This window comes from Grus americana, chromosome 10 (assembly GCF_028858705.1).
Source record: "Grus americana isolate bGruAme1 chromosome 10, bGruAme1.mat, whole genome shotgun sequence".
Lineage (NCBI taxonomy): Eukaryota > Metazoa > Chordata > Aves > Gruiformes > Gruidae > Grus > Grus americana.
In genome coordinates, this window is record NC_072861.1 from 12,731,972 (window position 1) to 12,786,264 (window position 54,293).

The following is a 54,293-nucleotide window of genomic DNA, read 5'->3' on the forward strand; positions in this document are numbered from 1 at the left end:
ACAGAGAGGTCCACACTTCAACAAAGCCTTCCCTTGTCATACACATAAGGTAGCAGAGTCTGCTGCTTTGCTGGACTATTGCAAACTCACGTGAAAAATTGCAGAGATATCATGTTTCAGTTTTACGTAATTGCTAAAGTACTTATGTATTCATTAGAGAAATGATAGCAGTCTTTCCTCTTTGTTGCTGCCTCAAACCAAGACAAGAAATATAAAAAACAAGTCCTACCACTTGAAAGTTGTTTGCCAACCTATTTGAAACAGCAGGTCTCAGTTTAGCTGCTAACAGAGTTTTGTAATAAAATAACCACGCTCACTTTCTGACAGTCTTACCACATAGGCCAAGTACTGAATCAACTAACAAAGTAAAAAAAAAAAAAAAAACAAACCAAAAAAACCCCACCAAGACAAAGACCTCCTACCCTATCACCTCTAGACACAGAACTGCATGAAATAAAAGGCTGAACAAGTTTACGTATAAACTAGCACTGGGGCTGCTTTACCCAATCTCTTTGTCAACTGATTGCCAAACCAACAGTTGTGGAAACTAAAGCACTTTCCATAAGTACTAAAATGCTCAGACTCTTCAGAAAAAACAAGAATTCCTGACAGTTTGAAGGGTTCGCCTATGTGGATGTCAGATATTTCTCCGTTATTAGGACCCAGGGTGAGTTTAATCTACAAAGAGATCAGTTGGCCTACATCATTAACACACTTCTACAAACAGTGGATAAAATAGTTTTAAATTACCAGAAGTTGCATCATTATGGATTATTATTTTAGCATTGTTAGCCTTCTATAATATGATGTTGTTCCCACTGGAATACTGATTAAAATAGGAACCAGATGTGCTTTTCATGACCAGATTGAAAAAGATAAACAACCAGAAAATCAATTCAAATAAAAAGGATGCCCTGGGGGTGTTTCTCAAAACTGAAGAGGGAGAGCATATGTATCTTTTAGAAGGGTGGGGCAGGAACTGAAAACCACTCAAAACCAGAACTCTCCTCTTTCACAAAAAAATCCCTAAAAAACACGAAACCATCTAGTTCTTCAGACACCTATTCTGATTATACTCCAATGCACCATTATCTTAAAGTTTGGTGTACCGGCCAACACTAAAACAAAGAAAAATTGGTATTTTCAGTTTTGCTCATAAATCCACAAACAATAAAGCTCAGAGATTAAAAAAAACCAAACTAATTTACATTTAGACCTCAGCGTTTTACAGGAATACCACTTTGGTTACTGGCCTGTAAGTATGATACAAAGGTTCCAAAAAAATTATCTATCTTCAACTCCAGAAAGCCACTAAATGGAAGCCTTATCTTCATGCCAATCCTAATGGGAGCTCTTTTTGTGCTAAATGTAGGCCAGTATCTGTAATCTTGAAGACTGAGTATGACTTAATGGTACTGTTTTGCAGAGTAGACCAGCTGTTTCTTCACAAACATTAGAAAAGAGCAACATTTCCATTCACAAAGGAACAGGGATCACAAATCACAAAGGAAATTATAGGACCAATCCTCAATGCCACAACTTCTACTGCAGATATCAGCGTGGTCCTACTGAAGCCATTTTTTTTTCCCCGTGCATCTTTACATCTAGGCCAAGAATCAGAGACCACTGAAGAGGGTGGCAGTTTCCTTTGACAAGCATGGAGAAGAATGGATTTCTTCACTTGGGTAGGAAAAATAATAATTAAACAAACAAACATAAAAAGGATGTCTTTCTCACTTATCTACCTTAATTTCAGGAGGGCTTGAATTGAGACTGGCTTGGCCCTCCTCAGCAGCAACTCTGACAACCGTCCCGGTTGCACAGGTCATTTTGCTGCAGCTGAGAGTCACTGCCAGTGGGAAAAGCATAGGCCACACAATCAGACTTGCAAAACTTGGCTTGAAATAGCACGCTATATAAAGGCAGAAGATATAACTTATTTCTAGTTTTCACACACAAACACTTTTGGGTATCAGTATCTTATTTTTTGCGTGAACAAAGCTTTGTCACCATGTGGTACAGTAATGACTCCATCCCTAGAAGTCCTTCACTGCAGATTACCAATACCAAAATACATTGAATATTAAATATATTTATGTAAAACTTAGAAATGAAAGATTCCATGCAGTACAGCCTGATACATATTTGATTTGCCAAATGATGTTATTTCTCTTAGATATGTTTTGAAAAAGCATCAGACAGAAGAGGGGATTTATATGAGAAATTCCTTGATCCCTCCCTGTACCTTCTTAAAATGGCCCCAGGATACTACAGTTTACCTCCAGGGTCCCTTATTTTCTAGCTTCTGTTTCTTCTGAGATATTGCATACATTAGGACCTCATTACTTTCCTCTGTTCCTCCCTAAGCCTCCCATCTCTCTCCCTCTTTCTGTGAGTCCCCCAATTTTTTCCATTATTTCTTCTCTTACACTGTTTTTAATGCTTCTAATTTCCCTCTTCCCCTAGCTGGTTCTCCATTCTCTTCCACATGCCAGCACCTGCTTGTACATTAACAGGCCCCTTGGGATACTTGAGGACACCCATCACTGCCCTCATGCAAAAATTTGCAGAGCTTGCATACTCAGACAATAACTTGCATGAAAAGCAGCATTTGTGGATGTTGAAGGACTGGTGTTGCATCAAAGATCCATTCTTTGAAACATTTGCTATGTTTGAGACACTGGTCCCTATAACTATTATAGAGATGGTTAGAAGTGTATCAAGTAAAATTCTTTGCCCCTTGCATTGAAGAAAGAGGCAGAAGTACTTTGACTTGACATTGCAAACACTCCTCTGGAGGCATAAGAAATAGTATTTCCACAGAGCAAAATATTTGTAATGGAACAAATGGCAGCTTTGGAGTTTTTGTAAAAGTTTTGTGATCCTACACCTCTTCCTCACACTACAAACTGTGTAAATCAACAATTATAACTATCAGCTACTCCAATATCAGAAGAAAATTAAGATCACAAAGTCAAGCACCTTGAATTTGGGAAATACTGGAATTAACATTGTTCATGTAACTTTACTTTTGTGTGTACAGAGGTGATCTTTCTTTGCATTATCACATATTTTTTTCCACAGCTGTACAACCAGAGACTCCTGTAAAAGATATCTTCTTATTGCTGTTGAAGTAATGGCTATCAAAATCATGTTGGTATTGGGATAACTGATAAAACCTCACAATCCTCATAGAAAAGTAAGAATTGCAACAAGCCCCCAGATTTTAGGATACTGTAAGAGACCTTTCTTTTCTTCCACAGGCTTATCAATCAAGAAAATATATAAAAAGTTTTAGTAACCAACAGGAACACAATCAGGAAGAGCACAGTCCGTTTACTTGAGCAGAAAAACTAATCTGTAACTCAGGATTATAGAATACATGTTAAATTTGATAAACTATTCACTAGAGACTTTTTAGAGACCAAGAATTCATACCAGGCACTGCCAATGTATTGTTCACATCTAACAATGCTACGAAGCGAACAAATAAACAATGGCATAATCTTCAGAGGAGTTTTATTGAAGTGTGGTTAACTAGCAAAAAAATGCTTGTCAAAATTCTTAAAAAAAAAAAAACTTTTCAGTAACTTTTCTTATATTTTTATATCTTCTTATTCTGTGGTTTTCAGTCAACTGGATTGACAAAACCCCAACTTATTCAGCTGACTGCCATGTCAAGGGACTGGCGTGTTCTGTACCTCAGCATGACGTAGTTCAGCACAGTAACTTCAGCACTGGAGCAGATACACCTACTCACTGTGAAAAAAGTTTTCACAAAACCTTTTGTTTCTGGGGAAAAAAGGGTTTGGGTTTTTGTTGGGTTTTGGGATTTTTTTTTTCATTTAAAACATATCTGAAAAAAATCAACCTGATGTATGTATATTTATGTAATAGATACAAAAAGCAATTTTCAGGGTATTGGCTATTTATGAATTGTTTTATGGACTTACTATTTGTGGCCAATAGCCTCCAAAATCACATTATTTCTACTGCTTAAGTGAACAACAAGCACTCTTAGGAACAGTTATTCTGTGAACTTGTTTTTCACCCATATACCACAGTTTTTCACCCACGACACACAGGGCATGGCGAGCTGTAACATTTAAGTCCTTGAAGCAAAAGCATTGTATTCATATAGTCTGCTGACAAAGTCAGGTCAAAAAAAGTTCTCTACTACAGAAAAGGTCTCTGTTGCAGTAATGCACTGTCAAGTACGGCAGAGCCAACAGAAATGCAAGAGGTACAAACTAGACAAATGCTGCAGATGCACCCAATATCATAAAAAGCTGATAAGGAGAAGTTACCACTACAGTAGAAAATTCCTATCAGGGAATCAAGTTTTCCCTCCTCTTTTATAGGATTAAAAAGTCTTCTGCCATGGGGGAGAAGGGAAAATACACAGATCCCTTAGTCTTAGCTTCCTCCCCACCCCCCCCTTTCTATCTATCACTTCCCAAATGTTCTGCATTCCAGCTTCACGTAACAGTAATATTTAGGTTTGGGTGGAGAATATTTTAGTCTTTGTCAAAAATAAGTGTGAAAAAGTAGCAACTGGAATTAATGTTAAAAGCATAGAAATTATTTTAGTAATGTGATAGTTATGATAAGCAAAGTAAGCCAGGAGTAAAGAGGCAGATCAGAACAACATCAATTCTGATTAAGATCTGTTTCAAAGCGTGACCTTCATCAGTTGCTGATAAAATTCAACCCTTGCTGATGCCACAAGTCAGGCAAATAACCATCTAACAGAGCAACAGCTGCAGCGGGAGACATTTAAACTCTTGGAAGTACAGCTGTTCACAGAGAGAAGGGATCACTCCTTCAATCCACAGAACTACATGTACAGAGGAGCAGGATGGTGCTATTTACTTGCAGTATAAACTATATGGTAAGCCTCAGTCTAGGCACCTTTAACTTACAATTGGTTTGAAATCAATAGTGTCCCATCTTGCCTGTCTTGCAGGAGATCTGAAAGAAACTCTGCAGTTTTGACATAGCCTCAATTTGCCCTGCTACTTTGAATGCAAAGGTATTTTGACTCTTTTCTTCTTTTTATAATTAGAAAAACTGGCTCACTAGTCCATGCCCACACTAGATGCCTGAGGAATGATGCTGACATGCTCGTTGTAACCCTAATATGGTGAACTGCACTCAGATCCCTAGCATTTTACATCTTCCTTTCACACCCTTACTAGATTATCAAATGACTATTCTGGCCTCAATATACAGAGATAGTAGGATATCATGGACTTCATTATCAGGAAGTGAGGGAATGGAAAAAGTGAAGAAAGGTGGTGGAGCTCACTCTGCAAACCAATTACTAACACAGATTCTCTAGTAAAGACACCCTTTTATTAAGATTCCCTCAGTTCAGCACACACTTATCTACCATTCAAGTGATAAACAGCTGGAAAACCTTACATTTTTGTGACTAAGTGGTGTCCCTGTCTCTGACAGATGGATAATAAATAATGCAATCATTACAGAGAATTGTTCTTGTTCTGAATCTACTGTTAAGTTTTTAACTCACTGCAAACAGCACAGCTTTACAGGGGAACAGGGCACTTGTCCCCTACACTATTTTGCTTTTAGAACATGTGTAATAATAGGTCATATAATTAACTGAAGGTTAGGAAAGGTCTTACTCCAGCTGTTTCCTAAAATCAAATATTAAATACACAGTAGTAATCCAGTAGCTTTTCTGCCATATACAGTCTCACATTTTGTTATTTTGCATTTGTTTGTACTGATTATACCTATCTGCTTTATTGCCTACTTTGTATAGAAAAAAGCAAGCCACTGAAAAATATCTAGTTAAATCTCAAGACTTAAGACACTTGCAAATAACACAGAACCATAAAGAAGGAATCCACGTTAAACCTCAGGTGAAATCCTGGACTTGCTGAAGTATATGGAGACGCCAAGAGCTTACTTTGATAACATTGGTTTGGCTGTCTCTGTGAGTTCATACCATGATACAGACTGTAAGTTTTATGATCATTCTTTTCTTCACAAGTTCCCTTCCTGATTTAATGCACGAGATGGGTAACCGGCAATTTGTGCCTTTTGAGTATTTTATTTCACAGCATTAATAATATTTCAATGTAGAGTGTGTACACGTGTGAGCGTAGGTTTTTAAAATTCCATCATAGGAGCATTTTACATCTACGCTATGCAATAGAAGCAATACATATTGGATCTATCATGCCTATTTAATTGGAGAAACTCATAGCTGTAGAAGGCTGCTGTAAGCACACAGAGGCACCTAATATTTTGGGTATGCCCATGGGCAGATGAATAAATTGCTTCTCTGTAAAGCTTCATTTCACTTTAGGATTTTGGAAGTGTTCCTGGTTTATTTTGCATGTCTACTGACTCACAACCTCCTTACTTAGGTCCCTGTCCCTTCCTCAACTTTTCCAGTTCCCTTTCTGAACTTTCTGTCTGCAGTGCTGGCCTCTTTCTTCCTCTGCACATTCCTGGGAGGGCCCAATCCCAATCTCCTAATTAAATCCTAGTGCTCTCCCACCCAAACCATATTTCCCCAAATTCTGACCAATCGCTATGTCTTGGTTTTGCACAACCAGCTCACTTTCAGATGAGTTATAGACTACCCTACACATATACATGCAAGGTTACCTACTACTAAGTGATATTGCAAGGCCTTTCATTATGTACAGGTATATATCTATGTAAGATGTTAAGTCATGTGTCATTATACTTGCTGTACATTTTTACTAATCCTTGTAATCGTCTTTTCTTTCTGACTTTAACTGGTAGCATCTGTACATCAGAAAATGCAGCGCTTAGTGCACTGCCATGTAACTAGATGCCAACAGGTGGTTACTGGAAGTCTACTAATAATCTCAGCTTTCTTGTGGTTTAATCAAGGAGTGCAACTTGTGGTGTAAATCAAATAGAGGACCATATAACTTGCACAATCTATTATTTTCCATGACTTGATTTTAATTAGAGATATAAAGAAATATTTGAATAATAGAATAATTTTCCATTCTCATTCTCAATTAACCTTTGTTCAGTGAGGTATATAGATAGTATTAGCAGATCAATGAAACCGCAAACTCGTTCAAAACTATGAAAAAACCCCAAATCAAAAGTGAAAAGAGGCTGAAAACTGGCCTCCAAAATCTGCCTTCAGGTAGGCTCTGACTAGAAGGAACTGAAATTGTTTTCTGAGATTAAAAGAGCAGCAGATAGACAGAGTAATAATGGATATATGTTATCATTGCAACAAAGCTTCATTCTTGCTTTAGATGTTATTCATAAATTATTTTTAGATGGTCCATAAAACATTTAACTAAGTACAATAATAATTATGATATATATGGACCTATGTGAAGGGTTTATTGTTGTCTTTTCAATATGATTTTAATAACCCATACCAGTTACCAAAACCACAGAGACATTCTTACAGTCAGAGAAAGGATTCATAATTATGGTTTTTAATCTTAAGTTTACATTTCAGTTTGGATTTATCTTTTCAGGTTGTGAACTTAAGCTCCATATTCCTCATCTCTCTTGTTTTTACTGCCTTGTTAAATGCATTTATTTTGCATGCATGTTGCGGTGTTCTTTCAGATATCAAAATTGACAAAAGATTCGCACCAGCAGTAGCAGTTTTCTGGTATCTTTTGCATGTCACAAAAGTCAACCTTGATCCAATCCTGATTTCTGAGATCAGGGAACTGAGGATAATTATTTAACCATGAGAACATTTAGCACCTTCACATCTGTGAAATTTTTTTCGTAGGGCCTTCCAATCCCATTTTAGATATTGCCACAGGGCATTAAAACCCAACATCTTCGGTTTAAAGTCTGATACAGAGATTTTTATCTTCCTACTGTCTTAAATTCTGAAAGTTCTGGAATATGTTTCTACAGCAACTTTGAAATGGATTGAGGAACAAGGAGCAGCAGAACGATAGTTTCTTAGCAGGTATGTGTTGCCCTGAGGGCAAGCTGGACCAAATGGAGTTTTTTTTAAAAAGTAGCATTCATGACCCAATGACAAACCTGGGCAGTACATATTACAACTGGCCAGCCCGGAGATGAAGAAAGCATGGATCCCTATAGTCATGTTTTCATCTAAAAGGACAAAAAGTAATTTCCTATGTGAAGGAAAAGGGAACAGATTTTATTAAAAGTTGTTTCTATTTGAACTGGAGGCCTATGCGCAATCTTTATAATTAGAAGCAAAATGCTTGCAATTCATTTCCACTTTTTTCTTTTCAGCACATGTACTGTAGCAATGCTGTGGACAACCATCTATCAACTAGGAAGCAGGAACCAATGCGTGGGTTAACGTAAAGGCAGCAGGTTTAAATTTTAAAGGATGGCTTACAGCACGTGTATTTTGCACATTTTCATGTCGTCCTGACACGTTAACACATTTCTTCAAATACAATCTCGCCAAAGAAATGCAAAAGTCACCAGAATTTTAGGTGAACAATTTCTATATATCATTAAGAACTTGCCTGGCATTGGATTTGCAAAGCCCTGGGCATGCACGTTTGGAAGAAGATAAAGGAGGAAGTGCCAATCAAACGAAATCTTCCATAAAAGTAAACCAGTTCAATTAGAGAGACATATTAGTTATGCTTGGTTTAAACAGAAGTGGCTTGGATCATTCAAGGGATCAGAGATTTAGGCAAAGAATCCTGACTTGCATATGCAGATCAAGATGGAGTCCTTTCATTAAAAAAATATGCAGTTGTACTTGTTGTGTAGCAAGACATAAAACTGTGCAATTAAGTAAAACTCCAGTTAAAGCGTTGTGGGGAAAAAAGTTATTCTATAATTAGAAAATGTGAGGATATGAATGTTATCAGCAGTAATTAAAGAGTAACTGCACTGTTCACTAAACTTACAGCTAGTGCCTTATTTAAACTGCTTTTCATTTATTCTAAATACAAAACTTTGTAAAGATCTGAACTGAAGCACCACTTAAACACACACTTACAGCAAGTGATTTATTTTTTCAGGGCCAAGAGAAATACATGCCGATGCCCGGACCATGAGTAGCTCCAGCTTTCTGGAACCAAAACCTCAGGTATGTATTTTTCTCCTGTTACTAACTGTCAGAAACAATAAGTTAGCAAGGAAAAAGAAAAATTAAAACCAATGTGGATCTGAAAGTGAAAGTTGCTATTGCACATAAAAGACCCAGACTATTTACAAAAACATTTCTACTTGCATCCTACTTTGCTGAGTAAAACACAGATTACCTTTTATCCTTGACTGCTTTCTTTATAATACATGACAGATAAGCCTTTTGAATACCACAGATTTTTTTCATTGCTATCATTCTGAATTCAGACTGTGGAATGGATCAGAGAACACACTGATATAAATCCAGCAAATGTACTGGCAAAAACCACAACTGGGATAAATCACTTCAGTCCCCACTTCTTGTCAAAATGGTGGTCACGGGCTGACAAGATACAAGTCAAACTGGAAATAGCTGTAATCACAGTTTACAAGGGTTAACTTAATGAAAGCCACTTCTTTCTGTATCTGCTGCAGGCATCCAGCTGTTGAAAGGTCTAAGCACCATACCTTTCATATCGTAAAGGTATATATACTGAGCCTTTTGCTGAACTGGAAAAGTTAGGCAGGGCCAGAGAATATGGGGAACAGCCCAATATGCTGAAATGGAGATAATGAGAAGAAAAAAAATTTATCAACCTTGGACTTTGAATGAAAACGGTTAAAAAAAGAATGCAAGGCAAGCAACAAATGGGATTAATCCAAGTGAGCACCGAGAAGGAAGTTGAGGATTTTAAGGAAGGAAATGACTCGTTCTCTGTGTTTGTGTATAGGAAGGGCTGAGTAATACAAGGTTGTCTGCTGTCATATACCTTTATGCTCATTTTGGGTCATTCCAGTGAAAAACCCCAATTTACTTATGTCCCCCTCACCACAAGGTGGCACATATGTACTCCCTAGGATTTTCAACTGCCTCTACAGTTTACTTTATTTTTAAGTAGTAACTGTTATCCATTTCTACAGACAGGAAGGAGTTGGGGTGGGATAAAGGCAGGGAAATATAATGCAGTTTATCTTACCAAGTATGAACAACTAATGGTAAGTAAACTATTCTTAATATGTGGATTAATTCCAAACTTTGCTTGTTACTGTTACTTACTAAAAGGTCTGAGGTATATTCACAGCGTGAAATTAAACAGGATAAGGAGCTACTGAAAACTTAGCTTCAGTATGTTTTACAAACACATTCACTAGAAACTCAACAGAATTTAAGGGTGAAATGGAACCTGGACTTTGGATAGCAGACTGGTGCCAAAGATGGAAATAAGCATGCCGAAACAGAAAACCAGACATATCTACCCATTATTTTGATTCTCTGTATTTTAAGCCTGCTGATCACCCATTGGTTGGTATGCAGTGTAAGGGGTTTTTTTGCATTGCTGCCAGTTTTCATTCGCATGTTGTGAGTTTCAAGAACTAATAACTACGTATGCTAAGGAAGGCTGTTCCCTAGTAGTAATTTTTCCTTCATGCTGATGAAGGTTGTGTTTAAATGCCAGACCTTGAAACATCCAAGTATACATTCTCATTTTCACCTAGTGGCTGATCAAATAAAAATCTCAGTGATCTTCTGTGTGGTTGTTTCTCTTTTCAAGTCCATAATATAAAACTATACTGCATGATCTATAATGGCCACAGCACACTGTTCTCCACGGTACATAATGGACCCACATGTTTCATATATCCATCAGAAAGGCACTACGCAGACTATGAATCCACAAAACTGCAGAAAAGATTTGACAGCAAACTGAGATAAGCATGTGAGTACAAAAGAGAGGAGGAGGAATTTTTTAAGGACAGAAAAATACTGACCTAAATCAAAGCACAGAAACACTAGCTAGCATGCGAAGCAATTCTATCCACACACCACAGAATATATGTTTTTAGAAAGTAGATTCTTGGAGATTTAAAGTATAAACTATGTACATAGCTCCCTCTGATGACCATTGGACACGATACAATGCAAGTCTCCTTTTATTTTTGTTCGTGCATTCAACTGACAGCTGACTGGTTAAATTCTAATTGCTTCCAAGTGAGGTCAGCAAAGGTATTTATCGAAAAGGACTGAACAACAGGCTCAACACACACATGCATGCGCACGCATAAGCACATACACACCATCTCTCCAGCGTGTTGATTTATGGAAACAATTATAATTCTGGTGGAGTCTTTCTGAGCTGAGAAAGTTTGTAGCTACAGTAGAGTGTCTCATGTTGCAAAAAGCAGACAACAGAAATGGAATACTTGGGTATCCAGCTCTTATCAACAGAAACAAGTAAGTTGAATGTTCTTGTAAAGGACAGTTAACAGTTTCTAATAGCTAATAACCTTTCTCTTAATTTTTATATGCTAGATACTAAAAAAAGCATTAAGACATTAAGAGAACTATTTCTATTAATAATCTGAAAAGGGTAGGAATAAAAATACAGAGCTAAGACTAAGAGGTCTGTTTTGAAATTTGAACGGGAAGAAAAGTTATCTGATAGATTGTGCTAATAGTGAATATATAGGTATGAAGTAATCAGCAGAATTTTACCATGTATGAGAAAGTAGTCAACTGAATCAATAGGGGATTTTTGGAAGGACTTAAAACTGAAAACAGAACTATGTTTACGATCAGTTTAAATGTCTGTTTATGTAAAAAGTTGTGTGAGAGATATCTATTGTATATACATTTACATATTTTAAAAAAATCAGCTCAGCATGTCATACATTTATGTACTTTTCAGTTGCATGTTTGTAACAATTGAGCACAAAGACTTATAGATGCACCTTTTCTCACAGATCTTTTACTTTCAGTGCAAGCAGCAAATTCAAGTAGTACAGAAGGTCACGACAACAAAGGTTTTTATAACTTGTGTCTTTAAAGGATATTCTGACTGAAGAGGTATTTAAGAAGCTCTTCTATTTCGCCATTAACTATTAAGGAATAACGATCAGAATTCTAGAAGAGGGAACAATCTCATTTAAATGAATCTGTAACTCGTAAAGACAGAAGGCAGGTCGGTGACCTAAGAGCAACAGCCTACTTGAGATTTAATTTTCATTATGTTGTTCATGAACACCCAGAACACTGCACTATAATGCACAAATGGATACTGACATGGATCCTGCCAATTTTGCTCTACAGATCATACTTTTACATTATCTTTCTAATGGGCACTATATCTTTAGCTTGCAATGACATGACTCCAGAGCAAATGGCTACAAATGTGAACTGTTCCAGCCCTGAGCGACATACCAGAAGCTATGATTATATGGAAGGGGGGGATGTAAGAGTGAGAAGACTTTTCTGTCGAACTCAGTGGTATATGAGGATTGATAAGCGAGGCAAAGTAAAAGGGACAAGAGAAGCAAACAACAACTACAGTAAGTAATTTTTTTTTCTATTTCTAAGTTTTTAGAAATTTACGCATTGTTCCCTATTCCTTGATTTACTGTAATTTCAAAAGAATTTTGTATAGCCTACTGACCATTGTATAAGACAAGTTTTCCAATTAATCCTACAGCAGGACATTTGTTATTGATTTTGAAATGCGTCATTTTAAATACTACATTGTAGATCTGCTAATGTATTAGTTACAGCTGGTAACTATTAGCAAACAGAGAGCCTATTTTAACAAGTGAATTAAGGTTGTAAGTATGAAAATGTATAACCACAAACTCTGCTCATAAAATACTTATGAAACATTAAACCACATTTATATAGTTCACAAACTACCTAAGAGTTTGGTGTGTTTGAGTTAACAATTAAAACATATGCAATACTAGAAAGTTCAATGGAAAGAATTATGTAAACTCTCTTGCAAAATCTTTTAGATAGTTTGCCAAGCCAGGAACAAAATCTATTATAGTTTCTGCAGTTCATTATTACAATGATCATGATGCTGAAAAAATATTCTCTCCCCTTTCTTCCAAAAACATGACTCATCTAGAGAGAATGGACATACAATATTTTGTAAAGCTGTACCAAATACAGTTCTTGAACAAGCAAAAGAATTGTTGTACTAATCTGTGTTTTTCACACAAATACCTCTAGATCTTCCACTTACACTTGAAGGCATCAATTTTACAGTCACTATTTTTGCCACTTTGACTTTCATGTTATTACAATATATTTGTTTATTTAGAGAAACATGACATCTACTTGAAAAGACATAGGATTATATTGCATGTTTCAAAACAAGATTGTAAGGAAAAGGGGTCAGACAGATGCTGGTCTAGTGTTTATAGTCAACTGAAAGGACAAATATATTTCCAAGAATGCTATTAAATACAGTTTTAATGTAGGTTGTATGTATTGTGCTTTGTATAACAGCAGCAGCAAAAGAAATCAATAAATCAAACTTCAAGAACTGTTAGTGTGATTCAGTTTTCAACTGAAGTTGACTTCTTATTTTCTATAAGAACAGTACTTTTGCATGCTAAGTGCCTGGCTAGTGGGCTTCATAATTTATTTCTTTACTTCATGACTACATTAAGTGCTTGGCAACTTGCTAAAATTTCATTCGCTAATGTTACTGTTTCTTTTAAGATTTGTTTCCATATGTCTCCTTTCTTCCTACACTATTACGTAGTGAATAACCATATTCCTCTGAAAGACAACACATGGCCAGCAGCCAAATAAATTATTTGGTCCATATTCAGGATGACTCCCATTGACTTTCAGGAGAACATTGCTACAATAGAGATCCATAGGGCTAATTTTGACATGAAATGTTGCTCCCATAAAAAAAAAAAAAAAACACTGGAAAAAAAAATGTTACTGACTGTTGAAATAGTTTCTTCTAAATTTTGCAGATAAGTGAATATTCACAGTAACAATTTTTTTCTGTTATTACTTACAAACACTTTAAAGAGATTATGACAGCATATTGAGCTGAATAATTATATAAATTTGCTTTTTTTAGTTCCATGATGCTTAAATAAAAACTTTGTTAGTAATTTAGCATTATTTCAAATTCAAGTAAAGGTTCTCAATTCTCTGCAGGATCCCATGCTGTTGAAGCACACTAATGACATCCTGAAACATTCTGTAGTGAAACCATTAGAGGATATCAGATCATCTTGTGCTAAAGGCAATCCATTTTCTTATAGTTTTCTGAACAGTTTGTGAAGATTTAGTGATGGTAACTAACTATTACAAATTACAGAAGGGGAACCTTGAGTTGTTAAACTCTTACATTTGTATTGCAGTGAAAAAAAATTTGAATTCTTTTTCTGGTAAATGCAACAGGTATGAGGAGAAAAAACAATCAATACTTGAATGGTTTATCTGGTATGTGCACTATGATGAACTGTCTCCAATAAACTTAAAGTATGTGGGAAGTCTCCCACCATCTTAAGTCTCTTGCTCTACTTTATCTGTTGTACACTAGGAAATAAAACCCAAATGCTTTTGTTGGACAAATATAATAGGAAACCGTAGACAAAGAGGACTGGATTTTCCAAGAAACTCAAAAAATTAGTACTATGAAAAACTTCTTTTTTGTCATACTCTCTATCCAACAGAATATGTAAGAAGCCTTTTTGAAGATGTGTTTATGGCTTTATACTGAAATACCCATAAAGAAAATAACATGATATGAGGGGAAAAAAACAAAATTAAAAAACCCTACCTGGATCAATATACTTTCCCTAAGCAAAATTTTTAACATTAAAGACTAAACAGGCTATTTTTATCCGGGGTCTCTGAAAAGCATAGTTTAAAAATCATACCCATTACAAAGATGTATTAATCCGGGTGTTCAAATATTCTTGTTCCATGATTTCCAGTTCTGAAAGTTAGTAAAAGGTAGATCAGACCTGTTTCTCTGGATGAAATCCCAGAACAGTTGCAGTCAAATTAATCAATGGGTATGAAAAGTGTTTCTCTGAGAAGTATCTTCTTATTTTATCCTAATTTTCCACTTACATAATAAAGAAAAGGAATCCTTTTCCCTTTTGAATCACTAACATGTGAAAACATGTTAAAATTTTTGTATTTTTTAACTATAATTTCACTTCATGAAGAAAGCTGCACTGACAATTTTGCAGCAATTACTTGTTTTCAGCCCATGAATTGCGAAGCATGAATAATGTGAAGAGCAATATTCACGTTGACAAACGTCTGTAGAATGGTAACTTCATCATAACTTTGGCAAATGCCAAAATTCACCAAGCTTCTCTCATCAGTTGAGAATATAAATGCAGGAATGCCAAGGCAGTGAGGAATCAAGGTCTGTGTATTTCAAACTTCTCTAGTAAGTTACGGAATAAAGTCTATATATACATCCTATAGAATTAACAGCAAAAGTAATGAAACTGTTAAAATTTCTTAAGATTTTAATTCAAAAGCCACTGTATTAAATGTATGTGCATTGAAATTCCATGACAATATTAAATACTGAACCAAATCCTCACTCATCAATTGTAATTAATCTGTATTTACAATTCACTTGTTCCAAAACACATTAGAACTGCTTAGTCCAAGAAATACGCGTGTACTGTTTCAGTGAAAGCAAATTGTTGAATCCTGTTTACAACAGTGATGACCTTGTTAGGCATCCAAAGAATATTATTCTGTGCACATTTCAGAAAGCAGTAGAGCCTTCTGGTGGACATAAAGCTGATAACTCAAGAGTAAACTAAGCAAATCAGAGGACAGTGGTATCCACTAAACAGAGGAAATAATTTTGCACCTGACAGCTTTGCTTTCATTCTGAATACTAAAAGGCAGAGTGAGAACCAAGAGTCACATACTGAAAAATTAAAGCAAGAATTAGGAAACAGCCAAGAGATGAGGTCACGCAGAAAAATGTGTCATTATTCATAAAAAAAATTCTCTTTGACAATCACTTATATCTTGTCCAAGCCTAAATTATTTGCTTTTTATTAAAAAATAAATTTTGTATCTTGTTCATGTAAAATAATCTAAGTGGGCACACAAGACAGACTTTTTGAATTCATGACTGTAAAAAGTGAGAGTGACTGACCAAATGTTGGAGATAATATGGCAATTTGTTAACTCTTATCTTCAATAGAAAATAAATCTCTCCTTATTACTGCTTACTCCTTTCATTTCAGTTTGTGTTTCTGAATTTTGCCAGATTTTATTTGATTTTGTTCAGGAAAAAAGGTGGCAAAAATCAGAGTCTATTTTGACTCTATCCAAGAGGATTTACAACTACGACTGGATGATGCTTTAGGACTTTCCACGCTCTGTTGCCTTTGGAATCTCATTTTAAAGACTTCAAAGGGTCTGTTAGTACTAGAAAAGCCTTCCCGGAACCTGAATCCTAAGATGTCTGATCCTATCATATTCCATGTGTGCTCTAAACCCAGAAAGTGACTATTTCCTCCTCTTTTCAGTGCATAAAGCCAACAAAAAAAAAAGTAACCAAAAAAAAGGAAAAAGAAAAGATAGTCTAGTGAGATATTGACACAAAATGGCTGAAACCTTGATTACAATTTTTATCTTGGAAAACTACTTCTATTTTGATCAAAATCCAACAAGTCATAGTTTTCAGCAATATTAAATGAACTCTAACTCAGTTTTGTTCAAACCTAAACCCTAACTGATGAGAAAAATACACTTTATACTCATCTTAGTGGTTAAATACCCAAGCTTGCTTAGAAATCAAAATTATTTCCAAGAGCATTTTATATATGCCTCTTAAGGTAAAACAAATGTTGGAATATGTATGCTGTGCCACTATATAAATCCTATTTCTGTCGCTTAATTATATATTATATAGAAGAGCAAGAAGATTCAGTACCTGAAAATCAGATATTTCAAGGCAGGTATTGATGTACCAGATTCAGTTAAGTGTTATGTGCATTCCCACCAAACAGAAAGTCATCTTTGCAACTGCATTCTTAATTTTTCTTGAGGTTGTTGTTTCAACCAATATGTTGGCATCAGAAGACAAACCTTCACTAATGTGAAAGTGCTTTTGCTTCACATTAGTACTCTGCTAATTTTTTCAATTATAACAGAAAGTGATTTAGTTCAAATGGCAATATATGTGTATCCTCTCAATACTTAGCCTGCAGTGCCAAGGATGACTTTCCCTCCTATAGATCTGATTAATCAGATCTAAATATAACAGATTTCCCTGTTCCCTCTCTAGCTCTTTGTATAGCACTGGTGGTAAATACCACCCCTCAAATTTCAACCAGCAAAAAAGACTCTATGCCTATACCTTATCACAAATCCCAGCTTTTCACCATCAACTGCTGATGAAGATGGGGTTTAGCAAAGATGCAGATAACAGAAGCAGCTGAGTTATGCCTGTCTTACAGCTTCTTTTGACTTTTTTGATGAGTACCTTTTGAGGGAAGTGAGGAGAATAAAGGAGGGAGTAAAGTCTTGAACTAATGCAGCAAGATTCTTCAGATCTCATAGATCAATGTCTAGATCAGCGCTCAACTGACACAGTATGACAAGGGTGCCACGAAACACAATTAAAACTGTTCACCACTTCTGAATTTACCTCCTGAACCTTTATCACCTTGTCTATTTCATGGTATTTACCAGCTGAAAAATATGTGTAAAGCCAGAACGGTAGCAGTTTATACTCACTTTCTTCTGACTCTGAATACAAAGTGATTGCATAAACTCTGAGGGGAGAATCAAACCTCTGGGCTGAGGCACAGGCAGCAGCTTCAAAAGCTAACATGCACCAACAGGACTGTGTCTGCCTATGCCTGGGGTATGAGCTAAAAATCAATATGAGCAGTGAAAAACATCTAAGCTGAATCTATACACATTGTGCTCAAACTGATTCAAATTACCGTGATACGCCTTTGTAATTCAGCTGTAACTTGGCAGTTTTTCTGAATCTCTCAATATTGAGATTTATCAGAAATGAGAAATGTTACATTTTTATGGAACCATCAATCAAGTCTAGCAGCAGAAGCAGTTACAGGATACATTTAAAAAGATAAATTGCAGCCCCTTCTCCCCTTCAGCTTCCCCCCCTCATTGTTTAAAATTTCTGAATGTAAAAAAAAAAAAAAATCAGTATTGTATTATTAAGCATGTTATTGCTCCATCCTGAAGAAAATGTGCTGAAGTGGTCCTGACCTGACACTCAAGAGACTAATCCAAACTTTAAGCAATTTACTTACAGAGTTTGGGAAAATTTTTCAAACACTCTGTGCCTCTATGAAAAAGAATTATTCACCTCTGTGTAAAGAGCTTTAAAAATTATTAGGGAAAAAACTTCCAAACCTAAACAAGAATTGTTATAGATATTAAATACTTTTATTATAGAATATTAATTGACTAATAGACTATTAACTAAAATAACTGAAGTCAGTAGCTAGACAGAAAAACATAGAGCTCAACTTAATCTTAAGGAAGGAATTTTCCGTTTCCAGGCAAATGGAATTTGGTAGAAAATTTAATTCCTTACACAGTCAGTCTTGCAAAACCAAAACCAAAATCCAGGTATCTCCCTTCACAGCTTCCAGCTTTCTGTATTGTTTGAGTATCTGAAAGTGATTTTTTTAGATTTGTAGGATCCTGGATACAGAACAAAGCTACTTTTCGCCCACCATCTTCCTTAAAGCTCAGGAAGGCCAAGACATTTTAAACCATACAATTATACTGTTCCACACTACAAGTCGTATCAACTAGCAGTATATTTTAGAACACTTTCCTCATCAAAACAGAATAAGCTTAGGCAAATGAAGGCTGTTAGTCTCCTTGGGTGGCACACTGCTTTCATTGCATAATTGACTGTCTATGACTATATTTGGCAATTGTATTTCAATTGTCTTTTTTGACCTTTGACTTTATTTTTAATTGTGGATATGAGCTGACGGAAAGGTCAAGTCAGCCTTCTGGTATATGTAATTTAGAAGCATTATTAAGAAAAAGTTAACAGTGAAAATTCCTATGGCAATAACATAATAGAGGTTAACAATCATAGCACTGAGTGGTCACACTTTAAAACTTTCATAATATGTGACATCATTTATACAAATGGAAAAAATTCTTTGTAACAATTAGTGCTGAAAAGTTGGAAGTGGATATTCACAGATGTGGCCCACAACTTCATAAAAACACACACAAAAAGCAATAAAAATACCAATGCAATCAATACGGTCTCTTGACTATTATTTAGCTTTTGAAACAAAGAACAAGATGACGATTAAATTGTAATGGGATTTTTTTTTTTTTTTACAGTATTTACACACTGCCTACAACATTACTCTAGTACCTGCACAGTTTATCAACAGAAGACTACAATATTCTAAACAGGCTGAATCAGACAGACAGGTAAATCCCAGTTAATATCAGCAAAGTTATGTCCATTTATTCCAACTGAGCATTTGCTCTTTTAAAGTTAGAGTGGGAATCTGACAATTCAAAACCAACAGGCTGAAATTATTAAAGTCTAGATATTCTATTAAAAGCACTGACATTTTCCTTCAGTACACAATCTTTCAAAATTAAGCACAGTCAGAACGTTGATAGATCAATGCAAAGCTATAAATGAAACATAGAAACACGCCCATTTCATAGCATTTGTAACCACAATAACTTCTAACACAGGGATTAACAAACATCACTCATCTCCATCACTTGAATCACAACACTTTTTGAATACCCCCATTGCCTGTAGGGTTTTTTGAAGGAGTTTCCTAGCACTGGTACTTCAACCTTTAATAGCAGACATGCCTCACTTCCATTTTTGATAAGCTGGCTTGCTTTCGTCTAAATGTGTTAATAGACACTGGGAGGTGCTATAGACTATAGAAAGAAGTTGATCAGACTTGTTCTTAGCCATTTTGATACCCTGGAGTATTGATATTTATCTAGAGTAATGTATTTAAAACAGAAAAAACCCACCTGTGAACAAGAAGCATATTTTCATTAATAACCTGTGCTAATTTTATTATTTATTATTCTCAAAGTTTTTATTATGACCTTTAAATGTCAAGTGGAATTTGACATTTCAATCAGAAGTGACTTTATACAGAAAAAAAAGGCAAATGGAGAACTTTGTTAAAGACAGAAATTATTATAGATGAACAAACATATTATCTAGAGCTGAAGATATTGGGGGAGGAGGGGAATCACAATCACTATCAAATTTTGCAAAGGTTCTACGTGAATCTGTGCTGAAGTCCCAGAGCTGCTCAGGTGAACTGGTGCCATAGTTCTGTGGGCTATTTATGTGCACAGCTGTAAGCAATGTAGTGGCAAATGCAAAGTTTTAGATGCTTGTCAGGTGTGTGGAAATGCTTGCTAAAGGAGTTTTCTAGCTTCTTGCTTAACACATGCACAACATTGCATTATGATGATAGATTTGCCCTTTGAGTGGTCTACATGAACTCTAAAGGTAGTGATATTCAGGCTCTCTAGCTAGCCACTAAGCAGATGGATCTGGGAGAAAATGTGGATCTAGCGAAGTCAAGGGAAGAAGGCAGCATGGAGTGGTGAATGGACTGATTCCATTCAGTGCTCATGTAGCTTCTGCAGTAAAGACCTCTTGAAAAGAAGAGTTGTACTCCCTGACAGAAACTCTGAAGTAAAAGAGGAAGGATAACTGAATCCTACAGACCACAGCCAGTACTAGTACAATTGGAAAGTGCAACTTTCACCAGAAAAAGCAACTTCAATTCTACCACGCTGATTTATTTCCTTTGGAAAAGCCGATGCAGCTTAGGGACTACGCATAATGTGCAAGATGATACAAAAAACCACAAGTAGTTCTTGAGTGCTTATTGGTGAGACTTTACAAGGATTTAGGGAACTAGCTATGTAAATCCAGCACATAATGATTGTAATAACAAGATTTGCTTGTTAGGGCCACCTTGCAACAAGAGACAGATTTATGCTGTGGGAAAGGCCCATACAAGATCTTCCTCAGCAAGAGTCCTTTGTGTTTGCTTATGTGAGGAAACTGCACCTGAGAAGCCTTGAAGTCATCACAGTCATATCACTTTCCAATGCTACAGCAAAAAATTGTAATACTGCCTTTATATAAGGACAGGGACAAATACCTGTGCTCAGAGTGAGATTCATCCCAACTGAATTCCCCACCCAGCACTGTTGCTTGTATTAGTTTCACACCATCTTACCAATACCATGCTATAACATAGTACAAGAAATCTCTGCTGTGTACTGAGCACATCTCTAACAATGTATGAGCTACAAGCACGACAAATAGTCAAACACTGCTCTGCCTACAAATGTTATTACTAATCAAAAACTAAATTGGATACAACTTCAAGAGGCTATTTTCAAACTAACTAGTAAGAAAAAGCCATTCTTCCAATTAAAGTAAGCTCCATTCATCTACGTGAACCTTTTACATTTTTTACTGAGCATGGAGATCCTGGTCAGTATTTCCAGCACAGACCAAAAACCAAAACCAAGCAAAAAGATACATAATTTCCAAGGGCAAGCAAGTTCTTCTTTAGAGCACTGTAAAACACTGTATACAAGCCAGAAAAAAGAAGGAACCTTTCATATACATTACAGCCAAATTATGATCCCCAAAAGACCGTTCATCCACTCAGGAAAAAAAAAATACTACCACCTACCTCATCAGGTAAGAGAAAGCATACAAGACATGGAAAAAACCACAGTAGGAAACACACAGAGAACTTCCTCCTTGTAAGGAACCTTCCTTTCTCACTGCTGGCTGTACCCTCCTTCCTCCCACTAACTAATGTAATCAACTACACAGGTGTTTTGAGCCTCATGCTCTCTTTTACACCCTGCCACCCCTACAGTGCTGGTACTATGTTTCAGAGTGCTGAGTGTTCTGTCTGAGCATCTGTTTCAGCAGTCAGGAAGTTAGTTACTGAGACTGTAGAAGACAAAGAGTCTGGCATGTTTTTCTACCTTACTAACAGTGTAACAGCCATAAATTTGGGTGAATTAGTGTTGGAGTTTGTAGTTAATATTTATTAGTTCAAAGGAAACCAAATGTTATATAAATTTTGAGAGCAGCCTTACAAGAGTCTGCTCAAATTATGAAGTAAATGGCAAGTGTCCCAGTCCAGTTATATTTGTCCCTTGAAAGCCTCTTAACTTAAGCAATGAAAATAATACAGCTATTAATAAAACCATTCTTTTAAATTATTATACCCCAATTTCAATCAGAATGTTCAAATTAGCAAACTGGTGCTCAGGCTACTTGATTATAAATACCAAACCAAAACTACTTAATATGTCTTCGTTTCTGACTACATCTTTGTGTAACTTGGGAAATTCAGTCTATATTACTGAACATAACTGTCATGCAACAAAATTAAAGGAAAAAAAAAGATCACCACAGCTTTCTAGGAAACTATTACCACATCTTTCAAGGAAATCATGCTCTGCTAATTTTTTTAGCTAAGTAATCCAGTGTTTTGAATTTAAATTCATCTGTTTTAATCATATAATTCTAGGACATGTTCTGAATGATTTAATGAGAATTTCTGAAATGGCACTTTCATCCTGAAGGAACATTGGGAGCAAAACTGGTCTATACCAAAATCATAAAACTAACATTAGATCAAACTAGACCAAACGCAGACTTTTTCAGGTGATTTATAATATATGAGGCATAAACCCCCTAATTTAGTAAGGTAGTCAACAGCCTAGCTTTGATCCAAGCAGATTATTGAAGAGAATGTGATGAGTTCCAATGGCTATATCGTTTAAGCAGAAAATGATCTAGTGATACAAGATATATATGTATCACAATGTGAGAAATTATTGGAGAAATTATTCAAAACTGTTTAACATTTGGAATGTAATAAATACATCTTTGCCAAAATAAGACTAAATACTAATCCAACTTTTTATTCTTATATAACAAAATATTTCATAAACACAAGTAGGTATTCTGTACATTGTCCTTTTCAGATAGGATCTGTAGACATCCTAGAAGCAATTTTCTAAACGTGTGACAAGTACTCAAGGGACAATTCAAGTTACATTTCAAAAAATGCAATACTTAAGCCTAAACCTCATAGCATATATATGGTACTTATATTTCTAAAGCACTTCAGATGATATTTGCAAAAGTGTGCAAGTAGCCACTGTTATGCAACTGTGTGAGACAAAATAAATAATAGAATCCATATTTCCTGACTTTCTCCTAATCACTTGCAAGTGATCATCTTGTACCCATAAGACACACTTTTTTTTTTCCTGCTAGGGCTAAATTAAAATGTATAACTGACATTACAAAAATCTTTTTTCCCTTTCTCCTTCACATTAGCTGTTCACTTTTTTCTGTCTGTGATACCAGGTTGTTTGCAGTATCCTTATCCATATATGACTAAATTTAACAAACATTAGTTTTGTACAAATTGCACATAAAGATAATCATGTTTATTTCCCCAAATAATTAACTACATGAATTCCAAAACCACAATGTAGGTGATCGCCCCTTTGTAGGTGATGCAGGAAAACGCAGGATATTTCTGCCTGTATACAGCACTGTAAATAGTGAAGATTTTGGACCACAGCTTGTTATATTGTCTTCTTGTTCACACTTCAACAATGCAGTTATGGATACTTTCAGTTGAACTCAGCTTAGCAAAATAGAATTGCTAGTTATAGCTCCCATTTAATGAGTTTACTTTTTTCTGGCTGTGGAACCATCACAGTGGGATGGTTTCTTTCTTTGTTTTCCTCTTAACAGCTATCTGGCAGCTGCATCCCAAACTAACCTCTGTTAGTGGATCCCTAAAGAATTATGTGTACATCATCTATTGTAATCACATGTGCTGCAATTTACCTCACAGGTGGTATTGTACAAAAGAGTCTGATTTGAGCCCTGTCAAACCATGCCATATTTATTTCATTAACATAGATTTCTACATTAAAAAAATATTTCCTTCTCTGTGTGCATGGTATTTGATTGAAATCCATTCTTAACAACACAGAGATGGAATAAACATAAGAAAGTAATCGTTGAGAAGTACAGCATTACCTCTCTTTTCAACATACAGTCAAAATATGGCTGTTCTATTCATATTGACTTACTGATGAACTATAGAGAACTATCATTAATAGTCTAAATAGTTGATGTTGAAAGTAAAAAAATATTGCACAGCTGTGGAGGAGTTAAGTTACTGACTAGTGGAAAAGCTATCTAACCCTGTGATTCATTAGGAAAAGTTTGCTCAAGAGTTGAAAGACCCATATTAGGAAAGAGACAAATACATGCCATTTGTAAAGCCTGGCTCTACTGAAATCAGTAAGAGTTTTAGTACTGATGCCTATCAATAGCTTGAGGAGTTAATTTAAAAGGGTGCCAAATAATAACTATTGCTTCTGCAAATCCACGTGCTTTTACTTTAAGCTATGGTTTCATAACAATGATAATAGAGACTGGGCATAAAGAAAAATTAAATTCCTATTCCACCATTAATCTCTTCCTGACTTTCGAGTCAGAATGACTTATCTGTATCTGACCAACATCTGTCTAGAAGTAATGTTGCTATCTCTAATTTTTTTATTCAAGATAGGGGCATAAGAGCACACTATACTAATAAACCCAATTTAGGATATTCAACTTGAAAAATAGTTAGCTATTACTTTTCAAATATATGTGCAAATTCATATTTCTGTATGAAAGATATAAATGGAAGTTTATTCTAAGTTTTTTTGGAGCTATATTAAAACCACAGTCCACACATCTATACTGAGTAGAAATGGATTGCATTATTTATACTGTATATTTAATAGTAAGAAATATAATATATTGCTGTAAAATTCTTTCTACCATATAACCTTTGCATTCACAAATTAATGAAGAATACATTGATTGTCATGGAGCAATTAAGGTGGCACAAAAAGGCCAAGTTAAGAACAGCAGAAGCACTTTGTTTCATTTTGTGTGGTAAAAACCAATCATCTTTTAGTCAACTTTGGTACTCTTTCTCCAGCTCCTTGTTGCAATACAGCTGAAGTCACAAATATTTTACACAAAGAAAGAAAATGTTTCTTCACCACTTTAAGTACTTGGAATAGCCATAACTGTTTCAGTCAGAGCAAAAAGCACAGCAAATTCTTTACCAAGAACAGGGGGTTTGTATATACTTTAGAACGTACCACTGTGGTTACAACCAAGCTCTGTGCTGGTCTTCAAGGCAGTTCTAGAATTTCCTGCTGAGTTCAATGTTAACACACTAACTTTTACTTTTATGTTACAAACACTAGGAGAGAACAGTACTGTAAAGAGTAGAAATGATCATAAATACAATGCAGAATCAAAAAAGGCCTGCAAACTGAGTCTGCCAATCACAAAATTATATAAGCTTAATGCAAATCCTCCACAAAATAAAAATTAAAAAGTACTGCAAACACTTTATTTTCACGTGTAGCTTCTGTTACCCAGCTCATAGGCTAATATTACTACTAACCTTTTAGCCTATGAACCTATGGAAGAAACCTCTACCACGTTACTCTGCTTCCTTACAGAGAACATTTTACCCTTTCCTGCTTGACCAAGGTCCTTGTTAAAGCCCATTAGCTGAAATGTATGTTTTCAAACATCTACAAATCATAGACCAGCTGTTTTCCAGATTTTAAAGGGGTCCATATATTCTGCTACAGATTGCTTATGTATTACCCCTATGGAGCTCATCAAAACTTCGTGACATCAATACATACAAAAGCAAAATAAGAATTATGTGGTTTGTAGCAGAGAAACTGAAAGCTGAAGCATTCCCAAAGGCCGCTGTCTGAAGCTGTTATCAAATGCCTGAGTGGTATGAAATCTTCCATTTGTCTCAAGATCAAGAGAAAAGTATGTCTTTATGCTTATGCCAGCGCACAGCACTGTAGTCTATCAAACAGGTTGTTTGATTGTCAGAGATGGAAATTTGGAATTCTGCCAATATAATAACATGGCTGCCAGGATGGATCTGAATTTAAGATATTAAATACTTTAACAGACTGGTCACAGATAACTTTATTATAAACAGTCACCATATAGTGATATAGTATACCTGTATGCTCCAAGAGCCAAGAAAAGCAACTAGTGCAGTTTACAGCACAGGAGAGCTTGCATCCTTTCTTCTGCAGTTCAGGGCCACAAGAAACTTAACTTAGTCAGTAAAGAAAGTGAAGTATTTTCTATCACATTTTAAATACTTTCCTCTGGTTAATTGACAGATGACTGTTATGGCATACTGCTTTTACTAATGTTATTTAATTTGTTTTAGGGCAATTTCTGTCAAAATGCTTAAAAAATCTTTTTAAGAGACTTGACCTTCTAATTCACTAAGTGGTAGGTTTTTAAGAATGTTTCAGTAACTAAAGGTGGAGTTAAGCAGCATTAGATATGTATGAAAATCCTCCTTTTAAACTCGCCTGTAGGTGGAGTTATTGGGGATAATGCAAAGGAACAGTGCATAGCAACCCAAGGCAGCTTTCTAATTTCATAGTTTCCCTTTTATACGCCCCCTTTATATATCTTTAGCTGATGTAAACAATGATAATTTAATTGAAATAAACATAACTGTACTGATTCATACATGGGTATATAAAAATTAGAACAAAAGCAATGGGAAACTGGGTTGTGTACAAACCAAAAACACACGATAAAAATGTGTTAAAGTTAATGAAAAAGGTTAAAGAAACTTTTCATATAATTTGGCCAACCCTATGCTCTGTTAACTGTTCAGTCCTGTTATCTTTATTCCATGACTCTTTACATTTTAGCTATAACTGATAACTTCTCTTCAGAAGATAACATCATATTATTCTATCACAACACACTGGAATGTGTGCAGCCCTTAGTTCTAGAGTTCGTCTTTCTACTTTTAGGGTACAATTAACATTCACTAAAAAGCTAGAACACTATTTCTATGTAACGCTTGAGAAAAGCAAAGCACAGAAGGGCTATGGACTCTAGAAAATATTTACATAATACTAGTTGCTAGAGTTTTCTCACTGACTTCCTGATATTATGCACATGGGCAAAACTAAGTGTGTGCACGAATATTTGTATCATCAAACACAAATCGTTAACACCTGATTTCCTCTGCATCCTAGTATTCAAAGTCAAAACTCAAACATACACACACCAATTTTCAAACTGGATAATTCAGTTGAATTTTAAAAGGCAGATTAAAAATCATACAAATAAATACAAAATAAAAGAGAAATTTGGCTACAGCTCCCATAGTATATTTGCTCTGGTAATAGCAATTGGTCCTGAATCAGAGGAACAGTTTTGTCCACTGCTCCTGATGCTGCTTTTTTTCTCAGTTTTGATATGGAATTGTAAAGCTAGAAGACAACTGCAGATTAACTGGATGACAGTAACACATTTATTTCCGATCATGTAAACAAAGAGGGAGTTTTAACAGTGTTGCCTGTGTGTAGTAGCAAATATTCTATTGATTTCCCTAAAGTCAGGCTTTCATCTTAGACAAAACTTCTAGACTGGTAAAACCAGTGTGTAACTGGAAGTAAATTAATAACATTAGGCAAAATTAAGACAAGGAATTACTAAGCAATTTTAAAAAAGAAAAAAAAAGCTCATTGGATAATTGACACACATTTTCATCTATATACGGAGCAAGAGAGGAGAAACATCAGTTATTTATCAGAATTGGATTAAATGATTAGACTGTTTTTGATTTTGAGGGGGTTTAATTTTCTCCTTCTATTAGTTTATATTTCAGTGTTTGGTCTAACACAGATTTTGAAAGTTCAACTAAATCTAAATTATTCGTCGGCAGCAAACCAGAACAATTTGAGAGACCATATCATGTAAATATATGTCCAGTAGTGTTCTGAAGGCGGAAAGACTGAGCCAGATGGTTTCTATCAATTCCCACTCTGTGGTGCAGCAAGGGGTTAGTATGATTTTCTTAGCAGCTTCTTGCATTTTGTACCTTGAAAGGAATTATGTCCTGCCTGCTTGTGTTCTTGTAGATGCTATAATTGATACATTTAGATGTCTGGCTTTGGCTGTTCCTGCACCAAGTAGCAGATCAGATTTGGAAATCAAACTAAAATGTATTCAGTTGGGTAGTGCTTGCCCTACATTTCACATAACTACTTAAAGTGGGACAAGATGTCTATCTCTTGCAATAGGGTTTGAGGTGTTTATGAATGAAATGCTCTCTTAACTTTGTGAAACAAAATTTTACTATCCAAAATTTCAAACAATTTAAAGCTATCTGCTCCTATGCCAGAGGCCTCTAAGTCTTCAAGCTCTAGAATACTGCAGCCACCTTCTTTCTTATGCGTCCGCTTTCTGAATTTTACTCATTTTAAGTAAGTCAGTTATTAGCTACATCTGGGAACATTTTCACTATTAAAAACGCATTTTGCTTCATGTTTAAACTGATAATACGGTTTTCAGCACTGAGAATGTCATTATGATCATTCTATAAGCATTTAATAGTTGCTCTTAGTAATATTTGTCAACAATGTAAATTCCTATGTGGAATTTTCCAATTCTAAATTATCCTGAAAGAACAGGAAGGCAGTTCTTAGATTCAGTTTGTCCACAGAATATGGCTCTGCTATTCCTTCTGTCAAGCCTGTTTCAGAGATCAGAAAAGTTGCCACAGGAACAGCTGGAGACAGTACAATAAGCAGAACAAAACAGCTAGACCTTAAGGGTGACGGAATACTTCATATAAACAAGGAGAGGTTCTGTTGTAGATGTATTTTTGCCCCCTTTAGCTGAGTAAGTCCAGCACCCAATGCCATATTTATGCCATCTTTGCAACTGCCTGCAGCTGGCTTATACAGGTGATAAGCCACAATAGCACATGAAATGCACCCAGAACTGAAGTTCTTCAGAACACAATTCAGATAATGAATCATTCAATTTCTCACATATAGAAAACGTGTGTGAATATGCACTCCTGTTTTCCTTAGAAAAACAGAAGAAAAGGTCTTCCATAGAAATGACATGACTAATTTTATGTCAACTATGATTACTAATTCTACCCAGGAAATTTAATCAGCAATGATGCTGGGGTAAGACACCAGCTCTTTACTAGATGAAAACACAAAATAGCATAGTAATAAATATCAAAGAACAAATGAATATATTTAAAGATTTTTGCACTATGGAAGAAGTCGGAGAAACAGGATGCTCTGGTCCTATGTGGAATTTTCCAAGTTTCAGATAATCAAAATAGCTGTAGGCACTGAAACTCTAAATGTGGGAAGTTTTGCACCACTGAATGGATGTCTCTCATTTTGCTGTGAAAAGGTTAATTAGCAGCATTTTACATTTACTTTTGCTATTTTGAAGCTAGATTCTAAAAGTCTGCAAAGCTTGAAAAGATCATTTATTCTAGTGAACTTGGCACAAAAGATTTAAATACTAGAAATATCGTCATCTGAGCTGTAGGGAAAGTGTTGTACAAGTTTAGCTTTAAACTATTAAATCATTCATTTTCTTACTGCTCGGAAACAGTTATATTTTGTAAACGGCCATTCCACTCTTTTTTACCATTTTTAATATCAGTAAATTATTAATGCTGTAATAAAAGAGTATTTTTTCAGACTGAGGATTAAGTCTTGGATTTTACATGACACTATTAATTCTAAAAAATAATATTATTTTTCATTACAACCATATGTTTAGCTCCAAGGCAATTTTTATTGGAGGGAAATGTAGTTTCCTGCAAAAATGACAAATGACTACGTGCTGTGCAAGAGGCTAATCAAGAAAATATTTATATGAAATGCACAGTGGAGATCAGCAAAGCAAAGGGTTCTAGTAAGTTTAATGAGAAAATCACAAGTGAATGACTGCTTGGAGCAGCGTGTTATTTAGTTGTTACTATACAGTGCTGTTCACAAGTCAGATCTCTAAACTGAAAAGTTCCATAGTTCTACAATCTACTTCAGTGAAAAATGTCACAGCTTTTTGGTTTTGAAGATCAAATCAAGAGAAATATTGGAAAGACAGTGGTCCAAAGTGCAAAAGTTCCAAAGAGACATACACAGAAGGACAGAAGGCAATTTAGAGTCAAAATATCCTAGACCAATTCTTATTACACTACCATTTACAATGAAGAATGAAGCATTTGATTCATAAACCTAACTCACCAACATTAGCAGAGAGTTAATAAAAAACTGAGGCCAAACAGGTTGTACAACAAGGAAAAACAGTCAGGAATTCTAAGCTATTTCTTTTCAGCAATAATTCATTGCAATATGGTCACTGAAATCCTCACTACAGTAATTAGTGGAGGTAAGCTTTACTGAGTGTTGTAAACTGAAAAGCACTGCTTTACATTTATTCACTTTGAAAAGTAACTAGAAAAAGTATTATGGCTTTTAATATTTCCCATTGCAGATCAAATGTGTTAAGTTTGTAAGTAAAAAGGAAGGTGTATTTCCTAAACATCAATCTGGAAGTTCAAACCAGACTTTTCTTTTCATGCTGTGGTACCAGTACTACATATTCAGAAGGCCAGATTATACCTTTGATGATGCATGTGAAACTGTGTAAACACTTTGAACAATGCAGACTGAGAATGGAACATAGCTTACTCCTTCCTTTTCTGTCATAAAGGCAAACACCCACAAGTCCAAGTACACATGCAAAGAACAGATCTCGTAAGTAAAATAACAGCATTTCTAAACAGTCATTTTAGTTCCCTGTCGTACCTTCTCTCTTTTTGGTTCTCATCTTGAGTTTTTTATACTATCCTCACAGAGTTATCAAGTTAGCAGTTTCTTTCAGAAACCTTGACATGGCTCAAACTCCGTAACTAACTTATCTGTCAGCTGTTGAATACCACCAGGACAATGCTTTATCATAAAGTTGTTCTATCTAGCAATAATCAGTTTGTAGGACTGGCAAACAATGGAGAAATTTATGGATAATGTAACGTCAAGTAAGGAATCTTTAAAATTATCAATAAATGAAAATCCACCAAAGTACAAAAATACTTTGATGGACTTCTGTTTAGCAACTAGTTGATTTTTTTAATATAGTATGCCTACTGTTTCTATGCCCAATGAATTGCAGAAAGTTAATCAAACATCAGCTACTTATGCTTAATCAAACATGTTCTGCACCAGGACTAAATCTTTTAAGCAAATTCTGCTACTTGAGGATGCTTGAACAATATGCTGCATCAAGTCCTCAAGGAATATCTCTCTATCGTTAATCATGTTTGCTCAGACAACTACAATTTTTCCTGCTTGGAAATTACACACGGGACAAAACCAGGAGTTTTGAGTGCTTTGAATATTTGTCCATGATATCCAGATGTCTGGCACCTCACTGAAGCAGTAGCTTCAACTGTTCTACTGAAAATCCCTGACAGATCCATTGTTTATGTGCAGATCATTTTTACAGTCATATTCATATCCAGAGTGCTTCAGATAGTCTACACATGTACAGCAAATGCACGCATGGATACAGCACAAAGCCTCTAAATAAAAGCTCTTTTAGCCTTTCATATTGGTCTGCACTGTAAATAACATATTTTATATGTGTTTATGCCATAAATCCAAGTTCTGAGTATCACAAGGAGAAGTAAATACATGACAGTTAAAAAAAGGAAATGACAGTGAATGTATGTACCAGCTTGTTTTCTGTTACCATAATCAATGGTTTATTAAAATCATATCCATAGACAGAAAATTCCTGGGGTGGAGACAATCTCATCTCTGCTTTGAAAGCTATTATAATATGGTTGGACTCGTTGATCTTAAAGGTCTTTTCCAACCTAAATGATTCTATGATATACTTGTATAGCTATTTCTACTTACAAAGCTTATGAACATAAGTTCTGTGAGGTACCATCTGGGAAACTCTCACTTTCTTGCTAAGGAGAGTACAAAATACAAATGCAAATTCTATATTCTATCAATTGTCATTTAATAATGGGGAAGGGTAAAAAAAGAATTAAATACTATTACAGTATCTCTGAAATTAATATCTTTATTTGCAACAAATTTTTTACCATTAGATTTTATTTTGAGAGAGAATGAGCACACAAATTGCTCTACCTAAAAATGAACTTTAAGATGCATCCATTTAAAAATATCATTAAGAATCAAAATAACTTAAGCACAGATACTTCACAATATACACACTGTTTTTTAAAAAGAGATAGAAAAGAGTAATGTTTCCTCAAACCAATGACTTACAAAACTATCCACTGAAAGTATTCATTTACCTTCAGAAAACAAATATTGACAGACTCCTCTGGAAAAACATTTCAAGTGTAATAAGCCAGCTAATGAATGTATTTACTGTGCCGGCCCACCAAATGCACCCATGCACTAAGAACACCATGAAACTTTCAAAATACTATATGATTGGCCATCATGATATGTAATTTCTTGCTTTAAGAGGCACAAACATTAACACTATTAAATCCCAGAACAAAAAACCAAATTGCATTATATACCATTAAACACTGTCTTGTAAGCAATGATGAGAGCATTTTTCTTGGCCTTCAGTCATCTGCAAAGGTCACTTGAATTCATAAATATGTGCTCCAAATTTAATTAATTAGAAACACAAGTTAGTGAAATTTAGATGTTTCATTTTGGTTTGACTCATTCTTCATCCAAGTCTCTTCTGCCCCCGCTTTCCCTATTTGAGATTCCACATACTTTATCTTAAGACAATTCTGCCTAGGAAAGGATGTTTCACAAACACATTCCTCACAAATGCTTAACTGTCAGTGCCAGCCTCCCTACCCCTAAAAATCAGCCACGGGCTTTTTTTTTTCAACTTCAGTGCACAGAGAGGCCACAAGAAATAAAGTGCTGAAAATATCACACAAAATTTGGTATTGCAAAGCATTTAGAATATTTTAAAAATCAGCATTAGATATATTATTTGTTAGCTATTTTTAAAAAAGGAAATAATAAGAATGTGAAATAATAACTAGTTTCTGGACATTTGCTTTTGCTTTTCTTTCCTTGAAACCCATAGTTTTCCTTTCCTTTTCTTCTTCTTCCCTTCTTTCCAGCATTTAGAAGACTACAGAAGTCGTCTTAGCAGTTTCCACCTTACCCTTTGTATTGTGTTTGCGTAGCAAGCTTTTGGTAGCGGGGGGGGCTACAGGGGTGGCTTCTGCGAGAAGCTGCTAGAGGCTTCCCCTGTGTCTGATAGAGCCAATGCCAGCCGGCTCCAAGACGGACCCGCTGCTCATTATTTTCCCATAACATACGTACCTGACAGAAGAGAAAAATACTGGGATGAATTGCTGTCAGCCTTGATGAAAAATGTAATGGATGACAAAATTTCTCTTTGAATTAATGTCTACAGAAACTCTGATACTAACAAATCCAAGAGCAGTGATATTATGAGATAGGTATTGAGGGGATATCAGGAACATATGAAATGTTTGGAAAAAGAGCCCACTGATGAGGGGCTGAACACAATGTGTACTTTAAAACCTCTTTAAAACTGAAATCTTCCTGAACAATCTTATCACCTGACATATTCAGGCAGTTCCTTAGCATGTGAAAAGATATCTAGCTCAGTGGTTCTCCTCTCTCTTCTCTTCCAAGGACCCACTGACAGGTTGTTACCACCTCCTGGGTCTTCAGTAACGTGTTGCACTTACTGGTTTCCTTGCAGCTCTCAGAAGCAAGAATTGCAATTGCTCTTTCAGCCGCTTGGCTGCAAAATGATTAAAGACAAAATGCCCCAACTTTGCTAAATCACAAGGCTCTCGCTACTTTAGAATAGATAGGATACTGTTATTTCAGGATATTATGGGCAAACACAAAGAAACTGGGCCTATTCAGCTATGTCTGCATAGAGTTAGAAATTAATTTAATATAGTCCGTAAACAGATTGTGTAGCAATAAAAGCCAAAATTTGTTAAAACAAATAAAATCTCACAGTAATATTGTATGGTAAAAGCAAAAAAAGTTTAACCAAAAAAAAAAAAGAAGATGAAAGTGTTAATGTGAACATATTCATTACATCAGAAAAAGATACTTAATATCAGATTATTATAACCAAAATTATCAAATGCCACTTGCCAGGAAAGAATTCTCTCACATGAGAATGCTCAAGTTTGTACCAATGATGTAGCTAAATGCCAACTTTTCTACATAAATTTCCAGTCTGAGGTATTGTCCTGTTTTCCAGGCCACAGTCATGGAATAAGTTCAGACATAAAAGCGTCTACTTGTAAAGTACTGAGCAACTGTCATTCTAGACCAGAATGCCAGGAAACTCATCTCATTATTATGTAAATTGTCTCCAAAACCCGATATATATATATATATTTCGCCCACTAAAACTGTTGTGTCAAACTAAAAGGTTGTTTTGTTTCTTTGGGTTTTTCTCTACTGGATTTTACACCAACTGTCTGTTATTTAATTTGCACCCAGTGGTTAAAAAGATAGCTGCCAGCATCCATAGTCATCTTCTTCTAAAGAGAAACTACAGCCCATCTCAGCTGAATGTCTTTTATGTACACTGGACAGAATTTCAGCTCTGTAGGAAACTTCATTCACTACAGAAATTTTAAGCTATATTTGATACACTGACCATGTAACCATATAAAATTGTTTGGAATTTCATGCTGATTTTATAGAAATCACAGTAGGTTTCAATTTTGTATGCCCATTTTCAGGTGTTTTTTTTTTTCTCTTTCTGGCTTTAACCTGATTTCTTTCCCAGTTACTTTGTGGTATATTCTAGTCTTCTCTTAAACCTCTTCTGAACTTTTATGTGGATGCTTTAGATAAAGTAACTGAAAAATATAGTTTACATATTCGTTTTTAAACTGAGGCTATTTAAGACCTTGTTGAAGTTTAGCCTTCTGAATTTCTCATCATCAGCATCTTATCAACTCAAGCATGTCTTTAAAATAATTTGAAGTTATTAGAGTACTAACAGAGTATTTAAATGAAACGATCCACATACAAGAATTTTCTCTTTCCCATCCTAGCTTGGTAACTTTTTCCTTTTCATTAATAGAGATTGAAAAGATTAGAACTTTTTACTTCAAAAGGAAGCACATGAGAATGGACTTGCTAAAATAAGACAAGAAATGGTATACTGTTAGACTGAGAAGTTGTTTTCCTTAATAGAATTTCTGACTGTAGATTTTAGCTTACTATACCTCTCCTGCCTCACTGAAGGAACTACCTTAGCAATAAAATCCTGGCTTTACTGAGTTTGCTGAAATCCTACTATTCACTTCAATGAGGACAGAATTTTTGCCTTTATGTATGAAATGGCCTATAAACATAACGCAATATAGTAGGTTTACATCTATTACCATTTTGCTACAGATATAGAGATTTATCTCCTTCCAATGAATCTGCTAATAAGAATTAACATGAAGACTTGAGGTCAGCTACACTTAGGTTCCCAGTAGAGGAGCAACAAAACTAAACCATTTTAATTCAGTTCATGTCTTAAAGGCAGTCAAAAATGGTATACTAGAAAAGACACTCTTTAGCTTTGATGAGTTTTGCTTAACTCAGGTTACCATTCTTATAAAGCTAATCTTTAGAGTATACTACTGTTTTGTTGTTGATTTTAATACCATCAATTACTCAGAAGCGAAGTTCTTCCTGCATTTATAGAAAAATGAGATCATTGGATTACTTTCCAGTACACCAAATGTTGTTCCTGGCTAGTCTTATTAAAGACATTGCAATTATGCAGAATTTCAAAATGAAAGAGAAGAGAAAAAAGAAGATTTAAAAAAAAAACAAACCCAAAACAACAAAACAACAACAAACTAAAAAGATCACATTCACAGACATGGCTGAATGTAACACTCACAACTGTGTAACAATCCACATACACTAAGAGCACAAGGATAGTCACACCCACTCAGATCTAAATTTAATTTAGCCTAACATCCTGTTGGCAAGAATCGCCAGTAGCAGATGATTACAGAAAGTATAGAAGAAACACCAAATATCTGCAGTTGGCCAAAATTCTGGTTGAACAGTTTTATTACCTCTTAACATCTACTGACAGCTTAGGTTCCTATCTGTAACAACACATCCTAGTGTCTGTTTATCATTCTGTGATTTCTCTTACAGTGACTGAGTACCAGGAACACATACAAAATAGACAGAACAATATGACTATAATGTCATATAGTGTAATACAATGTGACATCTTGACTTAATAGAGATACTGAAAGGAAATGAAACAAAGAGGAAAAAAACCAATTTATTTTATGGATTTGTTATTTTTTTTTCTTTGGTATATCCTTTAGAAATTTCTGCTTTGGTGCTATAATTATGATATAATAGAAAAGCTCACTTTCATATTTAAATATCTTATAAAATTATAATTGGAAGACATAGTGATTTCCATTATCCACGTCTCTTTAACCTCAAAGTTTGTGTTGAGTGTTTATATATCAAGCTGAGTATTAAAAAAATAGAAAAGTCATTTAGTTGTTTTCACAGTGAGATTATGTTGTTTATAAGTGTTAAAGATTCCATTAACTAGTTCATAAAATAACTTGTGCTCTGTGCCCTTGTGCAGGGCATAATAGGCGTGCAGGAAAAAGCTGGTCACCTTATAAACCCTGTATGTTCAGAAGCATCATGTGAAACAGTTAAAGTACTGAAATCTCTGTCTGTATTAAACTGAATATTACTCAAAAATCATTCTTCCTAGTCTATGAGAGAGACCTCCGATATTGGATACTAAACTTAAGCATGTGATACAACTGCAATGCTGACACTGATAAAGTAATAAACTGTCAGTGTATGACTTCTCAACCTTAACAGTCTCTTTCCATAGTTTATGTACATAAAGGAAGAAATTTTAAATTCATGTATGTACACAATATTTTGTAACTAACAAGTGAGTTCCATACAAAAGATTATATACTGAAAGATCATAAATCAAATTCTCAGCTAAAATCAGCTATCACAGTTCTAACTACATAGTAATGTCTTACTTTTCCCGGTTTGCTAAACATAGTATTTCCATTTCCTATATAATTTAATTTAAAGAAAAAATATGCAATGAATTGCAGCAATACCACATTTCCGAAATGAACAGAAGAATTACTGAGGCACAGCCTCCAGAAGAAGAAAAGGGAGCATACAGTATGCTGTCTTATTGCTTAAGGAACGCCTTAATATAGAGAGAGGGAATTCAGTGATGATTCAAATTCACTTGCACATCAAATACAAAAGTGCATGTGAGATGCTGCCTCAGAGACCTAAATCACATAAATGCCTTGCTGGAAAGGGAAAAATGCATGCTTTGTTTCTCCTTTGGGGACTCATTAAGATAGATCAGAACAGATGAGACATGATCTAGAACTGGGAACAGAAAAATGAGCACATGCAGTTTATCATAGGCCATTTAATTCTGAGACAGACATGTTATGAGCAAAGAATCAAGAATACACAAGCTCTGTTTCCACTGAACTCTCTGTGGTCTTTTTTCTTTCTCTTCAACATTGCTAATATTACAACATTTTTAATGTGACACAGTTATTGGAGAGTTCATGTGGTGTTCCCTCACTAAACTTTATGGAGAGATGCACAGATGGAGTATGTTTAGAAAAGTGCCATTCAAAGACTTAAAACATTGTTTGGATTTCATATCACCTCTGAGTCAGGGTGTCAGATGTTATTTATGTGAGAGCTAGCCCTAATTCTGTTATCTGTATAATAATTTATGAATCTCAATTTATCTGTCATTAATTAAAATGCATTGCTTTTTATGAACAATGGGATTTTAGCAAGATGAAAAGCCATGTAAAGATCTGAATACAATAAATTTATCACACATAGTGCCCTTGTAAATTATAAATAGAATCTAACTTTGATAGATAACATTTTATTTTGCCATTCAGATTTGCTATTCAGGAGGCTTATAAAACATTTTTACATCCCCAATTTCTATCCTATGCCAAATTCTGTATGAATAAAGTTTCCACATGAAAGACATTTATGTCTCAACTGAGAATAAAGTAGAAAAACAAGTACCCAAAACTAAAATAAAATAATTCCTACAAGTTAGTATGAATGTCACCATCTACTTCAGAAAAAAAAAATATCTAAAAATAATGTAAAAATTCTAATAATAATATTGCCTTGGACAAATGCTTTTGGCATGTCCTTTTTAAAAGTAGTAGTATTTCTTACTACTGTAACTTCAGCCAACGTCGGCTTACTCAAGGAAATCTCAATTCCTATTAGCATAACTTGATTTAAAAAGTAATTTTGAATCTTTCATTTTTTTAATTTGGTATAAATAGAAAACTCAAACATAGGGTTTTTTTTTAAAAAACTCTCCTCAAGTTAATGGCCAGCACAGGCAAAAGAACAAATGGATATAAGCTGTCACTGAAAAAATGCAGATTGCAAATTACTCAGAGTCTCTAGCCATTAAAATAAATCAAACTTTGGAACAGCCTTTGGCGGAAACACTAGGGGCAAAGAAATAACAACTCCAATTTAGTATTGGCAAAGTTTATGAAAAGAGAATTATCTGATGCAATTCCCAGGCTAACAGAGCACTGGACTTGATGACCCAGAGATCCCTTCCACTGTTATGTTCTTTGTTTGGCTAGATGCAGATGTTCATCTGTTTTTCAGCCTCACTGTGGTTTTTCTAAAGTGAAATTTAAATGAAAGTTAATATAATGTTTGTAAGTTTCAGTTAGAAATTACCCTTTGTAAGAATTGTTGCTAGACCTGCAGCAGAGTGGAACTTGTCAAACAATTCTGAAAGCTTTACTTTAAGTTGGCTTACCATTATAGAGAAGTACAGAAATATAAGGGTTCAGAGATGAATGCCCAGCAGGGCACATACCATGAGAAGAGGTAACTGATCTACTGGTAGGGAAAACAGGAAGAAAAAAGTAAGCAATGACAAGCCAGGACCGATACATCAGTAATATCAAGGAAGAAAGCAAAGACCATCAGGATATAAAAAAAAGTATAGGGAAGGAGAAATATCATAGATATTTCATGCCTTTCTAAAAAAAATGAAAAATTATTATCACGTGTGGTGGCTGTGAAGAATCAATACAAACTTGAAAGCACACAAAAGGAAATGTTTTGTTCAAGAGAAGGTCATCTTTTAGGTGGCAATCTAACACAAGCTTCTCTCTCCCCCTCCCTCATTTCTCTCCCCCATGCTTAGCTATTGGAATTTGCCTAGAGTTGGCTGGCTTTGAAAGACCTCATTTTGGAGAACGAGTCACAGTACAGATGCTACTGCACGTAGTTCTGTATGTGACTCAATATGGAAGAAAACAGCTCAAACTCAGAAGTATAACTCTATGGCTTAAAACAACAATAACAATACTTGCAAACAACCTGGTGTTCCTTGATAACTTGCACCATCCTCCTGCTTTTGCTCAGCTGTGGGGTTTTTTTAATTAACATAAGAATATTTTTTATGTTGCAGGTAACTTAAATGTATCATAGTGACTACAGAAAGCTATTGCAGATATACATCAGCGAGATGAAAATAATTTATAGAAAACAATTCTAAATGTTTTCTGGTTTTGAATAAGTAAGTTCTCAGAGCAGCTTTTAATGATTTTCAAATACACATATCTTTACAGCTCCGATCAGTCATAAAAGCATACAAAGGTCAAGCAAATACTTTATCTTATTTAAGACACTGTGGTCTGTTTTCTATCACTCGCAAGTTCTAAGGTTTACACTCTTTCAAGGAGATGATACTGCTATACAAGTCTTCAAAATAAAGGCTTTACACAAATTCTGTGAACCTTGATGGCTATGTAAGTAATTCTTCCAAATGAAACCCTGAACCTGATAAATTCTAAGATACACTGATTCTTTGAAAATAGAAAAATTACTTTACACTGTAATTTCACAACTTCAAAAATTATCACCATACAATTTTTAAGTGGTTGTTTGCAGATGTGATCACATACAGATGATTTTTAAAGTCTAGCCCTTTCTTCACATGAATAAATATATAATTTTTCTGTTTTCTAAGAACAATTGCTGCAGATTTTCAATAAACACCGAAGTATTACAGAATATTAGTTTAACTAAACCTTCTAAGTTGACTGGAGAACAACCAACCTTTTTACAACCCTTACTGTGTGCCTTTGCAGGTATTCTAGAAATCCGAACAGTGGCAGTTGGAATAGTGGCAATCAAAGGAGTGGAAAGTGAATACTTTCTGGCAATGAACAAGTCAGGAAGACTCTACGGAAAGGTATGGATGCAAACTTCTCTTGTGTGTACAATCACCATGTACAATCTTAAAGATATGTATTTTTAGATGTAGCATCTGTATAGTTTGTATAAAATAGATTCCTAAGAAATTACAATGTATCCTGTACATATCCCATACATATCATACTAGACTTTTATGTCCATTTATTAAATTCAGTGATTAGAGCTTATATACTTTTTGAAAATGTGTCATACTAAGGGGGAATAGACAAAGCTAATATAGTCAATACTCAGATTTCAGAAGTAAAATTTATTTATTAAAAATATTAATAACGTGAGATTTATAATGCATGTTCTTCTCCCATCTTCCCTAATCTAAGTATTTTTTAAAACTCTCGTACTTATTTTACTCTATTTTATTATTTACTCTCAACAGAAAGTATGCAATGAGGACTGCAACTTCATAGAACTGATTGAAGAAAACCATTATAACACATATGCTTCCGCAAAATGGACTCACAAAGGAAAGGAGATGTTTGTTACATTAAACCACAAAGGGGTCCCCATGAAAGGTAAAAAAACAAAGAAAGAACATAGAGCATCCCACTTTCTTCCTCTGGCAATATCCTAATCACAACTGATCTATAAAGAACTAGTTCCAGCAGGAAGATTATTTTTAAGACGACTATTTGACAAGATATCAAGAGAGGCTGGAATACTACTGAGAAACTGAACAAGCTGGACTTGCGCATTTATGTTTATTTTTAAGAGACTACATGAAAAAGATTTGAAAATATACACAAAACCAGATTTACTAACTAAAAGTTGTAAAAAATTCTAAAGAGCTGTACAATCATTATCTTAGTCATTGTAACTGGGTAGTTTCTTAAATTAATTTACCCTGAAGAATAAGTCATGACTTGATTATCTGATAATATTTTATTTAAAAAAACCTATCTGCTTCTTAAATATGGCTGCTATAATAATAATAAGCAGATGATAATGTTGTGTAAAATATGTCAGACTTTAAGGCTGCTGGAATGAGTTGTCAGATTATCAAGTCAATAGTAAATGTGGAGACTGAGCAGTATTTTAAATACTTCCCCCAAAAAACTGATATCCTATACATAAACTATATGATCAGAAAAAAAGTATATAATCTTGTAAATGTTTATTGTTGTATTCAGATAAAAGAGTTAGTTTGGAAAAAATAAGTTTACTACAAAATGTTCCTATCTATTAAACAAATACCTAATGCTGCTCTAAAAGACGTTTCAAATAGTGTATGTAAAATAAGAATAGGAATACATAATGTACTTCATCTCACTCTTCACAAATTAACATTTTATATAACGATGAAGCAAAAATTCAGACATACTAAGGTTTTTTATGTAACATATCCTATATTTTGTATAATTCCTGTTAGGGCATACAGCTTTCAGTATTGTTTTTCCATCCTTATACATGCTTTTTCTGTTGTTACAGCATTAAACTTTATTTTAAGTTGTATTTGAACTTTATTGTTCTAAGTTATTTAAATGTTATTTATAAAAAAAAAAAACTTATGAAGCTGCATCTGTTTCATATGCTTTTAATTCTAAAGGAATAACAAAATGGTCTGGCTGAGATGCATGAATTTTTTTCTGTGACCAGACACAAAGACTAGTACACAACCCTCTTGCCAACATACATTGGATGGCAGACAAAAATGACAGCCTGCAGCAAATCACACAATGGACATCTCAAAAGAAACAATGCAAAAATGTAAAAAAATCTTTGCCACATACTCTTGCTGATTGAATTTAATAGCATGCTCAGAGTTACACCAGGTAAAAGAAGGTTACAGTTCCATCAGGTACTGGAAATAGTCCTCAGATGGTAGAACGTACACTCACAGATACAGAAATATGTAACAGCCTATGCAACTAGTTTGAAACTTCAGCCAAAATCAATGGGACCTGATGAAGAAAAGACATCTTAATTTTCTAGCTATTAAAGTGTTCAACTAAGCCCTACATGACTAATACATTATATCACTTAATTCTGTTCAGTTTGCCTACAAGTTTTCTCAGTATTGTGATAATACCGAGAAATATAAATAAGTTTTCTCAGTCAGCTGCTAGATGACTGAGGTGGAGTCAAGTTAATTACTTAATTAAGTGCTCTACTTTTCATTACAAGTGTCTAGAGTCCACTGTTTCTTCCTACATGAGACATATTCTTTATAACATCACTCACAGAAAATGGCAACAATTCTCTTTAATGAATATTTCTTTTTTAAAAAAATACTTGTTTAACAAATACTATAATTTGGAAATAATTTATGATTTTTGACTTGCTAATATCAAACATCAAAGTGTAGAAATAAATGGGTCTATGCAGAAAAATCTGTCAATACAGCTATACCAGTAAACCTTCAGTGTGCTTTTGCTAGTTTAGGTATTACTTGTTCAGCAAACACAATAGACTGTACTATCAAAGAAACTTTTTTGCTGATAACTGTCTGCACTACTTTCTGTGAATATATAAACCCTGAAACAAAGTTCACACTCATGATCAACATTAACATAATAGCAAAAGTTTCTAGATCTAAACTAGGTTAGTTGAAGCTTTGAAATGAAAATTAAAAGAACAAAATCTCATCAAGATTTTTGTGCTTAAAAGCTTTACTGGTTTGAATTAAAATTTGAACATGCACATTAATATATCAATATACATGCCAAAAAAGCTTAAAATTAAATCCAGATACAGACAACCTCTTCTAAAGATCTTTTTATTATGTAGTTCAAGAATACAGGAATACAGTCAAACAATTCCTGATCCCAATGGTAATTAGCCTGTACTACGATGTGTTTTATCTAATGGATCACTGTATTATCATCATTATCAGGTAAGCCAAGGCTGCTTTATGTTTTACAGCTGTCATATCTGAAATGCATCCTGTGAGTGAATAGTTCACAAAAAGACACCTGAGTGCAAGTGATACAATCCTTCAGTAGCACAGTCATATGGCCTTATAAGTGGCAACACCATTCTTATGTCGACTTAGCAGAGGAGGGGTTGTATTCAAGAAAAATCAGTATTTTCCCTTTCTTTTATGCTTTCTCTTTCACTTCTTCTGGAATTTCAATATTCAAACAGACTTAAAGTTTAGAACATATCCTAGGATGTTCTATTCCAGTATGTAATGGAAAAGGTGAATAGAAAAGCAAGATCAGATCAACCTAGTTGAGCATTTATCAATGTATAACTTGGAAAATCTCTTCCGAAATAAAATATATTTCTTTTCAGCTGTCTCCAAGAAAATCAGTTTAGTGCTAAAACCAGAGAATAATAACCAGAAAATTTATAGTGATGATCTACAGTAGCAAACTATTAAAAGCATAAAAAAAAAATAAAATCTACTAGATTTGCACAGGCATTATTCCAATAGATGTCAGAAATCTTCACAAAAGCCTTTTATACCAATTACATCACAATCCAGTCTTAACATCAATCACGCAATATACCATTTGGGAGGAAAACAGGTTCATATGAAAAGAAACAGATATACCTGTCTGGATATGGCTCATTACAAATCTTTATAATACTAAAGGTTCAAGAGAATCCAAACAAAGTGAGCTATAAAAGCCACTCTCAATTGTAATTTCCTTGTTTTTCCTTCAGATGCATTGACTTTCATCTAGCTTTTTTCTGTTTACCACAGATACTACAAAGTGTAAATAGACTGTGGTTTAGAACTGAAAAACAAGCTCTTGTGGTTTAAATAGTCATTCTATTTAGTCACCTTCGATAACCATTCACATTTCCCAGAAACTGCTCCATTATGCAGGCTCTTTAATTAACAAGGTTCTACTTACTTATCTTTTGTATTAGTGCTGATAAATACTCTGTGACACAGAAATGAGCTAATCTCATCTGAGGAATCTCATAGAAGACTGCAGAATCTCCATTCTCAGAGGTTTTCAAGACCTGACTGGACAAAACCCTAAGCAAATTAGTCTAAAATCAGTGTAGGCCCTACTTTGAGCAGCAGATTGGACAAGAGACCTGCAGCACAATTCCAACCCAAATGAGTCTGTGATTCCAAACGAAAGTTATTTTTCTTAAAACAGCCATTTAAAGTACAGTTCAACCGCTTTGAACAACTACACAAAACACGTCAGGGGGATAATTACACATTTGCCTCATAGTTTATAATAACTTGTACGTCATTAAAGGTATGCAAAATGGTGTAAATACATTCCATAACACCATAAAAAATGACAGTTGGACAATTTCCATGACCTTTAAAAGACATGATGTGGTACAATATGGTTTCACTTCTAGTTCTGCTGCAAGAACTTTAAACACTACTGTGTATAGCATCTGTAATAATCAGATTACTTAATGATTAATCAGTTGAGTAATTATTAAAATACATTTGTGTTTTAAATTACTTTTTGAAGAAAAATGTATATTATTTTTGAATGAGCTGAAGCAAAATGTAAGACAAATCAATAAAGTAATAAGAGAAAAACAGTATTTCACTGCACTCAATGACCAGTATCCGAGTAGTCTAAATACTTCATAAGCCTATGCAATCTAACTCCTCAATACTAACTTTTTAAAAAACATAATAATTTCATAACATTTAACATATGCAGAAAACAAAAGTGATAGGTTAGATGATTTTTCTGCAAATTAGGGAAAGAATCTTCATCAGAGTTGAGATCCATACTTAGAACTAATATTATACTTTTTAAAAAATAACATTTAAAAACAAACAAAAAAGAAATTCAACTGTTTACATCATTGGATGAGTTTTAAAAGGTAACAGTTATTTAAATCATATGTTTACCTAAAATCGGTGAGCAGGTGAATTTATTAGCAGAAAAAAATCCCAACCTCTGTGCTGTTAGAATAATTTTGAAGACTAAGAGTGTCTTTAAAGCAGAAACTCAGATGGGAAAATATTCAAGGAATTGCATGAGATTTTTAACCTGACATTTATATTAACTTTGACTATAAACACACAGCAAAATTTCTAAAAAAGCTTTTTAACATCATACATTTAACTTCATAGTTTTACATAAAATAGAACTGCAGAATTTAATTATAAAAATTTGAAAAAAAATAGTAAACATTCATATAAAAATAAAACTACCAAGTGTTAAAACTTGAGATCTGTAAATAACTTCAAAATACCTGGCTGAGGAAAGCTAGCTTGTAAATCTCAAGCATTCCAGACAGTGAAATTCTATAACTGCTTACATTCCAGACCTAAAAAGGGAGATTTTCTTCAATTCTGTTTGGAAGGCAGATCCTAGCTTATCAAGATGTGTTGTTTCATCAGGAAATCTCTTTCGTTTAGAGGCCTGCCACTTGAAAAGATTGACTCTTAACACAGAGGGGGAAAAAAAGAACTCAATTCAGAGGAAATTACTTTCTCATGAGAATAAACTGTTTTCCTTCAGTGCTAACCAGAAAAGCAGAGGAATTCGAATGAAGATGCATAAACTTGTCACATAAAGGTTACAGTGTTTTCAATATCAAATAAGAATCCTTACTTTTAAGATCATTTCTAAAATAGTGTTTTAGCAAAGATAGTTAAAGATCTGAACACTCAGCATTCTTCAATGAAGTGCAGATCTTAAAGGATACCTCTATCCTTTATCTAAAGGGTGGATATTGGTACCTAGTAAGAACTTGAAGGTATCAGGTTAAATAGACTGCCAAAGTTCAACGGATTTCAATAGGAAGTAGATCTCAAGTGCGCTCAGCTACATCAGGAAAGTAGGTCTCTGCCTTACATAGTACCCAGATAGCTTTGTGAAACTCATTACAAGTTTACTTTACATTTATCAACAGCTTCCCCATCTTTGAGGAGTTAGGCTGGTGAATTTTAAGGGCTCAGTCCTACACAGACTAAGCTCTTTCTGGAGCTAATAGAGTCTGTGAAATTAGGAAGCATTTGTCTCACTTAGATGTTCACAATTTTGTAAGAGTAATACACAAAAATATCTTTTTCTAGCTTTGCAAGGTAAACACTGAAAACAGCTCATTCTACACACCAGTCTTCATCGGTTTGCACCTCTGTTTTCTGACCATGTGCCAACAATGGACTGACATATCTGTGACGTGATGTTAACTGAACGACTCATGCAAATCCTTATGTAATGTCTTATTTATATATTTCTGGTTTTATACAGCAGCAGAGGCACTTCTTCTAGCCTATATCCCTCTTCCCAAAGGGAAGAACCCCAACTGAAGGTATTTAATTGTCCCACCTTTATTTAAAAGAATCTCACTTTATTCACAGAATCACAGAACGGTTGAGGTTGGAAGAGACCTCTGGAGGTCATCTGGCCCAACCCCCCTGCTCAAGGAGGGCCACCTGGAACCAGTTGCCCAGACCATGTCCAGATGTTGGGGTTTTTTTTAAATATCTCCAAGGACAGAGACTTCACAACTTTCTGTGCAACCTGTGCCAGTGCTTGGTCACCCTCACAGTTAAAAAGTGTTTCCTGATGTTCAGATGGAACATCCTGTCTTTCAGTTCGCGCCCACTGCCTCTTTTCCAGTGACAAGAGCCACTGTCCACTGGAAAGAGCCTGGCTCAGTCCTGTTTGCATCCTCCCTTCAAGTATTTATATAGATTGGTAAGATTCCTCCTGAGCCTTCTCTTCTCCAAGCTAAACAGTTCCAGCTCTCAAAGCCTTTCCTCACAGAAGAGATGCATCAGTCCCTTAACCTTCACGGCCCTTCATTGGGCTGTCTGCAGTATGTCCATGTCTCTCTTGTACTAAGGAGTCCAGAACTGAACACGGTAGTCCATGTATGGTGTCACCAGTGCTGAGTAGAGGGGAATAATTACCTCCCTATTCTTCCAACTAATTCAGTAATAGCTTTATTACCACTATAAATGTTTTTCTAATAATAATGTTATGTGGTATAGCTTTAACCAGAATTCAGGACCAACTCCCTTTACAATTACAACTGGCTGTCTAAGCATAAACAGAATTTACTATTACCTTGGACAGCACCAGTTTCGATGGACAAGAATCAAGTCATCAGCTGGTGACTGCTGAGTTTTCATGGTTCATCTACTGCCTTTGAAACCTTGTTCTGCTATAGATTTCTTATATAACTTTAAGCAAACCACTTTCAATGTCCTATTCCATAAGTAAGAAAAAGAAGTCTGAGTGCAGTACATGCTGCTATACATACACCCACACTAGCTTTAAATTACCAGACTAATCACAAGAGGGCACAAGTCAGCAGAGGAGATGTAGCTGTTTCTACCCACACTCAGTGACTTCCGTTGCTACACAGGACACCATACTGTCACAGTTAGATTATTATCTCTGTTTAAGCTAGCTAACAAGGTTAGCTTGTTTATGTCTATATGAGTTACTGTGGTACTATTGCACAGTACAGGAACACCAGATGAGACCTTCAGAGGAAAGGGAATGTTTGGAAACCATGGACACTCAGTTCTTGTGTAAGACATGACATTAATATGACAGCTAACTTGCCTATACACCCTATTGCTATTATCCTACTGAAAACTAGGCACCAAAGCAGATCTGGACAAGCAACTAACTTCTCAGTGGTCATAAAAGAGAACAAGTGATTATTGAACAAAACTGTGAGCATCCTACAAGCCTAAAGCACTAAGGTAGATTACAGAATAGGATATTAACAGGAAGAGCTAAAATAGTAAGGCTTCTCCCTTTTATTTTATTGTCATAGGAAAAAAAAGTCATCATATCTTGGAGAGAAACATCAAGATAATATTAGCTTCAGTGACCTCAGAAATTACTGTCATTAAAACAGACTCACTTAGGTCAGAAGTGTTATAATCAACAGCTGAGGTGATTTACTGAATCTGCTTCACAAATAATCACTTTCTACTCGGTTTCATACTCTTGTTTTCATGTACTAGTGAAGTACTACAACGATCAAGATTCAAAAGGAAATATGATTATACCAGAACAAAACCATTGGCATTTATAAAAATCATACAAATGTTTCCACTGGTTTTAGGTTTTGTAAAAGCATATTATTTTTTAAACCCAAATGTTCCTCTGTTCAAAAACATAGACACATTTGTTTCTAAAAACTGTACTGCAAACTGAGCAACACACAAAAAATTGATTCTGTAAACAAGAATTTCTTTTCAAGACTGTAACTTGATGAGAGTAACACTGACTTTCAACTTTAAAGAAACCACATTTCATTTTTTTAATTGTACTTGAAAAGAAATACTAAAGTAAAAAAGAAAAATTATTCAGGAAAGCTAACAGGCAATATGTAATGACAGTGATAGTTCACTTTATTAAGCCTTAGATGTGCATAGCCAATCCATGCAAAGATTCTACAAAGCTGTATTCATTTGTAGAGACCAAATCCTTCAGCTAGGTCTCAAGAGCAATTCTCCTCTCTGCTTAGATAGCCTGGTCCACTGGGAAAAACCCACGTGGTTCTCTTACATCTACATTACAAGAGAAAGCTTTGTGGGAATCATGGCACAGGCCAGAACACTTCCCTTCCTCTGACATGTCTGCAGTACTTCACTAATTCAGAATTTCCTGAGTACAGCATGTTCCAAACCTTCTCTCCTTAACATTAACAGATACAAGAGACAACCCTCTATCTTTTCCTAAGCATTTAACAGAACTGTAAAGAAAACATGTCAGAGTGATATCATTGAAAATGGTAGGGGTTGGGGAGTGGGAAGACTATTATCAACAGAGCAGGGTGAGAAGCCTTGAAAATTTGCACAGAAATACCTTTTCCCATTCAGGTAGATTTCATCACTAAAGAATTTCTAAAATCATTCTTAAGCTTATCTTTAAGACTGGCAATAAATATCCCTATTTTATACAGCCAATTATACACTAGAAAATGGAAAATCAAAGAATTGCAGATTTCACTGCCTTAAATGACACCTATGATGCAAATTTATGAGTTTTATCCCTGATATTTTCCTCTGGATTGTTTTGTTTCCTACCTCGATGGCTGGTGAATGATCTAAATCCAGAAAAAGCATATGAGCCCACGGAAAAAAGCATAGGGAAGAAAATAGGTAAGGATAGAAAACATTGATTGGTTATGGTTGGAGCAGACGGAAGATAAAAAGGAGTAAAAGAAGACTGGTAGCATAAAATGATGGCTGTAGTTGTGAGAAAGAAAACAGTAATTTCAGGCAGGGGGAAGAAAGAAAAGCTGGCTAGCTTGAAGAAACAAAACGTTGGATAACATTCAGAAAGGGAGCAAGCTAGAAGCAACATCAGCCCAAAAAGCTTGAGAAAAGATGTTAAAACAGTGGCAATGAGAAAGAACAGCAGGCTAGTATGAAAGAATAAAAGTCAAAATCTGATCCATCAGGACAGGGAAGACAAAGGGGTAGAAGTTAGAGGCTATAATGCAAGACGTACTGAAAATGGGAGCCAGGTGCCAGAGAAAGGAGTAGAAAAAGAGTAGCTGTCATTAGTATTAGAGGAAATAACAAATCAAAACCATCAGATTTTACTAGGTGGCATATCAGGAGCTTCTTTAAATATCTTGTAATATTGTTTGCAGCTTAATCAAATGGAAGTATCAGTATATTGGGAGGATACATGCTTTCAGTCAATCAAAATCCACAGTTCATTTTTAATTGCTGTAGCATTTTGATTTTGTGCAAAACTGAAAATAGTACTAATAATTTATGTTGATAATTAGATTTTGCAATGTACTGTAAGTTTCATTCCAAAATGCATAAAATAATGTGCATTATGTGTTTAAAAATATTTACAAGACTTACTGGCTGCTGTAGAACTGGCAGATGCACTAGCTGGTATGTTAGCAGTAGCATCTTTACTAGTATGAATTACTGTGGCAGCCTTAAAGCTTTTGAGATTCCATTTCTTCCACACACATTTCCTTGGGTTTAGACCTGAAAATAAAAAATTTAATTTAGAAAAATGTTTATGTTAATTTTGAAAATCACCCTATGAATATTCTCAAATTAAATTAAAACTGCTTTATTTCCTGTCTCCAATGTGCAAATTTTTATGCCCACTGTCTACTTTAGGTTTGGGATCCAATGAAATAATTATATTCATATACTTAAAGCCAAGCAGGACAGTATGTGCTATCTCGCTTCTGCTTCTGCTTGGTTTTGCACATGGGTGAATATGTGGTTGTTCCAATTCTGGTAATTTAATACATTTGCATGTGTTTAGTTGAGGCTGTGAATTATTCTGGCAGCAATACATAATTTACTTTATTCAGTGGTTTTCAATATTCATTCCAGTAAAATTTTGCACAGCTCCCACACCATAAGTTTCATGCAGATACAGAATCCATGCCATAGCAGTGGTCTCCTAGTTTCTCGGGATTTTTTTTCTGGTCTAACTAAATTTCAGTTAATTCTATCCATTATCTATTTATAGTGGTTACACATTACAGAGTATACTGTGGGTTTACCCAGCTCTTCCAAGTTAAAGGCCCATTTGGAGTTTGGTGCATATATAACTTTGAAGTAAGTAAACCTTCTCTAAATTAAATTTTTCAGGGTGATCTTTTTCTACATACAGTTTTCTCTGTCTGTAACTAAAAAGAAAATTCTGCCCAACAAATGGTGACTAACACAGAGAAAAGTTTTAAGAAAATATTTCTGTACTTTATATCTACTTCAAAAACGTATTTCTATTGCATTTGTCAATCAGCTTCAACATACAAGATAATGAAATCCACATTGTCATGAAAGCTAAATAAATGAGCACTAAAGATAGAAATCTGCTCCAAATCTAAGTTTTGGAATGGATATTAAATGACATATGCAATCTAAAAATCATAAACTGTTACTGTTAAAACATGCAGATATTTAATAGTAATATAATACTACTTCCAATAGAAACTACTAGGACAGGTACAGTCTGAATCCTGTAAGAATATTTGTACAAAGTGACCATTTTGAATAGAGAGATACCTTCAAGGCCACCTACAAATAGTTAGTGGGGAAGATCTCCTAGTTCTCAGTTTTAAAAAAAATTTTAAAAAATCCTCACTATGTTCAGCAGCTTTTCCAGGAATTAGTACAGTTTTGCTTAGGGCTTGAATTTTAAGGCTGCCTTCCTGAATGCATTTATGTGCTTACCATAGATTCTTCCAGAACACTTCTCCTACACAGTATCACAAAGAAAGCAGTGAAATGAAATCTGCATTCATCAGTTAAACTGTAAGTTATGTCTCTGGGTATGATTATACCCTTGCTGGCTAATTCTGCAATAGTTAAGTACTTTTACAGCTAAAAGAGCTACTACAGAACACAGTCACTGCAATAAGGCAACGATTGTAGTGGATTAGAGCCTATATATCACCTTAAAAATACAATACTTTCTTTTCAGTATCATCCTGATACCAATTCTAAAGAGATTATCAGTTCCCATCCACTCAAACTCTGAGGCGTATAAGTTTTTAAACATTGAGTGGTATCAGAACTTAATTTAACAGGGAAAAATATTTAATTAAATTCAATTGAAAAATACCAAACTTCATGATCAGTCATCTTAAACAGGAACAGTTCCAGAACTGGATCTAACATGTATCATGATAGAAAGATAGAAATTCAAGCAGGTTGTCAGAAATGTTTCATATTTTCAGTAAGACTTCATCATTATTCAACACTGGGAGGTTCAGTCCACTAATCTTGCTACACAAATAAATAATTAGAATGCAGTATGTCTCCACTGTGTCAGCTGCGGGATACTAAACAGGTTTGTCAGGACAGATTTATACAGCATAGTTTAACAATTAAAGTAGGTTACATACTTTGCTTGACATGCTTTTGCCAAAAAATTTTGAAATGTCTGATCCAGTTTTATTTTTCTTTAAAGAAAAATAATGCCATAGATGGTCAGCTCAGATTCTTTGTCTCCTTTCCAGGCTACTGTTTTATACTATTTATCCATATTTATAAACCAACAATCAGAATTAAGATATTATCATCATAACTATTATTACACTTGCATAGAGGAAGCCAGCTTTGACAATAATATTCCTAGTACTGAATTTTCCATGTATTTATATATATGTATATACTTACTAGGGGAAAAAGCAATAGATTTTCACTGAAATGCAGACCTGGTGGTCTGGACAAAATATGCCTCAGGGAGAAGGGAAAAAACCTACCAGTGCCTGAGCACCACTGAAAAATTAAGTTTACCAATTCATCCTTAAAATCATCATCAAAACATTTTATGGATTCAGGAAATGCTTCATAGAAAGTGACATAAATGACTTGTGACAAACAATCAGGATATACTTGCCAAAATAATACTCTATCTAAAAAGGCTACAAAATAGATTTCATATTACAATTTTTTTAGTTAATGTAAAACTATTCAATTGAACTGTAGTAATTGCACAGCCATTCTGCTAAAAGAAAAATAGTACAACCTTTTATTATTTGTGTGAAAGAACAGGCAACTGTATCAACAATAGAGGAATTCACTTCTCAAAAAATTGCTTAATCAATGTATAAGTCAAAGTTCCCAGTTAAGCCTGAACTGATTTCAACAAATTATGTACTTTGAACAAGTCACTTAGGGTTAAAATTAGGATGCAGAATACATTATTATTTGTTAATATTTAACTAATCATTATATTTAATGAAAAACAAGACATTTAAAAAAATAACATCTTTTAATATTATAATTAAATTTTACTCTTTGCACATTGTATGAGCCAAACAAAATCACTTAAGATTGCCCATGATAATTTCTAGCTTTTCCTCACCGTTTCTGTTTGTTCTCTCTCTGGTACTTACATGCATGTGCCTCCAGCTCTCTTTTGGAGCCAAATGCTGCCAATCTGGATACATGTAAATTTGTTTATGTGATATGTTAATACTTTTATGAGCTGAAATGCAACATCTATCCATATATCACTGCAAATGCTAAGTAATTTTACTGTTACTGAAAAAAGAATCTCTAGTATACTTGGGAATGAGAAGAAAAAGTGCCACAAAATCTGCAATTCTGTCAAACAAGTGGTCTTGATCTTCTTGGTTAGGCTTCAAACAGGAAAAACATCAGGAAAGGGGTATTAGCATAAATTCAGATATAGTAGTGTGCTAATATACTGATGCATGACATTATTAAAGCTCACGGTTATCTATCCTATGATGTGAGGCATTGACAACACAAAGGAATACCACTGAACATGTATTCTTAAATTAGTTCCACTTCTTACCCCAATATGTTGTTCTTCTAAATGTATTAACAGATTTTTTTAGTATATTGCAGTAGTTCCTGATTCAGAATAGCACTTCAGAACATGCATTATTTGAAGCATACATTAAGTCTATCAGCCAACAATTAAGATGAAATCTAAGTGCTGTAATGAATCAAAGCAAGTGTACATAATCACAGTCTCCTGCCACATGAATATTTTCTTTTTCTTCTTAATAAAGAACATAGTGATCACCTGAGGTAACAGAATCCAGACACTTTTGATTTATGTTCTTAACCTAAATATTCCAAACTTATACCTTTTATAAATCCTAGCACCATTACACAAAGTAAGCAAACTAAAATAAACAGTCAATGTGATCTAAAGGTTTATTTTAAGCTTCATGGTATAAACCTGCTAACTAAATTAGTTCCTCATATATTCAACTGCTGCTTTTTAAAGTTATGTGAAAAGTTAGTCTTGGGCCTACACTTGATGCAGTTGAGCTTAATCAGTAAAACATTTGCATTTTTGTACTTGTGGAATGTGCCGCTTATCTGCTTGATAATAACAGATCTAGAATACTTGACATTAATTTATACCTTAAACTTTTGGAGAAACCACCACCAAAACGAATCTTGAAACACTGCAATAGATGATTTTGAGAAACAAACTTCTCCAAACTTTGAGAACAGTTTTCTGTCAAAACAACAATGAAATATTCATTACTCTGAATGCGGAGATTTAAAAATTCCTACAATCACAAACCAAACCAAAACTAGACAAAGGTAAAAAGTACAAGGATTTTCATTTGGAATACAATCCACAAGCAAATAGGAACTTCTTTCAGTTTGCAGAAATACTGAAGGGAAAAAACTTGCAGGGGAAATGCTTAGCTTCTACTGAGAAGAACAATAGCATTTTCTTTGGGTACATCAACATTAGGCTGTCAATAT

The 54,293-nt window shown here is 34.7% G+C and overlaps 1 protein-coding gene across 2 annotated transcripts; it reads left to right on the forward strand.

Moving 5' to 3' along the window:
- The first annotated feature begins 10,817 nt into the window (after positions 1-10,817).
- FGF7 (fibroblast growth factor 7) lies at positions 10,818-41,613 on the forward strand. Of its 2 annotated transcripts, none has more exons than XM_054836532.1 (4): positions 10,818-11,344; positions 11,869-12,438; positions 40,072-40,175; positions 40,572-41,613. In XM_054836532.1, exons 2-4 carry the CDS (start codon positions 12,153-12,155, stop codon positions 40,764-40,766), a joined length of 585 nt encoding a protein of 194 aa, XP_054692507.1. In that variant the 5' UTR covers positions 10,818-11,344; positions 11,869-12,152; the 3' UTR covers positions 40,767-41,613. The 2 variants fall into 2 exon arrangements, with proteins under 2 accessions (XP_054692507.1, XP_054692506.1); XM_054836531.1 differs by having other exon boundaries at positions 11,854-12,438; positions 40,572-41,607.
- The last annotated feature ends 12,680 nt before the right edge of the window (positions 41,614-54,293 follow it).

Bases quoted from the DNA above. Each gene is read 5' to 3' on its own strand.
- FGF7 (XM_054836532.1), top strand. From the start codon at position 12,153: ATGCACAAATGGATACTGACATGGATCCTGCCAATTTTGCTCTACAGA. The intron at 12,439-40,071 runs GTAAGTAATTTT...GTGCCTTTGCAG, and splicing joins AGAAGCAAACAACAACTACA to GTATTCTAGAAATCCGAACA. The intron at 40,176-40,571 runs GTATGGATGCAA...TACTCTCAACAG, and splicing joins CAGGAAGACTCTACGGAAAG to AAAGTATGCAATGAGGACTG.